At 41.6% G+C, this 72,089-nt stretch overlaps 1 protein-coding gene across 2 annotated transcripts; it reads right to left on the reverse strand.

Annotated features, from left to right (window-relative positions):
- Positions 1-3,660: 3,660 nt before the first annotated feature.
- On the reverse strand, positions 3,661-12,712 carry LOC137384100 (transmembrane and death domain protein 1-like). 2 transcript variants are annotated; one of them, XM_068057706.1, is made up of 4 exons: positions 12,631-12,712; positions 8,113-8,232; positions 5,354-5,506; positions 3,661-4,048 (listed from the first exon to the last, which is right to left on the reverse strand). In XM_068057706.1, the coding sequence occupies exons 1-4, from the start codon at positions 12,671-12,673 to the stop codon at positions 3,666-3,668; spliced, it is 699 nt and encodes a 232-aa protein (XP_067913807.1). In that variant the 5' UTR covers positions 12,674-12,712; the 3' UTR covers positions 3,661-3,665. The 2 variants fall into 2 exon arrangements, with proteins under 2 accessions (XP_067913807.1, XP_067913806.1); XM_068057705.1 differs by having other exon boundaries at positions 12,635-12,692.
- Positions 12,713-72,089: the final 59,377 nt, after the last annotated feature.

The raw sequence follows: 72,089 nt of genomic DNA on the forward strand, positions 1-72,089 counted from the left end.
GGTGCACTGTTTCCAGGTTGGAGGGACCACACTTCTGTTGCTGACCTCCTCAGACATTTCCATCCATGCTTGCTCTTCCACTATGCCTACACTTTTAATGTCTGGTTTCCAGAGCAAAAGGTGCATTATCAATAAATAAAAAAATTTCTATTATGTTTACAGGGTGACTGGTTGCTCACTCCCTGCTGGATTTGATGGAATCAAGCATTCTGGCAAGGACCCTTTGCATCCTTCAATAGGGATCATTATAGTTTTTGTTGCAGAACAAAATGCCATCATAGGCTGACTAAAAACAATGCTACAATGATGTTCACGTTATATGTGAATCATACATTGTTGGGGAATCAAATATTGTAGTTGACCAGAAATCTGCCCTTTCACCTTTGGGGGTTGAATTGAGATCTTGCTCAGTCTACAGGGATCAGAGTTCCCTTTATCCTTAATAGCTGCAAGGGTCCCATGTAAAATGAATTTGAGAAGTTTCAACTCAGTTCCCAATGGTTGCAAAACTCTCCATAATTTGTCACCTATCAGAAATCTGTCATAGGGACAATGTATAAAATGAAAAGATCATACTAAACCTGTAGGAGTTCTCTACTGAGACTAAAACACATTGGGAGAGAGATGGGTATGTCAGTGCTAGGGTTGCCAGAGGTAGAAGGAACTGCAATCTTTTGGCCATCATCATCCATCTCTTCTGTTTCCTGCGTGAAGACTCTGGAGGAAAAAGCACCAGAGCTAACTTGGGTCTGTGCGACCAGCATACTATCTCAATCAGCTATTTTGTGCATCTTTTATAAAGAAACTGTTAGTTAGGAAAGGGATTGAAGAATGGTCGCAACATTATGTAAGGGAAAATTTATGTAACCATAAACCCAGTGAAGGCATCTCGCCTCTCATATATCTATAACCCACTGCCAAGCTAAAGTTTGTTCCAATGATTGACAGTGCCTCCTTTTATGATGCGTTAGTGTTTTCATCTCCAGGCCTCTGCTTTTTCCTGGAATTATGTGCTGTTTTCTCCTTCAGGAAGTATTCATAGTGCTAATTGGTTTTAGTAGTCTCTAACCCTGCAGTTACACTCTGTTAGGATCCATGGCTGCTAATAATGTGAAGAAACAATGATCTGGGATTTGAGACTTCAATGTGTTAGCATGTATTACAGGAAGTGAGACAGGCATTTCCTACAAATGTTGTCCTTCTCTCCTCTCCATACAAGCCATTTCCTACATTAGAACAGTGACTACACTTCAGTAAGTACTTAATTGGCTGTAAACACTTTGGGATATTTTAATGTTGTGAAAGACACTATTCAAATGAAGTTCCTTCTTCCTTTATGAGTGATGCCAGGTTACAATGCTTCCAGGGCAAGGAAGGAAGTGTCATGTGATAACCCAAGAGTACTGCCTGAATATTGGGATGGGAATACTAATTTGCCTCTTTATGTTTCAGTAAGCTTTCACATCATTCAACTGATGACGCCAGTTTACCTATGCTGACCTTGTGAGATCATTAGTCTTCTTGCAACACTGCATGGCAGTCATTTGGGTTATTACGTTGCCAATCACTGCCACCATGACCTCCTTCTACATGACTTAAGCTACTACATTTCATGACAGCTGGCCAGCTATTCCAATGATGGCAATCCTCCTTTGTCTTATTTCTGGCAAAATTCCAACATTAGCCTCAGAAAAAATTGACACTTACCATTTTTCTCCTCCTATATCTATCATTGCATGAACTCTGATCCCTTTAAATAATGTAACTGATTCACTGATCGCCAGCCACTCCCCCCCACCCCCCCCCCCCAACACCACCCCTCCCCCCGCCCCACCACTCTCATCTAAGCATTTTGGGCTTCCCTCTAGGCTTATCTGGCTGATTGATGGATGGACTGAAGGCCATATCCTGTCCAGCCCCAAGCAAAGTAGCTGATCCCAGGATTTGTGATGAGATCAGCAACTTTGGATGTGAGTGGATAGAAGTGCTACTCCACTGTACTTCTGCCAATGCAATGGGGAGCCAGGAATTTTGGGGTCAAGAACCAGAGATCTTTTCAGATAAGGCAAAAAGAAAATCAGCTATTCGGGTAATCCCGTATTTCATCCTGCATCCATTTTTGTATGCTACTGTACTCCATACTTACGATAATGTCCCACCACTGGCCATAAAATGCATGCATTGATTACATATGATTGCATTAGTATAGTTGTGCTTGCAACATTTTTTATTAATGGGCTGCATTCTTGAAACTAATTCAGTGAAAACCTTCCTTGAATAATTAATGTGTAAGTAAAGGTTAATTTTATTTAAATCCACGTGTTTATGTAAGTTAAGGGATTTGCATGCATAGACTGAAAGATAGGAACATGTTAGCATTGCAACTATAATTCCCAGCTGTCTTGTGTGGAAATCCTCTAATTAACTGGGTGAACATAAGATGAAGCGTAGCTGAATTCAGCCCCTTGAGCCTATTCCACCGTTCAATTAGATCATGGCTGACCTGTATCTTAACTCTATCAACTGACATGGTTGCATAACCCATAATACCCTGGTCTAATAACATAGGCGACACAAACTCAGTTTCAGTATTTGTCTTCAACAGAACTTTTTCTTAGAATACTAGCATTTGTAAATTGTCAGCGTGAAAAAATGATACTTCACTGGTGGTGCTTTGTAGGTTGGTGAGCTGTCAGTATCAATGGACTACAGTGGATGAGCTACCATTGTATGATAATTATTTTCTGCATAACGTAAACATCTTGCAAAGTGCAGATCTTTTCTGTGTACATACATAGTAGTTGACAATTAATATGTGACACTAAGGGGGTGATCTTTAACTCCCCCAAAATGGGTGGGAAGTCAAAGTATAAAATAATCACCTTATGGTAGAAGTTTGATCACACAGCACAGTATGCAAAATCACTGGTAATGCACCTGCAACAGAATGAATGTTAACATCGAGCATGGATCCAAAGTGACAGTTTTACGAATTGATTTGATTAATCCTTCTAATAGTTTCTTTCAGTTAAATTGGAAAAATAAATTACTTGGTACCCTTGATCTAATGTTTTTGGTTTTCATTGAATGGGACTATATAAACCTCAAACCTCTTCATCGAAACCATCGATGCTGGCATTTTCCAACCTAAGGTGCACTTAGTAAGGCCACAATTCTCCACACCTCAATTTTCACCTTACCTGCCTAGTGAGTACGGAGCAGGTTTGAGTTAATTTACACACTGCATAATCTTATGTTCCATCGCTGGATAAGTTTGGATAAAATCGGGGTTATAGTCTACAATTATCCACCCTCCAGGTTATCTGCCACAATTTTCATGGGACAAAACTTTGCATGGGATGTCACCTTTTTGGACTGTCAACTAATGGCAAACAACTGTCTGCAGAAGCCAACCTCACATCTTAAGAAACAGTCAATTCAATTTATACTATTTATACTTTACTGGTCTTTATTCCCATGTATAGGGTACCATATGCATAAGACCAACATTTTGGAATTCTCTTCTTCACTGTAGGAAGGGAGATCTCCCTTCAGTATGGTGAGTGATGAAGATTCCACTATTTGTTAATCAGACAATTGAATCATTGAAATTTAAACTATAATTTCTAGATTTCCTTTAACATCAAGCACTGTAGAGCACAATTTTAGTGTGTGGTCATATTCGATTTTGACTTTTCTCGTATGTGATTTATTGCACGAAAGGGAGGGAAGTAGTGTCTGAAGTGTTTAGATGGTTTGTCCATTTGTGCATTTTCATCATCTGAAGAGTAGACTATATGCTTCACTGGTTTTCTTCGACGCTTGATGCGGTGAAGAACATTGGATCGGCGCATTATCTCCATGCAGTCTTTCTCTGTTATTTTAATGATGAAATATAGACTGATGGCACCTAAGAAAGTGGAGCCAACAAATCCAAAAAACACCCCCCAAAGGACTGTCCTGAATCCTTCAGTGAGTCTTCTAGGATAAGGTGGGAGTTTTTCCATTTCAACAATTAGTTCCAGTCCATCCCAGTCAATTTCGAGAACTGCAAAAGAAAAAATTCCATCAGATTACTGATCAGTAAATGTGCAAATTGAGAAAACTGATTGAGCACCGGATAAAGTTTGAGTGAGAGGGAGCATGAGGTAAACAAATGTTTGTGAGCACACTTTACAACAGTGCGTCCAATGACATTCATGCTTTCAACAAATATTCATTGTTTTGCCTCATTCACAACCTTGGCTCAACAGAAGAAATAATTTAACTTTTAGTGTAAGTATTATATTCAAATTGGCTTAGGTAGCAAGTTGTCAGTTACTGGCATTGTAGCTGAAAGGATTTGCAAAATAGAGAAGTAACTTAGGCAACGATGGTGCAATATAGATCCCTTTACAAACCGGCATCACTCCAAGTTGTGTTGATAGAATGCAGTTCAGTGTTTCTCATGGAAATGGATTTGCCTACTAGCTAGAGAGTGCTAACTTTGGCTCCCATCCTGGTATTTAACATGTCTTAATTGGGCAATTTTTTTTTTACTATCTCATTTGTGCAACTTAATGAATTATTGAATAACAACAAAGCACTTCATTTCAAGGAGAGAAAGGGGAAAAAACTGGAAAATCCTGCAAAGTTGTAATCTAAGAACTAGCAACACTGGTACAGGTGTACACAATAGAAGTTGTTTTGTTAGTGATGAGCATTGAACCAAACCTAAATTCTGGCCAAACCCAATTTTTTGTTTTGGAAACTATCTGAAAGATTTCATCATAGTCTGGAGGTAGTATGCATTTTTTCAATAAAAAGATTCCTTAAAAACATAAATTATATTTGTACATCAATGGAGATTCATGCATGTGTAACTGTAGTTCCTTGAGTTTTAAAAATTTCTGTTGTTTTCACAGTTTCTTTGCCCAGTTCTGAAGCCCTCTCCATTGACAATTACAGGTTTATGGGTGTCATTTTTTTGTCAGCAGAAAGCAAATGACTCATTGTGTAGTCGATTCAAAAGCTGATGATTAATTTTGAATTTGAGTATATTTGAATGGCATCTGTCCAAACCAGATTACCAAACCTCAGCAGACTCTCAGGTTCTTGTATCTTAACCTCCTAAGTGAAGGAGAAAATGAAGCAGTGAGAAGGCAGCAAGTTCCTTAATTGCTGTTTTTAATGGGCCATAACTCTGTGTGTAATGGCAATTATGGAGCGGGTTCAGAAGAATTAACTGAATGTGCCTCTTCGTGTCTTTCTTTAATCAATAACTGACAAATTTAGTACATGCTCTGTAGTTCTGTACTATGAAGCTATAAGTGTGATTCCTTGCACAAGTGCAAGAGTTTTAATTTGAACTTACCTTCACTGCGTTTGCCTCGGCTTGTGTCTCCGATTTTTATCTCATCATCAGTCACAATCAGTGAGGAGTGGGCATGCTGTAATGTTTTACCAAATTCTTCAATATTCTTATTAACCTCCAAAGTCTTGTCCTGGTTCATGTTTTTCCGCATTTCTGGCAAAAAGAAGCAGATTTTGACTATCCCATTGATTTTCAGTTTTGTGCAAATGTTTTCCATCACAGATTTTTTTCCCCCTGAAATGATACTGCATGCAACCATAATGTTGAATTAGAGGGTTGGGTGGGTCGGTTGGTTAGACAGCTAGAGTGTGATGCAGAAAGACACCAACAGCATGGGTTCAATACCCTTACCAGCTGTGGTAGTTTATGGAGGCTTGCCCCATGCTTGTAGAGTTATATAGCTCAAGCTATATGCTACCAACTGTCTCTCTCTAATGGGGAAAAATTCCTTTGGGACTACAGATACAACAACAATGCTGAATTATGTGAAACACATTGCCAACAAAACATAAGTAGTGTCTCCCCAGTTGCCATTGCCAACAAACTTCCTATAATAACATCCATAAGTAATTGCCTTGTTTTAAATGCATACTGTATTGACACAGCAAGGTTGTCAGATCAAAGTTTCATCATTTATGGGGTTGATTTAATTCTCTCCAGCTGGTGGTAATCAAGCAGAATTTGCAGTTAAATGGTGTTGGGGACTTTCAAGCGACAATCTGGCCAACTGCAATTTCAAATAGCAGGCAGCAAGGACAACCGTCCCAAGCCGGCGGGGTCCTCTTTAAGTTTTGTACAGCTGCCTCCTATGATGCCATCCTCGGGGCCTGATCTGTCATCTTAATCTGATGCTTGAACAGGGGAGCAGTGATGGCTTCCATGCCAGGTCCTACTGCTGGTAACAGGAGGCAGGGCCAGCAGAGGCCCAGTAAGGTAAGTGATTTTCATGGCCAGGCAGCCACTTCCAACCAAATACGGCCATTTTGGTTGGGAAGTTAACAAGCCTAACCATTAAAGTCAGCCCATCCTCCCTGCTATCACTTCTGAATTGGATGGCTACTCCATTGGCTGCCTTCCCACCTAACACTTAAAATCGAGCACAATGTGTTTGCACTTTACAGCGAAAGTGACACATTCCTATGAGGATAAACTCATGCTCTCACGATCTCATGCTCACAATGGAGTGTCATATTCATAAGTGCAGATTGGAAACAGGGCTACAATGGTATGGTTGTGACTCTCTGACCTGCTCTCTCTCGAGCATGGGATCACTGAATTTGTCTTATGGAGTAGAGTGATCTAATTCCATGCTTTTAAAGTAGGAAGTTGCTACATTATACTTATATGCATATACCTAAGGATAATAGAATTTAGCCAAGATAATCTAGGAGGATAAATATAATGATTTTGGTGCATTGCTTTTCATCAGGTATTGCCTTATTTACATGCAATTTGAATTGAGCAGGAGCATGAGTGTTTGGTAAGTGCTATGAATGATAAATGCTTATCTCTAGAGGCTTAGATCTGTTTTTTAAGTCACCCCATATAGAGGACTTGCATGTGGTGCTACATATACTGTCCATTATAACAGGACAATAGTGGAGATGATGTGTTGGGTAATGTAAGGCAAGAATTTCCCTTGGGGAACACCTATTATTTATTGGTGTCAATGTGACTAGTCTTCTTGAAGCAAGTATTCAGCAAGCTAGGAAGGTTTTACGATGTCCTTTTATCCAATGATTAAACAAGGTCACATGAAAGAATCCTGCAAGTGGATTATTTGGAAAATAGTACCCCCACCAAAATGACCAAAAGTATCTGAGACATGTTTAGAGAGACAATGCTTAGGATTTACCATACTTACCCCAAAATTTATTTTCCTTTTTCAACAAATCTTGTCTTTTATATTATGTCAAATTTTCTCCCAAACACATACAGTTAATGGTATTATTGTTTGTGGGTGATTATCATTGGTTCAACTAAAGATCTGTCACAATTAAGCTTACAAGCAAAATCTGTGAATACGCAAGGTCAAACGAACTACCTCATTATAATTACTTGGCAGGAGAAACTGTGCATTTTATTTTAGTTGCATGAGGGTCATATTATTAATTCCAAAGCTTAGTAAACCTTGACATAGTGTATGTACTAATCCTTTCAAGTTCAAGAAAAAAACAAACCCATTATTCCCACTTCTCAATAAAATTACAATTTATATAATACATTTGTGAAAATGAAAAATTATTTTTAAATGCACCGTAGAGATCTTACTGCTATAACTAACAACATAGATAACCAATGTTGCTAATTGCAGGTGCATTATTGTAGGTGTATTCTAATTTGTTCATCCACAATGTAGGTGTTGTAATGAATTCAATCTTGCAGATATCACTGTTGAAAATATTACAGACCCTCAGTATTGCACTAAAGTCTCAGCCTAGGTTATATCCTTAGTTAACCCTTGTTTGCATGAAATGACGATGCTCAAATTCCTGCTCCTTTGCCCAATAGTGGTTTCCCTCACCTTGATGAAGACAACATGCCCTACTCAAAATCCTTGAGTTAGTATGTTGTGAAAAGCATCCATGATTTATTATTCTAGATTCTGTTATCTCAGAAACTTTGACAATTCATCACAAAATGTGTGTCTGTTTCAGTTTTGAGAATCTAACAAAAATAATTTTCTATAAATATTAAGTCAGATTATCAAATTAGTGCATTACTTCAACATGTGCAATAATTATAAATAGAGATGATACCTTTATCAACATCTTCCCGGCCAACCTGTCTCAGTGCTCGAGACAATCGGTCCCAGTACATACTGTCACCTTCTTTCTTCAACCAGTCAATCAGAATTTCATTACAGTCCTTGAAATCAGCTAGGAAACAGACATAGATAAATGATGAGAAAGAAAAAGAAAATGTGTCTTACAATTGTAAAATATACACTTTATGGGTGGAATTTAATGGGCACCTGGGAGACTGGCTAGGAGGCAGGGGGGCCTATAGAATTGTGAAGAAAGGTGGGGGGGGGGGTGGTGGTATGGTGGAGGGTCTATCGCCTTCCCCTTGCACCACAACTAAGTTGGGGGCAGGAAAGACCAAAAATGCCCAGAGGCCAATTGAGCCCCCTAAGTGGCAAATCAATAGCCAAATACCATCACTTCACACTGTCACTAGAATGTTTGCTACCCACCAAAGCCTTAACAGGAAGCAGCCATAAAACTTGGAAGTCACTCAACTCAAACATCTATGAAGCATCATTTGGTAACGGTGGAACCTGCAACAAGGGCTGGTTTGAGACCTACTCAGCTGGGATACTATCTGTCATTGATGCAAAACACAAAGTCGACATGATGCACAACAAAAACCCAACATCTAATACACAGCACGACCTGAAAGTAGCAAAGACAACTGTGCAAAGGAGAGAGAAATACTGTGCAGACAAACACTGGATCAGCTTATGTCAAGAAATCCAAACTGAATGCGACAAAGGAAAGCTAGGAGCTATGTACGAAGAGATCAAGAGGGTGCTTGGCCCTGCCATCACCAAAGTTGCTCCTCTGAAGTGGGCAGATGGTGAAGTACTCATCGACAGAAGTAAGCAGATGTCTCAATGGGCTGAACATTACTGTAAGCTGTATTCCTGTGAGTCGGATATCTCCCAATCTGCGCTTGACGCTCTCCCATAACTTACTGTCATGGATGAGTTAGATGAAGAACCCTCATCACTGAAGCTTGAGAAGGCCATAGACCACCTAGCGAACAGAAGGGCACCTGGCATGGATGAAATCCTAGTCGAACTGCACAAGCACGAGAAGTCCCATCTATTGCCATACCTTTATAACCTTCTCCTTCTCTGCTGGAAAGTAAGCTCTGTTCCACAGGAGATGCGTGATGCCAAAATCATCACACTATACAAAAATATCAGTTGCCAGCATTCGCCAGAGCTGGCGGGCAGCCATAAAGACAGGGCTAAATTGTGGCGAGTCGAAGAGACTTAGTAGTTGGCAGGAAAAAAGACAGAGGCGCAAGGGGAGAGCCAACTGTGCAACAGCCCCAACAAACAAATTTCTCTGCAGCACCTGTGGAAGAGCCTGTCACTCCAGAATTGGCCTTTATAGCCACTCCAGGCGCTGCTTCACAAACCACTGACCACCTCCAGGCACGTATCCATTGTCTCTCGAGATAAGGAGGCCCAAAAGAATACAAAAATAATGGCAACAGAGGAGACTGCAACTACTACAGGGACATCTCACTCCTTAGCATCACAGGGAAGGCCTTGGCTAGGGTCATACTTAAAAGACTCCATTTACTTGCAGATCGAGTATACCCAAAAGCGCAGTGAAGTTTCCATGATGGCAGATCTACTGTGGATATGATCTTCTCCATATGCCAGCTACAAGAGAAGTGTAGGGAACAGAGTATACCCCTTTACCTTACTTTTGTAGATCTCACTAAGTCATTTGACACTGTCAACAGAGCAGAGATCTACCAGACTGTGGGAAAAATTGGCTGTCCACCGAAGCTCCTCACTCTCATCTGCTCCTTCCAATGACAACATGCACTGTACAGTTTGATGGCTCCACCTCTGACAGTTTCAGAGTGAAGAATGGAGTGAAACAGGGTTGTGTCCAAGCCCCCACTCTGTTTGGAATCTTCTTCTCCATGCTCCTGACCTTTGCCTTCCCTGCAGATATGGAAGGAGTCTACTTGCACGCTAGGTCAGACAGTAAGTTCTACAATCTATCAAGGCTGAAATCAAAGACAAAACACATCACGTCCTGATCAGAGAACTCCTCTAGGCTGATGATGCTGCGCTAGTCACTCACACGGAAACTCAGCTACAAAGACTCATGGATTGTCTATCCTGTGCCTGTAACTTGTTCTCCTTGACTATAAGCATCAAGAAAACCGTGGTCATTGGACATTGCATTTCCTCCCCTGATCACACTAAATAACACCCCACTGGAAGTGGTTAGCAAATTCTGCTATTTTGGGTCCACGGTGACAGACAATCTGTCCCTTGATGCAGAGCTTGATTCACACATAGGGAAAACAGCTACTACATTTGGCCGACTTGAGAAATGCACATGGGATAACATCAAGCTGACCCTTGGGTACAAGCTGATGGTTTATAAGGCCTGTGTTCTCAGCACCTTGCTGAATGGCTGTGAAACATGGGCAACGTACAGCTACCAGGAAAAGAAGCTCAATAATTTCCATCTTTCCTGTCTGCAGCACATTATGGGTATATCCTGGCAGGACAAAATCACAAATGTGGCAGTCCTCTCAAAGGCAGAGCTCCCAAGTTTGTTGGCACTAATCAAACAGAGGTGACTTCAGTGGATCGGACATGTCTGTAGGATGGAAGATGGTCGCATACCCAAGGATCTTCTGTATGGTGAGGTCGCCGGGGCCAAATGACCAGTGGGGTACCCGAAGCTCCACTTCAAGGATGTTTGCAAATGTGATATGAAGGCCCTAAATGTTGACGATCACATCTGGGAGTCACTGGCAAAAGAGGGAAATGGCGACACATCCTGTGGACCAGTGTGCACTACCATGATGACCAGTTGCTACCGCAGCTTGGCGACTGGCACCGATGTCAAAAACAACAATTCACAGTGTCATGTGGCACCGTCACATGCAGCACTTGTGGGAGAACCTGCTTCTCAAGGATTGGCCCTCAGCAAAAGTGCACCAGGAGAAGACACCCCACTTAAATGGATTGTTTGCTGCATGTCCATCATCTTTCATAGCTGGAAGGATGCCAACCATAATAAGGGCCTCTTTCTGCCGCCACTGGAATTAAATTAGTGGAACAAGGTGGCCTCCTTGTGGGCTCCGTGAGTAATCTGTGGCCCACGGAAGGCCCCCAGTGGCAAAGGCCGTCCCTCCGTTAACAGCCCCATGCTTTCAACATCCAAACTCTCCCGTGCCACCCCCCCCCCCCCACCCCCCACCTTGCTGGGGCCTGCTGGACTGGTCCTGAAGACCCCCGCCTCACTTACTTGGGGTCCAGGGCTCTAGCGATGGGCTTAGACCCAGGTCTGGTGTAGTAACAGCAATGGCCACTGCTCCTAGTGGTGCTACTGATATTACTGAGCTGCCAGCCCTCTGATTGGCCGGCATCTCTTGGAGGTAAGATCAATGTCCTTAAAGGGATAGGGACCCCGGCACTGGGCAGTTAATTGCCCAAGCACCACTGAATTGCGCTGGGGCATGGGGGGGCAGGTCCGAAGGGCCGAGGCTGGATTCTCCTTTCCTGTTTGGCCTGGTGCTGGGACTCTAGTTGACTCGACTAAATTCAGTCCTATATCTGAAAAGTATTTCCTTTTGGGGATGAATTTTTATGCAGTGGTCATATTGCCATTTCTGTGTCTGCGCAGGGCAGTTTTGGGTGTGTAGTAATGTGCAAGTGACAGCATAGTCTGTTCCCGAACTGATTCTTGAGACACTGAAGCCAAGTGGGTGAGACTGCCTTCAGCAAGCCATCATGCAACTAAGCATAATGTGAAAAATAATTTCAGTATGGTGTGAAGCCACAGCATAGGCACTGGACCCCCTAGGCACTTTACAAATTTAATGCAGCCTTTTAATGTTATGGGAAAGCAGACACTCCCTTCCATTCTCCCCAATATTACTAAATTTCCACTGGGAAAGTGGAGCTCTGTGCTTGTACTTACATGTAGGCACTGAGTTCTGTCCTTGTAGGCAGAGTGCAATTTGCAGCCAGATGTAACCTGGATTATAACTTTGGTTTGACTCACTGCACTTATTGCAGTGTACCTGCGGCCTTAAATCAAAGTAAGCAACCTAAGCATATCAAACAAATAGGCAACACATCTCAGAACTAGCCTCATCTATTTTTTTTAAAAAGCACCATTAATATTTGTTAGCGTACAATATTAGGCAGATATAATATAACTTATTAAACCACATTTTTCTCCCAACATGTGTCGTTCAACTTTGATTCCTCAATTGGTGGGAAATAAGCTAGGTAGCTGTTAAAATGGCTCCATTATGCACTACTGAGATATAGGCCTCCTTTTGGGACTATGCGGGAGCTGGGAATGCCCTCCACCCACTGTCTGCCCAAAGTCAGTGCCCTCTGCCAGCTGGCTGCTCAAAGTCCACGCCAGTGAAAAATCTACCTCAATATATTCAATCTTAGGCCAATCAAAACTAGAATATTTCACACCAAGTTGGATATATCATAGGCTAGGCTTGACCAAGTGCTGTGTGGAACTATCAGGATAGTTATACGAGTTTACCTACTGATTTCTCTGCGTTTCCTGGTCTTGAATAAATTGTCATTTTCCTCTGACATTTTGTCAATGTCCTTCATAATGTCGTTCTCAGGGTTAGTGAGCTTTGATTGAAGAGCCTCACATTCAACAGGGGTGAGCAGTTCTGCTATTCGAGTCATTTGGTGAATTCCTATATCATCAGCAGCTAAAGGAAGTAATTTGCATATGTCCATCAATGAGTGAAAGAGGGAAGTATGGTCCCAGTTTTGAGAATATTTTTGCTGCATACAGAATATGCCATGGCCAGCAGTACCAATGATATACTTCATTCCAAATTGAGTTAACTGGATAACTTATTATTACAAATTATAAATGAGAATTTAAAAAATGTTTCTATGATTTTGCAGCTCTGTTTAGGTATTAAAATATTTTCAAGGTTACCAGCTCACATGCATATATTAATAAATTAAAGTCTTGCTTATGCAGCACATCCTGTAAGTGTCATACTTTCTTGTCATGCATTTCTCCACCATATTAATTCTGTAAAGAATATTCCATTACACCTGCCTGCCATGCCTAAACTTTACCTGTCTTTACTTACTTTTGACTGAGTTCTCCCAGCTCCTGGCTCCAAGGTAGGTGCTCTGTGTTCCCTGCTTGAGGCCCACTCAATATCTCACCTACCTCCCTTTATCATCAGCTCCTACCAGCACCTTGAGCACCCACCGGACTGTGCCTGTGTCTGGTGGTTTGACCCATCCTGACCCCTGGGTTCCATGCCTTGTCCAGGTCCCTGCACCCAATTCAAACATACATAAGAGATTCCTCATCTGGTGTAGGGAACTCCTTTAAGCAATCCCTCTTTGTAAGGAAACGCTGCATCCCTGGCAATGAGTGGGAACCGGCAATAAGTTGTCAAGTGCTTTTAAAAGGTAATGAAACATCTTCTTATGTGGAGGTCAGGTTCTGTAAACTGGTTTCCCCACTCTAATCAGTGAACATCCAATTATTTAAATAGTAAAATGTTCTTACATTCGAGTGCTGGTTTCCCATTTTATATTTTAATATAAACTCTACCCAAACTATCTGTTCCCAAATTGCCTCTAAACTGGAGTTAAGCACAGTTGTAACAGTGACTGTTAGGCACCAAACAGTAATTTTTCATGTAATAGGCTTCAAACATTGAGCGATTATGATCTATTTCAATGGAATATTCTTCCTTCTTTTAAAGTATACAGAGTCTGTTGTGCATGTCTTCCCAGCGCTAAAATTATTCTGTGGGATAATTGTGTGCAGATTTTAGTTTCAATGTTAATCTGTATATTTAAAATGCCTGTGCTAAAGTAATTGGGAAAGAAAAATATTAAATAGATGTTAAATGCTTGGCTGTTAATACTCTATATTGTAATTTAAGGGTTGTTGCTCCTTAATCTACAACAGAATTTGGCATTATTTGCTATTGTTCTGGAACACATAAACAGTTCTATGAGCTTTTGTTTGGTGAATCTTCACAGTAATATTATGTCATATTGTTTATTGAAGTTGCGAATAAACGAGAGCAAACTAGGGGTAGTTTTCTGAGTTTACCGTGTCCACAATTTCCCCATATGGTCACCAGCAGATGAGGTCCTTATTGGCTGCACAAACTAATGTCCCTATTATTCATTGAGTCTTCTTTGTCACATCAGAGTGTTAACATCTTCAAATTTGAAACATGAGATAATAACGAAGTGGAGGGTGGGGGTGGGGCGGTGTGCATACATATCAATTGGGATGTAAGTCACAACTGCAGTGATTAAATTGCCATGAGATGAATTGGTAGCAAACAAATGATTTCTACTACTTTTTTAAAGATAACCCTAGGTGACAAGCCAAGACCCAAAAGTGTAGGACACCATTGACTCTGTAGAGAGGAGAGACGCAAAAACAATATTGATATAATTAGGTGACTCCAAGTTTGTTTCTTAAAACTTATAGGAACAACAGAAAATTGAGGAAGGTAAGGAGTTTCACAGTTCTGAAGTTCTGGCAAAGAATGAGTTGACGTAGGGGATTGCTCCTAGTCGTGAAATTATGTTGTGCGATATTATCTTAAACGATTCATGCTTTTGTTAAAATTGGAGGTGGAGAAATTTTATACAAAAGCATTCATATGATTTCACCGTGTGTGTGTGTGTGTGTGTGTGTGTGTGTGTGTGTGTGTGTGTGTGTGTGTGTGTGTGTGTGTGTGTGTGTGTGTGTGTTACTCCCCTCTCTCTCTCACAAATCAAAATTGACTGTTGATTATAGCAACTCAGTAAGAATGTTTATACAATGGAATGAGGTGGATACGATTTTAAAAAATCTAAAACAACATTCTAAGAGAGCATACCAATGGTTTCAAAACACCATAGCAACTAACTACAGTTTGGTACAGAATTCATAATGGCCAATTTTGTTCTTCTGATATTTGTAATTTTCTTTCTAACACTTTTTAATTTACCAGTGCTAACAAACAGTACATGTAATGTCCATACACACCATGACGACAAGCATTTTGCAGTTAGATTGCCTTAAGCAGTAGCGCAAATAAAAGATCCATATTTTCAAAGACAATCCAATGTGAACAATATTAGATTAACCGGACAAGGTCAATCCTTATCATTTAGATCATGGCCTTCTACCAGTCTTTGTTCACTCATGGAGTTTTTGTACAATGATATTATGTCAGGGGGTCTCAAAAGTAAATTCTCATCTAACCTGTGTCTTCTCCTAAGCATGTTCTGATGCAGAAAAATAATACTGCTAGTCCTCTTACAAGTCTCATCTTGTATGTGAGCCCAGAATTTCTGTCAGAGTTTAGATTTAAAAACATACTTTGGAATTTAGAATCAAGGAACTTTACAATGGGAATCCAACTAAACATATTCCTGGGTCCTACTGCCTGCTCATTATAACACCACTGAACAAAGGGGAAAATAAATCAACCTTTGATATTATAACAAAGAAATATTGGATAATAAGACCCTCGGAAGTCTGAGAGCATTAGTTTGTCAATGTACTATGCTACAAATTGATAGCATACTGGTTTGCATCCGGATTTCCCTCGGAGCAAGTTCCTGATGTTGGCGGACTGGTGAACTAAGGCAGAAACAGGGTGCTTTCCCATATGGAAGGTAGCAAAATGGAAATAAGGTCAGCACACACTGTTATTGTACATCTTCATGTGACTGATTACTAAGTAAAATGAGTAGAGGCCTGTGTACAGATTGTCTTTTCACCTTGGTGCAGAGAATGTCATGCTGTACACAGGAACATAGAGAAAGAAATATTGCTGAAAAAAAAGGACAGAATGTTGTAACTCGATGAAAATGATTTGGAGCCAGCAACAGATCACTAGAATGCCGTAAGGAAAGTTTGCAAATTTCTGCAGAATATTAAATTGGAATTACAGTGTAACCTCATCCATCAGAAACCCCAGGAGTGGCCGAGCAGTTTCGTGGTTGGGAAACCTGGAAAGCCTGATTATCATTTACCAACTCTGCTTCTTGGCCACAGCCAGCTAGATTGACAGGCTGATCTGCTGTCGGTGGGTAGGCCTGAAGCACCAGGCCACAGCCAGGAAGTTTAGAGAGGGAGGGAGAGATTGGGGGTTGATGGGGACATCGTTGGGGGAGCCAGAAAGGTCAAGGGAGGAGAGAAGACCACAGGATGCCTGTGGAGGAGATTGCACTGGAACCATGAAGGACATTGAGGGTGATGCCAGGAAGGAGATCGAAGATCCAGAGAGGATATTGGAAGGGCATCAGATTGTAGGGGGCATGGAGGGCTTCAGTAGTGGGGAGGTTAACAAGGTAGCTTTGTAGGCAGGAGGAAGCACTCCTGATCCTCCTGGCCCACAAGCAGTGCTGGAAAGGCATTGACCTGTTTCATCCCAGCACTGCTATCCTCCCTTCAGCTGTCGGTTTTCCTGGCCAGTGTTAAAGCTGGAACAGAAATAAAATCTTAGGCACACAGCCTCAGTAAAATATGAAGGGCTGGATTTTGTTCTCCCCCAGGTGTCGGATTCTGTGGCGCTGGGGGGAGGGCGCCTGAAGATGGCTCTGGATGAGGCCCGCTCCGTGGTGGCCCCCCTGCCACTGGGCGACGGGACCTCAATTAAAATATTCAAATTAATAAAATGAATACATTTAAATAGACCTACCTGTAATCCCAAGGGCCCGCCGTGATCTACAGCGCGGTGGCCGGTACTCATGCCCCTTCAAATCCTCGTCCAGGGAAGCGCTGCACCACACTGGTGGGAAGGGGGGAGGAGATAAGATTTTCAGTGGGGGAGGGTGGAATAGAGTCAAATAAACGGAATGGGTATAGGGGATGGTGGGAAGGGTTGACTAAACTTTGTGCAGTTTGGTGGGTGAAGGTCAGATGTAAATGGTAAGTGTTTTGGGGGGGAAGAGTTAACAGTTACTGTAATTGTTATTGGGGAGGTGGGAAAGGGGCATTATAAATGTATTTATTTAATTTTGGAGAGTTACTTCTTAAAAAATTTAAATATGCCAGAAGGGCTGGCTGCCCTTTAAAAATGGCACCCGTGCCTGCGCACAGGCAGCTGATGCCATTGCCAGTGATGGAGATCCCGCCCCTTCACGTGATTGGGGGGGGGGGGGGTGCGCCGCCCCGGCCATTTAAAGGAGCTGCCGCGTGGGAGATTGTGGTGGCTCTTTGGCGTGCAACACACATGGGCTAAATGTGGGACTTGCCACTTGGGAGTGGGTTGGTCACCCACCCCCCCACCCACCTGCAATAAAACCAGAGGTGGGTGGGTTCAAGGTAGATTGAGTTTGGGTTTGAGATTTTTTAAATATTCACTTCCCACTTGACCCAAGACCACCTGTATTTTGGGTTTAAAATTACTCTAATCCATGTGTTGAACATTATTAGCTTAAAGGAGATTGATAACATACGAACATATGAACTAGGAGAAGGAGGAGGCTATTCGGCCCCTCGAGCCTGCTCTGCCATTTGATAAGATCGTGGGTGATCTGTTTGTAGACTCAACTCCACTTTCCTGCCTACCCCCGATACCCTTTGACTCCCTTGTTTGTCAAGTATCTGTCTACCTCTGCCTTAAAAACCTTAAATGACCCTGCCTCCACTGCTCTATGGGAAAGAGAGTTCCAAAGACTCTCAACCCTCTGAGAGAAAAAAATTCTCCTCATCTCTGTCTTAAATGGGTGACCCCATATTTACAAACTCTGCCCCCTAGTTTTAGTCTGTTTAACAAGGGGAAACATCCTTTCAATATCCACCCTGCCAAGTTCCCTTAGAATCTTATATCTTTCAATAAGATCAGCTCTTATCCTTTTAAACTCCAGTGAATACAGACCCAACCTGCCCAACCTTTCCTCATAAGATAACCCACTCATCCCAGGAATCAGTCGAGTGAACCTTCCCTGAACTGCTTTCAATGCAATTATATCCTTTGTTAAGTAAGGAGGCCAAATGTTCTGATATCAGCTCTCAATTAGTTTTATTTGTTTGACCCTGTTTCCCTATACATAGGGCTGAACTTAAACAATGGCAGACTGCATGTTAATATGAGTAAGAGGCTCATTTAAATGGCCAGGGTGTACTGTCCACCTACCACACCCCCACCCCGATGACGTGCAGGGGGCGGGCGGTCCGTTCCCGGCAATGGCGTCAGGCACCACTGTGCAGGCGCCGACACCGACGCCATTTTTAAAGGGCTTCCAGCCCTTCCACTTAATCTAAATTTTTAAAGGCATAGTGGGTTAAAATTTACTGGAAAAAAGTAAATAAATGCTTGTAGCCCCTCTCCCATCCCCCCCCCAAGAACTGTACAATTCATTCCTTACCTTCTCCCCACCCAAAATACTTACCATGTGTATGTGACCTTCCCCCCCACCCCACCCCAAGGTTCATAAAATATGCACTTTACCCCTTCCCACCATCCCCTACACCAATCGGATAAGTTTGCCCCCGCTACCCCCCCCCCCCCCACCCCCGACATTGAAATACTTACCTACTCCCCCTCCCCACCAGTGTCCCGCATTAGATCCCCGGACGGGTATCCGAAGTGTGGGAGTGCGCCGGCAATATCGGGCCAGGCCTTCCCGACGTCGAGGCCCATGGCAGCCCTCTCCCGGATGCATTTTCCGGCACCCCACCGCCATGACCCCTGATGTCGGGCAGGCTGTAAAGTCCAGTCCACAGTTTAGTTTGACAGTTGCCTTTTACTATCTTATATCACTCTATTAGGTCACCTCTCACATTTTTCATGGTTGATATATCTCCAAATATCTCCAGTCTTTCCTCATAACTTAGTCCTTTAACATGATGGGATCAATTTGTGGCTTTTATCTGAAACATCTCCAGGGCCTGAATGCCTCCATTGTGTCGTGTTACGGTGAAGTGAGGATGGGACAAAGGGCTTCCCTCTTTTCCCTCTCCTTGATTGACCACAACAGGTTTAATTCTTTTTTAAAGTGGATGTACTGGCCAATTCAGTAGGCGTTTAATTACTTACTTGCTATTATCATAACAAGAACCAATCGGACAGATTTTCTTGAGTTAACAAAGAAAGAGTACATAAACCAAACTAATAGAATAATAAACACCCCAGCTTTCACTCTCAACACACACTAGAGGTTTATACACACACAAATAGGTTACAGAGTGGGGAAAGGTAGATTGGTTGAGTTGGAGTCCATAAAAAAAGGTATACAGTCTGTGAGGTTTGGTTTCTAGCTGGCTTCTAGCTGAATTCAGTGGTCCTGAGGCTTTTAGTTTGAAGAGGCGGATGACTGGTTTGGTGAGTGTCCTGGAGATAGTGATGCGGATGATTTCCTCCAACGGGGTTTCTGAGTGTAGCCGGAGTATGCAAAGGTGATCAATCAACAAGCAGGATTTGAAAACTTTTAAGCTGGAATGGAGAGAGGGGGATCCCCACTTTGAGTCTGCTCATGTCAGAGTCCAGTTGCTTCTCCTCTGCTGCAGAGAAAAAAAAAGCTTAAAACAACAAATGGGGAGGGGCTTATCACATGACAGTCACTCAGTCATTCAAACATAGCAGTTAGCAGTATTTCTCTGCTTGCTGAGAGAACAGTTAGTTCCTTTAAATTTCCTAGGTCAAGGTTCTTGCTGGATATTAGCAGACATTTTGTCTCTCTCCTCAAAAGCATTGCAGTGTAGGATACAGTGTTGCAAATTAGGTGATCATCTTAAGCTGAAAGGATGACTTTGCTGGCAGCTTGTCTTTTTAAAATGTCTTTTAAAAAATGCAAATTTAAATCTCCAGCCACTGGATTAAAGAAAATTATCATTCAACAAAACACATTGGCGTAACAGTCTCAGTGACCAGAACTGGGCACAGTATTTGACGTATAACTGACCAGAACAATATACAGTTTAAACATGGCTTCCACTCACTTGTACTTTACTAATTTTGTTGCAATGTTCAGCAGTCTATTTACTTTGTTGTGTGCTGTATTGCAGTGATTAAACATGTTGACCGTTAAGCCAAGTAAAGCCCTCTAGATCGCATTCAAATCCATCCATAGCTATTTCAATTCAATTCCTGAGTATTTATAATGTCCTTTTTATATTTATTTATTTTGTTATGTTGCAAATTTGCTCTATGTAACTGAGGTGATATAATATAGGTGAAGATATAAAATGGCAGAGGAATTAAGGAAACCTGGGACCTTCCTGATCTTTATGGTTTACAATATTCTTTAATAAACGAACTGAGTTGGATTTTACCAAGCCCATGACGTTGGGTTCTGTGGCGGGGGTGGGGAGGGGGGGCGGGTGGTGCCGGAAGATGGTTGTAGCAGAGGCCCGCCACAGAGCTCGACGGCGGGAGTACTCAGCCCAATACTTCCAGTGATGGTGAAGCTCTGTGGCGCCCCCCACTACCTCCCCCCCCCCCACCCCCACTGATGGGTGACGGGACCTGCATCTACATATTTAAATCAACAAAATGAACATACTTTCAATATTCCGGGCCCGCCGTGATCCTCAGTGCGGTGGCCGGCACTCCTGGGCCTTCAATTCCCCATTTGGGGAAAGCTGGCATGACACTGGTTGGGAGGGGGGAGGAGTTACGATTTCCAGTGCAGGGGGAATGGGGGCAACGGGGTCAAATAAACGTAATGAGTGTAGGGGATGGTGGGAAGGGGTGAACTTTAAACTTTGCGCAGTCTCGGGGGTGGGGGGTGGGGGGGGGGCGATGGTCAGATTAGAAAGGTAAGTGTTTTTAGGGGGGTAAAGGGCAAATAGTTAATGTAATTGTTTTGGGGGGTGGGCAAGTGGCATTAGAAATTTATTTGATGAATTTTGGGGGTGGTGGTTCCCTTTAAAAAATATAAATATGCTGGCAGGGCTGGATATGCCCTTTAAAAATGGCGCCAGTGCCTGCGCACAGGCAGCTGATGCCATTGCCATGGACAGACAGCCCGCCCCCTCCACATGATTGAAGGGGGCGGCTACCCCTGCTATTTAAATGAGCCACTGTGCGGGAGATTGCGGTGGCTCTTTGGCGTGTGGGCTGCCATGTTTTGAGCTTGCCACTGACCTTAAAATCCAGCTCATTGGGTTAACATTTTTAAAAAATGTATTTCTTTCCTGTCTTATTATAACTTGAAATTGGACAACTTTACTTTGAAAACAATGTTCACTTTCCATTCTTTTAGTGATTGAGCTCATCTGCATTCTGTTATATGTCCTTACCATACTTGAACAACATAGAAACATATTAAAGGATCATTGCTTGATGAGTGGGCTCCCAGGCATATAGATCACTATTAAACAATTCACAAGTAAACCTCTACCATAGTGCAGCGGTATCATTCTTACAAGGGAAATTTGTAACATGAGAAAGCAGTGGAGTGCAAACCCCTCACATGTTCAATAGCCACATCAATATTTTGGCTTATGTTACAATCAGGTGAGGAGGGGTTGAAAGGTTTCCCTCTTTTCCCTCTCCTTGTTTGACCACAACAAGTTTATTTATTTTTTGAAGTGGACATACTTGTCAATGCAGTGAGTGTTTAACTATTTGCATGCTGTGATCATAAAAAGAACCAATCGGACAGGTTTTCTTGAGTTTAACAAAGAAAGAAGTTAGTTTTGTTGTACTTAAACCAATCAAAGTAAAATAATAAACTACGCTCCAACATTCACACACACACACTCAAGGTTCACACACATGCACAAATAAGTTAAGAGTGAGGAAGGCTAGATTGGCTGGAGTAGAGACCAGAGCAATAAAAATGGGGTATACAGTCTGTGTAGGTGGTGACTCGGCTGGCTTCAAGCTAAATTCAGTGTTCCTAAGGCTTCCAGTTTGCAGATGTGGACAGCTGATTCAGTGGTCCTCTTGGAAACAGTGATGCAGATCATTGCCTTCACCGGGTCTCTGTCTGCAGCAGTGTTAGGCCTAGGTGGTTATGGCCAACAGGCAGGGTTCAAAACTTGCAAGGTGGACAGGAGAGAGAGAGAGAGGAGGAACCCCACTTGGGTCTTCTCTTGTCAGTCTCTAGCTGCTTGTCTGGCTGCTGCAGAGAAAACTAAATTACTAGACTAATACTTGGAATGGGCGGGTTGTCTTATGAAGAAATGTTGGACAGGCTAGGCTCGTATCCGCTGGAGTTTAGAAGAGTAAGAGGTGACTGGATTGAAACATATAAGATCCTGAGGGGTCTTGACAGGGTGGATGTGGAAAGGATGTTTCCTCTTGTGGGAAAATCTAGAACTAGGTGGAGCAGGCTGGAGGGGACGGGTGGCCTACTCCTGCTACTAATTTGCAAGTTCGTATGTTTGTTTGTACACAGTTTAAACACACAGATGGTGGGGCCTATCACATGACTATCACCCAATGATTCAACATGATGGTTACCAATGTGTATTCCCTCTTGCAACTTAATCAGCCCACGTCTAGGAATTCCCTTTTCTCAACCAGGGGCTCATTGTTCAAGTGATTAGGTTTGAGTGGTTCGTTTCCACCAATTTGATGTCCAAGTGATAGCCTTAATGTCCTGCTAATAAGAGCAGGATAGGAAGTTCACTCAGATTGTTGTTGCTGGGACTGGGCAGACAACCCGGCTCCACTTCGATGCATTGCAATGTGGGGTTTGGTGATGCAAATTGCGGTGGCTATCTTAGCTGCTAGTAAAGACACCTTTTATCTGTTACTTTTCCTTTCAAGTCTAATTCAGGTTTCCAGCCCAAAAGAAAATTCGACATAGCACGCTTTCGTGACACTTAGGATAAATAAATAAATAAATCAACATAATGATGATATTATACATGTTCCATAGTGGAGTTAGTACAGATTGTAGAGGATGGAATGTGATGTAGAAAATGGTCAGGTATCGGTGAAACATTCCTGCATTAAACAAATTTCAATACTGTGTCAATGGTAGTGGTAAGAGACTGTAAGGAAGAGGTGTTGATCCAGTTAAAAGGATTATGGATTGGCTCCTGATAACAGAAATAAGTGAGAAATCCACTTAAAGAATTAACCTATGCAATCTACTTATAGTGTTACTTTCCCCAACCCAATTTAAAGGTGAATATCTGGAAATCATTTAAATTCAGAACAAATAGGTTTTCACTGTGATATTTCATTTTGAACAATCTTTTTTTAAAAAGAGACAAGAATTTTTATTTTCACTTTTGAAGCTTGGCTTTACAATTATTTGAATCATTTATCAACTCTTTGGGCTGAATTTTAATAGCTGAAAATGGGTGGGTTGGGATCCGGACAGATGATAAAATTTAAAAATTCTGAACTACAACCCCAACCAGCCATAGAAGCAGGACACAGGCTGGGGAGCCACCCCGCTCCCAGGAGGCGGGTTGGCAATTTAATAGTTTAATGAGACTGGCAGCCTCTGATTTAATCTGCATTACAGTAGGCGGCTGGGTTTCCCAGGCCTCGGGAAACCCAGCAACTAAAGGGAGATGAGGACCGCTTCAGGGGGTTGGTTAGTGCCATTACAGCACTGTGTGTGGGGCCAGGAGGAGAAGTGTTTCCCTTGCGCTCCCCAAGCTCACCCCCATCCCCACCATATTGGACCTTCTTCCCATACAAAAACCCATGAGATTGGACACCCACCCCCAGCCCTAGGAATGGCGATCAGAACCCCCTTGAATTGTGCCATGATTTTCTTAGGCTGTTATACAGAGCCTTAGTGAGACCACATCTGGAGTGTTATGTGCAGTTTTGGTCTCCTTATCTGAGGAAGGATGTTCTTGTCATGGAGGGAGTGCAAAGAAGATTTACTAGGCTGATTCCTGGGATGGTGGGATTGACGTATGAGGAGAGATTGGGTCGACTAGGCCTATATTCACTAGAGTTTAGAAGAATGAGAGGGGACCTCATAGAAACCTATAAAATTCTAACAGGACTAGACAGGCTAGATGTAGGGAGGATGTTCCCGATGGCTGGGGAGTCCAGAACCAGGGCTCACAGTCTCAGGATACAGGGTATGCCATTTAGAACCAAGAAGAGGAGAAATTTCTTCACTCAGGGGGTGGTGAACCTGTGGAATTCTCTACTGCAGAAGGCAGTGGAGGCCAAGTCATTAAATATATTCAAGAAGGAGATAGATATATTTCTTAATGCCAAAGGGATCAAGGGATATGGGGAAAAAGCGGGAAAAGTGTACTGAATTAGACAATCAGCCATGATCTTTTTTTGAATGCGGAGAAGGGCCGAATGGCCTACTCCTGCTCCTATTTTCTATGTTTCTATGTTTTTTTGTGTTATCTTAAGAAACACAATGAGGTACGTGGATTCCAGTTCTTTGAAGATCTCTAGAAGGTTTATTAACAGCTAAACTATTACATACAACACAGAGCAAACTATATACAGAACCTTTGTCCAGGGTGACTACATCCTGGTACTTAGCTCTGAGTTCTTAAAGCGACATCACTCTTAAAGCGATCATACAACAGATTGGACAATCTTCTCCCATCTTCGGGGTGGAAATCCACCCTCTGTCTGACTATGTTGTGGCTCGGACCTACCTACCACTGCAGCCTACTCCTGCAGCCTGATCCAGAGTCCTGCCCGTCTGACTGGAAGCCAAGCCTGTCAATCAAGCTGACATCCAGGCAGGGAACCTGTCAATAACAGAAGATACTCACTATCTCGCCCTCTGTTAATATCCAGGCCAAAGTGTCCAGATGGAGAAACATTGATAGTGAATGAGGGCATGACTTTGAGGAACAAGTGGAGAGAAAGAGAGCTAGAAATGGCAAATCATGGGAGGGAAGAACAAGAGAGAGCTATAAAACAAGAGTCAGAGGAACAGGCAGAAAGAGAGGCCTAGCGAGACGAGATAGAAACCAATGAGAAAAAGCAGAAGTCAGAGAGAGATCAGTAGTCATAGATCTCTTCCATTATAAAAAGCTTTGAAATCAGTTATCATTTTGTACTTTTTAGTTACTTGTGATTTTTCCCCTTATGTTACATAAGCACCTGGGATGTTTTACTACCTTAAAGGCACAATATAAATGCAACATGTTATTGTATAGAAACTTAGATTTATTAAAGCTTGATCTTTTCTATTTGCCGATTATTTACTCCTAGTATGTAAGCTTCTATTTTGTTGTTTTACTTTGTTTTTCTTTGTTCAGTCTCTGTATCGTTTGTTATTTCAAATTCCCTTTTGTCCTTTTCTGTTGTTATTTTCAATTTTCTTTGCTTTATGTTTACCTTAGTCAGCCTCTGATTCCTGCAAAATATTGTCGCATTTAATTTTTTTAACCTATTTTTGTAGACTTTGCATCACCCATTTTTCAGCCTCTGGCCTCAGCTGCAGCTTTGAGACTGGAAGTGAGAATAGCTCGAAGAATTCTGGATTGGTTAATTATTTGTGAGCTGTGTGGGTGTGGTGTGCTGAATATGTTTTTTTTATCATTTATGATTTGCATGTTTCCACCAAGAGTCCTTCACAGAGCCTGGGAAATGTCAGCACTGTGTTTATTTTTCACATCTTCTCACTGTATTTATCTTTCACATATTTTGCTGGCAGCAAAATGAATGGTCCTTTAAACATAAACTGGATCTCAAAATGAGCTAACTTCAGAAAGGAAAAGCAAGACTTATGCAACAATAACGCAGTGCTCTTCTAGTCAATTAAGCAGGGTTTACTCTAAAAGCTGGTTAAAATCTTCTCATTCATAGCAGTTTAAATTGTAGGAAACTGTGATATAATTAAAGTAGCTTTTGCTTAATCCCAAAAGCTCCAATTTGCCGCATATCAGGTACTTTAACAGCCAGTAGAGGGAGATATAGATTTAAAGCAGAATTTTCCATCCCATCTATTAAATTAGAACATAATTTCTTCTCAAATAATGCTGTTACACATATAATTAGATTGCAATATAAAAATTATCCTATTGGCAAACATCAGGCCTGCTTTCCACTTCAGTAGTCTTTCGAATGTATCTGGGGTCATGGACACACAGATTCTCAGTATGTGAATAGGAACAGAAATTGGATGTTTGTCACATTTGCATTAGATTCAATTAATTAATTAATTTTACCATTCAAATATGTTCCAGGTGGATAACAGAAATAATATATAACCCATGGACACAAATACACAGGTCCAAGAAAAGTTGTAAATGTAAACGTGCATATTCCCAAGCCCTGGGAATATTTTATTCCACAGTCTTTCTATATCTGAAAATAAGATAACTTTGGAATGCTCAAAAAGCTTCAAGTATGCTATTTACTGTCTCATCTTCCACAGATAGATGAATAATTAAAAGATTAGCATTTCCCATAGTAAGAATTGGGTTGCAAACTCTTAACAAAGACAGATTTTCACATAATGAATATGGTAGTTTTTAAAAAAAATCTACACTTAAGAATGGTATTCATCTAATAGAATTTTGGACAGACAAAGCAGGTCAAAGGAAAAGGTGATGGTGTGACTGTGAGCTATTTTGATTGTCCAAGAATAAAGTGGGGCAAAACAGAGGTCAGATGTTAAGAGGAGGAAATATATATCTGTGGAAGTTCTTTTGTGGCAGGTCAGGTGAATCAATCAAACCATGGCAGATGTAATGTTTCATTTGCAGTGGAATTTGTTAGCAAATTGGAACTGGCACATATACAATCAGAATAACATCACATTTGACTTGCTGAGGAGGATCAATGCCATTGTCTTTGTTCCACGCCAAGGTAGTTTTGGAAAAGGACAAAGATGGACCGGAAATAAAAGTACTGAATTGGGGGAAGGCCGATTTCAATATGATAGAAACATAGAAAATAGGAGCAGCAGTAGGCCATTCGGCCCTTCGAGTCTGCTCCGCCGTTCAATATGATCATGGCTGATCATCCAAGTCAGTAATCTGTTCCCGCTTTCGCCCCATACCCTTTGATCCCTTTAAACCTAAGAGCAATTTCTAACTCCTTCTTGAAAACATACAATGTTTTGGCCTCAACTGCTTTCTGTGGTAGTGAATTCCACAGGTTCGCCACTCTTCTGTGTGAAGAAATTTCTCCTCATCTCAGTCCTGAAAGGTTTACCCCGTATCTTTAGACTATGATAAAACAGGATCTGGCCAAAGAGGACTGGGAGCAGCTTTTTATCCCCCCAAAATATACTTTATTCATAAAAATATGTAAAAAATGCATTACAAAACTGTTCAAAACAGCACCAAGTTGACATTCCAAAAAGTGTAAAGGAGATCAGTTTTCTTCGATACAGGAGTGAGTTGCCTCACAACTCTTTCATTCCATTTTACACGCCATGTACATTTTACAGCAAACCCTTATCTGGTATATACAGCCCGAGGGGTTTCCCATGGGTCCAGCCGCTCAGTTCACTTTGGTGGGAGGACCTTACACAGAGGTCTTTCCCCATTGAGCCTTTGCAGCGGCTGCCCCAAGCTTTAGTGCGTCCCTCAGCACGTAGTCCTGGACCTTGGAAAGTGCCAGTTTGCAACACTCAGTCGTGGACAACTCTTTGCGCTGGAAGACCAGCAAGTTTCGGGCAGACCAAAGAGCGGCCTTCACCGAATTGATGGTCCTCCAGCAGCAGTTGATGTTTATCTCGGTGTGCTTCCCTGGGAACAGCCCGTAGAGCACAGACTCCTGTGTTACAGAGCTGCTTGGGATGAACCTCGACAAAACCACTGCCTCTCTTTCCACACCTGGGAGCAGCTACTTGTAGGAAAGTCTACATCAGACCAGTGGGAGTCATTCAAAGAGGAAATAGTGAGAGTTCAGAGCCAACATGTTCCTGTCAAAGTGAAGGGGAGGACCAACAAGTCCAGGGAACCCTGGATGTCAAGGGATATAGAGAATTGGATAAGTAAAAAAAAGGAGGCTTATGGCAGATTCAGAGCACTGAAAACAGCGGAGGGCCTAGAGGAGTATAGAAAGTGTAACGGGGTACTTCAAAAAGTAATTAGGAGAGCGAAGAGGGGACATGAAAAAACACTGGCGGGCAAGATAAAGGAAAATCCCAAGGCGTTTTATAAGTATGTTCAGGGCAAGAGGATAACGAGGGAAAGAGTAGGGCCCATTAGGGACCAAGGTGGCAATCTGTGTGTGGAGCCGGAGGACACAGGTGAGGTTTTAAATGATTACTTTTCACCGGTGTTCGCTATGGAGAAGGTCGATGTAGCTGTAGAGATCAGGGAGGGGGATTGTGACATACTTGAACATATTAGCATTGAAAAGGAGGAAGTATTAGCTGTTTTAGCGGGCTTAAAAGTGGATAAATCCCCAGGTCCAGATGAGATGTATCCCAGGCTGTTATGTGAGGCAAGGGAGGAGATAGCAGGGGCTCTGACAAAAGTTTTCAAATCCTCTCTGGCCAGAGGAGAGGTACCAAAGGATTGGAGGACAGCAAATGTGGTGCCATTATTCAAGAAAGGTAGCAGGGATAAACCAGGTAATTACAGGCCGGTGAGTCTAACATCAGTGGTAGGGAAACTATTGGAAAAAATTCTGAGGCACAGGATTAATCTCCCCTTGGAGAGGCAGGGATTAATCAGGGATAGTCAGCATGGCTTTGAGATCGTGTCTAACTAACTTGATTGAATTTTCCGAGGCGGTGACTAGATGTGTGGATGAGGGTAAAGCAGTTGATGTAGTCTACATGGACTTCAGTAAGGCTTTTGATAAGGTCCCGCATGGGAGATTGGTCAAGGTGGTAAGAGCCCATGGGATCCAGGGCAATTTGGCAAATTGGATCCAAAATTGGCTTAGTGGCAGGAGGCAGAGGGTGATGGTCGAAGGTTGTTTTTGCGAGTGGAAGCCTGTGACCAGTGGGGTACTACAGGGATCGGTGCTGGGACCTTTGCTGTTTGTAACGTACATTAATGATTTAGACATGAATACAGGAGGTATGATCAATAAGTTCGCTGATGTCATGAAAATTGGTGGTGTCATAAATAGTGAGGAGGAAAGCCTTAGATTACAGGATGAATTAGATGGGCTGGTAAGATGGGCGGAGCTGTGGCAAATGGAATTTAATCCTGAGAAGCGTGAGGTGATGCATTTTGGGAGGACTAACAAGGCAAGGGAGTATACAATGGATGGTAGGACCCGAGGAAGTACAGAGGGTCAGAGGGACCTTGGTGTGCTTGTGCATAGATCACTGAAGGCAGCAGCACAGGTAGATAAGGTGGTTAGGAAGGCATACGGGATACTTGCCTTTATTAGCTGAGGCATAGAATATAAGAGCAGGGAGGTTATGATGGAGCTGTATAAAACACTGGTTAGGCCACAGCTGGAGTACAGTTCTGGTCGCCACACTATAGAAAGGATGTGATTGCACTGGAGAGGGTGCAGAGGAGATTCACCAGGATGTTGCCTGGGCTGGAGACAGACTGGATAGGCTGGGATTGTTTTCCTTAGAGCGGAGAAGGCTGAGGGGGGACATGATTGAGGTATACAAAATTATGAGGGGCATTGATAGGATAGATAGGAAGAAACATTTTCCCTTAGTGGAGAGGTCAATAACTAGGGGGCATAGATTTAAGGTAATGGGCAGGAGGTTTAGAGGGGTGTTGAGGAAGAATTTTTTCACCCAGAGGGTGGTTGGAATCTGTAACACACTGCCTGAAGGGGTGGTAGAGGCAGGAACACTCACAACATTCAAGAAATATTTAGATGAGCACTTGAAACACCATAACATAAAAGGCTACGGGCCAAGTGCGGGGAAAGGGATTAGTTAGGATGGGTGCTTGATGGTCAGCGCAGGCTCGTTGGGCCGAAGGGCCTGTTTCTGTGCTGTAAAACTCTATGACTCTATGACTCAAACCCTCCAAGATATCTGCGCTCCTCTAATTCTGGTCCCTTGAGCATCCCTGATTTTAATCACTCCACTATTGGTGACAGTGCCTTCAACTCCCTAATCCCTAAGCTCTAGAAGTCCCTCGCTAAACGTCTCCACTTCTCTTTCTCACTTTCCTTTTGTAAGGCTCGTCTTAAAACCTACACGTTTCATAAGCTTTTGACCATCTGCCCTAATATCTTCTTATGTGGCTCAGTGTCATTGTTCTTTATTGTCCCCTTGGAACGTTTTCTTACATTAAAAGTGCTGTATAAATACAAGTTGTTGTGCGTTGATGAAAAGTAGAATTAAGATATAGCCAATGCTATGAGGACAACTTAGGAAGATTGCTTAGAAGATCAGACTAAAGAATGCCCAGGAGATAACTCATACCCTCATCATGACCTGTATGCCCAGGAGAAAGAGAAGGTGGCACAGGACAACCTGCTGCCAGAAGCATGTGACATCAGTTAGGAAATAATCACCAAGTGATCCTGGAAGAATGGTTGCACGTCATCTGCAGAAAACAAAATGCCGATGATGATGCTTTACATTGCTCTCACATAACAATTCATCAGTTCTATAATGCATTTAAATCCCCTTCGACTTATAAATGTTAAATCACCAAATAAGAAAGAGAACAGGAAGCCTCCTTTAAATAATCCACAAGCACAATACTCTGTCAAAGATTTCCACATTTACTAATCTTTTGATTATGTTCTTTTACTATTCCTTATCACTATGCCGATCCCTGTACTAAAATTCTTTTCACATGTGAACCTCATCTTTACTTCTCCATAGTGCTACCTCAGTGTCAGGAGGTTGTGAGATTAGTGGATCGACTGTTCCAACTGAACACTCGAGGACTGAGTCAGCATTTGCCTCAGTGAGGTTGATGTTGTTGCAGGACCTGCTTTCATTGTCATGTCGCTCGTATGTTTATTACCTACCAGGCCCAAGCCAATGGTATGGTTCCCTCCTGTGCCGGGGGCCAGATTGATGCAGCTGCATTGTTAATATCATGAGAAACAGTGAAGTCTGCAACCACTCCCTGCAGTGCTTTACTGCTGGGCGTGGGCAAGGCTGGGTGAGTGGTCTGTGTGAGAAACAACCAAATAAGTACAAATTATGTAATGAAAGCCCTGAGGTATTGTGCTCTTGAGGATGTCATACAAGGAATCTATAGAAGCAGTTATGGCTGCCACTCTGGAAGGAATATTTGCTCTTACAATCTGCTCCTGACCTCTTGTTACTGCAACAATTTCCTGAACTGGCAGGTTTATTGCTTGAATCCTGGATTTATATTAAATATATATGCCTATTGCTAGTCTACGTCACCAAATTGGAACTTGAGATCATCCTTGCATTTACTAAGTGTACCGCAGAATTACATTAGGAGGTTTGATCAAGTATTTCTTCTTTTAAGTGGGAAGGGCTTTTTTGCACCTTGCAATAAAGATGATAATATGCTTATGAATACATAGAATCATCAAAATCATAAACTCATTTGTTTTATCAATATCCCCATTTCATTTTTTTGTTAAGCAAGATAAAACTTGCTACAATTGTATGAACCTCTGTTTCGACCCCATCTGGAAAGCTGTATTCAGTTCTGGGCACTGCACTTCAGGAAGGATACATTGGCCTTGGAGGGGGTGCAGCAGAGATTCATCAGATTGATAACAGGGCTAAAATGGTTCAATTATGAAGATAGGTTTCATAGATTAGATTTATAATCCCTTTACTATGGAAGATTAAGGGGTGTTATGATTGAGGTGTTTAGGATGATTAAAGGATTTCATAAGATTGACAGAGAGAAACAAATTCTTCTGGTATGGGATAAAACTTAGAATTAGAGCTGGGCCATTCAGGGGTGATGTCAGGAAGCACTTCCTCATATAAAGGGTAGTGGAAATCTCGAACTCCCTTCCCTAAAGGTTATGGACGCTAGGTCAATAAAAAATTTCAAAATAGAGATTGATAGATTTTTGTTAGGTAAGGGTATTAAGGGATATGGAACCATGTAAATGCAGTTGAGGTACAGATCAGCCAAGGTCTAATTGAATGGCGAAATATGCTTGAGGTGCTAAATGGCCTACGTCTGTTCCTAAAGTAGAGGAGATAGTCTCCTATAATTAGTGGATTTCTCCAATCAAGCTTCCAAGCCATGCAGTCTCAGTTTGGTCCCCAGATTTTGCCGAGTTAGTTAATGTTAGTTGATGTGCTGAGTTAGCTGATGTTAGTTGAAGCAGCAGTAAATGTGTTGCAATTTGTCTCAGTACCCCTGAGTTCAGAAGGGAGAAATAAGCTAGACCCTCACTGCTCCTGATTACTGTTCAGCAACCCTGAAAATGCATGTCTTCAGTTGTCAACTGAGGACAGGCTTGGGATTGGCTGTAAAGCCCTCCACCTTGGACTTAAACAGGCTATCAAGCCTCAGACATGTAGAATGGCAACTTGGGTGAAATTGTCAGAGGTGAACCATTGTTAGAGATGGCAGGTACATAAGGATGCTGGAATACAGATAGCTGAAACAAAGATTAAACTAATTGGGCAGGGATATATTATGTTACCTCTTTCCTCTATGCTTCTTCATTGAATACAAATAATGACAGGCCATTCTGTTATTCATGGGTTTCTTTGATATGCTCCAATGTGCAGCAGTGAAAGTGATAACTATTATGGCTATATGCTAGGAAGAACTGGCCTTTTGTGAACTTGATGGGCTGAGTGCACAGCTAATACATACAAACTTACGAATTAGGAGCAAGAGTAGGCCACTCGGCCCTTCGAGCCTGCTCAGCCATGCAATAAGTTCATTATGTTTTGTGCATTCACATATAAACGTTTCATTATTAGAAACTTGTATCACCATGGATCATATTACATTCAGTGTTTAATTGTAACTTATGGAGTCTTAATTATTTATAGGATTAATCATATTCAATTAATCTGAATAAATTTGGTCTTGTACAGTTCTATATATTGAAGAATATTGTTGTAAATTATTTGTATGTAGCCTATGAATTGGTGCAAAAATTTACACTTTGAAAGTTTAATTCCAAAACACAGCAGATTACATGAGAGATTCTGGCACTTCCAGGTTCCTCCCACTTTGAACTGCTTTGAACTGAACTTCTTTAGCAGGAAGAGCCATGGATTTCACTCTGACGATTTCTATTGATAAAACATAACTTCTGCTCTATGATTAGTCCAAGATTCAGCCTGGTTTTGCAGGAGGGTAAACTAGCATTACCCGTATTTTGAACAATCCTTTATCATACTGCCTATTTTGATCAGCAAGATGGAAACTGTCAAGGTCATCATAATGATGAGTGGAAGACTAGTGTGCCAAGAGTTCCTGGAACTTTAACCTGTTGGCTTTTAGATTTCTCAATGAAGGTTCTCACCTCTATGTTACTTGATCTTGGATCTGTGTTGTAACAAGTGACTGCTTGACTCAGTGGTAATACTGTGTTTTTGATTCAGAAGAGTGTAGATTCAATACTCATTTCAGGATTTGAGCACTAAATCTAGGTTGAGACTTCAGGTGTGGGAGTTCTGCAGTGTCAGAGGTGCCACCTTTTGGCTGAGTTAAAACATGCCCAGTTCTGCCAGGTGTGGTGGGCATAAAAGATCTCATAGAAATATTTTAAAAAGGGCAGTAAAGTTCTGCTAGCAACAAAAATCTGTCACCAGCACCTCCAAAACAGACTAATCAGTCATTTATCTATTGCTATTTGTGAAGCCTTGCTGTGTGACATTTGGCTGCTGCATTTGCCTACGTAACAACAGTGACTACGCTTCAAAAAGTAAGCCATTGGCACTTTTGAGTGTCTTGTGAATGTGGAAGGTGCTATATAAATGCCAGCTCTTTCTTTTTAAAAATAAAATTGCACAATATTTCAAAACCAAAATATCTATCTATAATGCATCAACTTTTATCATTAAATGTAAGGTGCATACAATTTTTTATGCTAATAGAGCATTTCTGCTAATATTCTGACATCTCTGTTTGGTCAGTAGTTTTTGCTGAATATGCATCACATGAGAAGCCCTAGAACTGTTGAAAACAGCAAAGTATGTTGCATCAAGTTTAGGGATACTTCATTTTTTGTAGTTTAAATTAGCCAAACTAACACATTCTCACCTTTCCAGACTAATCCCTGAGCAATAATAATATTGCAACTGGTTTCTGGGTACAACTAATTCATAAATCAACACTGAGTTACTTTATTTCCCTGTATTTCTTTGTATGCAGGTCTGTAGTGATAGATTACTTATATTGTGCTTCACAAGGCTGGATGACAGATTTTGGTCCTTTTCTTGGAGCTGATTGGTCGGTTTAGCCATCGTTCTGTCAGTGTTGATTGGAAGATTATGTTCCATGTCTCCTGCACTTCACTCCACTGAAATCTGATTGGTTATGTTACAGACTCCGGTGGAATGAAGGACAGCAGAATGCATGGATTACATCAGTACATCACTAGGAAGTGCTGGATGGCATCCAGTCTTACAGCATCTGTTAGTTTTTTTCACTAATATATCTTGGTCATATTCTCAGAAGCCGCAGATGAATACATTACATTTCTATACATTGAAATATGGACTATTAATATAATTGGCTGTGTGTGGTTGAAGGTATATTTTGTGTAATTTAAGTTTGGGTGTATTATCTTATTCTTTGCACTCATACTTCCAGGTGTCCAAAACTGTTGGCTATTTTCAGGCAACTTCATTTCCAATTAAACTGCCTCAGATTTACAAATATAAAGCTTTTTGCACATTCTATCAGTCCTTTTTACTTAGTGTTTAAAAACAACCTTAGGGTCCAAGCTGGCAAGCATTTGTATTGTTAGTCATTTTTAACACAGAGTGTTGTGCGCTTGTTGTGCATTGGCAAAAGAGCCATCATTTTAAAGTATTTTAAAGCTCAGAAGGAATATCTCATTCTACAGGTTATGATAAATAAAATCCCAATGCGTGATAACTCATTGCTTTCTTGTTCCATTTGTAGTTGCTGTTCTGTACGTACATTGTCTTGTGCCAACTTGTTTTGCTTGGTGTGTGGCAAAATCTGTTATGCATCTGTGTACTACTCAATTGTTAAGTGTGTACTTTCTCCTCATTTTTCACTCCTTTCAGGCCACTCTTCACTATGTATCCCTTTCCAGGAATGAAGGTTCCATTAGAACTACTGGATTTCTCCACAAATTTCATCTGAATTCCTGACCTGACTACGCACTGTACAATTCCAGCACTGCAAAGCAGATTACTCAGTACCAAATCCTTTTCCCCTACCAATGGAGTCTGAACATTTTGAATTGACAAGCTCTCACAAGAGTTAGTCTGGTTGGAAGACAGCCCAGTGACTGGAGCTTAAAACATTTCAATAAGTTTTCCAGTGCTGTAGTAACTCAAGTTTCTGAGTTTCCTGCCAGTCTATTATGTTAAGCAATTCAGTTTGGTAAATAGTTTCAAAACTTTTAAACTATCTCAGTCAAATAACAGTGAACTTCAATACTATCTTTTCAGTAAGGAGGACAAGTTAATATTGATCATAATGGACTAGTGAAGAAGTGGCATCACGTTATCAATTAATTAATTTATCAAACTACTAATAGGATTATTTAAATGTTCTTAGTCACTTTGCACCTTTGCTTGCCAACCTCTAGCCTAACACATTATCTCTCCCCTCTTTCAAAAAGTTATAGGTCTGCAGGAGATATACCTTAACTTAAATTCAGAAGAGTTTTTAAAATTAAATGATTCAATACATTCCAATCTCAGGTGAAAGAGACAGTTACTTATAACTCAGTGACTGATTGCTTATTCCAGTGTTTGGCACATCTGTCTATAATAGAAAGAAAGAAAAAAATTATATTGAAGAACTCAGTATTTGCATTAAAACATTTCAGTAGATCCCATCAAATGTCCTGTTATGAAGTTGATGTTTTTCTAATTGTTTCCAATGGAGTTGTAACACAAGACACAAAAGAAATTAAATTCAAACAGTTAATTTGGAACCAGAATAATTGAAAGAAAATCATAAGTAAAGCCAGCAGTTTTATCTGAAACTGAATAAAAGATTAATCGGTTAGCCATAACTACGTGACTGCTTATAATTTAGCAAGATCACTTAAGGGGATCTTTGTGGCTTTGAAATGCTTTGGGTATAATCTAGGATATATCATTCTTTGGGCAGCTAGACTGATGGTTTACTTTCACTCAATAGACCTGTTTAGAATATAGAACATAGAAATATACTTTTTTTAGGGAAACAGGAATTTGATAAATATGAGTCTTTTGTGAGCTGTAAGAACAGAGGTAATGTTAATTGCTTATTAATTGATTAATTGTATGCCAGTGGTGGGCATTAACTGGGGATTCACTAGTGCTCCTATCAAAAGGAACAGACCGAAACTGTTGTTGAGTGAGGAGGTGCATGTTCATAATTTGCATCTCTGTAAATAGATAAAAGTATGTAAAGATTGGCTTCAGTTTTATCCTTCACCACCTGGCTTTCTGGGCTCTAATAGGTAATCCATCAGTAAACACATAATGTTGTTACAAGTTGAAGCATTTGAATTATAAAATGTAAGATTACAGTTTTAAGAAAATATGTCAATCAATTGAGACTTGTTCTGTTTTTGTCATTTTATAACATTCAGCCTTCTTATCAACTGGCATTTTAACATTGGAAACCTGTATTTGGAGTAAGTGGCTAAGGGAATCCAGTACTCCAAGGGTTAAACTGTGAAACATGCCTAAGCATCTCGTGCACATAAGCGCCTACACAAATCAATTGAACAGACAGTTTCCTCCCTTTGGGAAAAATCAACAGCCAGGTCTTTGGGATAAACATGCTCTGAAAGCAGATTTGCAGAGAAGAGGTCCACACCTCTCATTGAGTATACCTGGCAACTGCAAATTTTGCAGGCCATTTCAGACTTGTCGTACATACCTCCCTTTTGCAGGCTGCTACAGGTTCTGAAACACAAACAGCCATTGTTCATTCCTAATCGCTATGACTCTTTAAGGACTGCATTGCTTTTGCAGCCTTATAACATTTTGAAAATGTTAAACACTTTAACACTTTCATAGCTGTAGGTGCTTCAAATAAAAATAAGCCAGAATCATTTCAGTTTCTTGAGAGAAACATATTCTGCAAGGATTTCTTGTACCTTCTTCTGACATCTAAAGTATCTGAAGCAAATTTGTTAGTCTTTTTATGCTTTGGGTTTTACCTATCATAATCAGATTCAGACTGGTCAAACTCAAGATTGTTGACAGACATCAGCAACTAGAGATCTTTTCCACATATGTCTAAAGTCGCTCAAAGAATTGTAATCTGACATCTCTTGTCCTTAAGTAAATATTTTTTTAATGTGGTTAAATACAAAAGCAATGCCATGATAAGAATGTTCCAGTCTATAAAAAGTGTAGTTTCTCAAAAATTTGCAATGGCCATTTGAAACTTTAACTTGATTCCAAATGTATTAAGTAGACAGGACCATTTTAAACATTTCAATTTGATTTATGGTCTGGGCACAAACCAGATACTTTCAAAAATTATCTGGTAATTCCTCCTCTGACATATTTCCGAAATATAAACATTTACTAGATTTTAGACAAACTGAGTACTGGGAGGTATTTCTGGATTATTACACAGCGCACTTTTTTGAAATTTTTTTTATGTTGAAGTGAAATTCTGCAAAGATAAACTTTAAAAAAAAACTTGTCTTTCTTCAAAGTCATTTTTAAAGAAACCTGATGCGGTTCATTTTAAAGCAAAGGATAAGGTTACAGTGTACCTCAAACAACATAATTAAACCTCTCACTTAAAAATGATCTGAGATTGGAAAGAAGAATGTTTGAAAATATTTCTTCAAAAGCAGTTGAGAATTTACTTGCCTCCCCTTCCTCCCAGTCAATAAAGAAGGAGCTCACTTTGCAAGAACTAGGAATGCGTTTGAAATGAGGGCCACAGCGGCACAGTAAATAATTCCATGAAATGCTGCACTCAGAATCTGTTTCTTGCCAATGCCTATCTAGTGAATCCGCCATATGGTGAAGTTCTGATCTGAACCAAGTCACCTGGGAGACTTCAAGTGGAATCAGGTTGTTTAACTCAGGGAGAGAAAGAAACTGGAGGTTAAGTCAATCCATAACATGCTTGCATACCTTCTAGCAGCTATTTCAGGAGTGCCATCGGGACATTCCTGGGAACATATAGATTGTTTATCCACTCAGTCAGAGAATGATGCATGATGCAATTGGGCCTAAAGCATCAGAAAAAAAACTAATGAGACAGTGGGATGAAAAATACAATTAGTTATTTTGTCTTAAAAATGTATGAATAAGCCATGTTTCTATTTCTTAGAGAAAGCCATTTACTAAACATCATGCTTATAAGCCGGTCAAATCTTTCCTGTTACCAGTAAATTATGATAAAACTTACATCACTCACCAGGTCTCCTCACAAGTTGGTCACCAACCCTGGAACAATCAGTTTGCCATATCTCTTGTAAAAATAATTAAGTTTACTGAGAAGTTTGTAAGATCCTACTAGGTGATAATTCAAGAGGGAGAGCAAGGTTGACATAAGGAAGAGATGTTTGAAAAGGATTATTACAAAGAAGAAAAGAGGAGGAAAATAGGAAATGAAAGGGATTTAATGAAAATGAAAGGAAGACATGGTTTAAGTGAACAGATACTTAGTAGAATAAAAATGAGAAAGGCATGTACATTTTATGGTTAAAAGAAAATGAAAAGCAAAGAAAAGTTAAAAAAATCAAAGAAGAGAAAGTAAAGAGAGGCACATCGAGATAGCTTGAGATGAGGAGTGACCATTTGAGATTGCATACTGAGATCCAACCCTTATCTACCTGTCTTAACATATGTGCTGTCAGACTGTCTGAGACAACAGGCCAATAAACAGCAATTCTTCTCGCTCTACTCCACCCCCACTTCGACATGTAAAGGATTTTAAGCTTTAGGGGAAGTCTTTGCCTTCAGAAACTGACACCTGGCCTCACCCAGGCAGACGTGATCAACAAACATGCACTTACAGAATATTTAACCCTGCGATACTTGTTGAACATTTCTCATCATGAAGTGTGCAAAAAAGCATTGGTTTTCTTTTCAAAGTAGTGAGTTCTTGATGGAAAATTTAGCTCCAAGCACTACAATAGCTCTCCTGCTTTCCGCTACACAAATTAATGCTAACGAATTTTGATACAGAACCATCCCATTTAAAGTATTCCTATAGAGAGGTCCAACCTACAGCTGGTGAACCAGATTCACCTTCCAACCCCTGGTGCCCTGACCCAAGCAATTCAGTTCTATTGAGGCTTGGATTCCTTATTTGCTGTTTTTTTCCTTGTCTGAATTTTTGACTATATGTTGCCTCATTAGTGAATATCAGAACACCAAGTTTGTTGGTAGAAACAACTTCTGATACATACAAATTAATGGGAACATGGAATTAATATGTGTCCCATGAGACCTTTATGTTACATATCTAAGGGCAAAAAACTTTGACACTTCTGTTCTAAAATGAGAGTCATAGAAATTTACAGAACAGCAGGAGGCCATTTTTTTTTAGATTAGAGATACAGCACTGAAACAGGCCCTTCGGCCCACCGAGTCTGTGCCGAACATCAACCACCCATTTATACTAATCCTACACTAATCCCATATTCCTACCAAACATCCCCACCTGTCCCTATATTTCCCTACCACCTACCTATACTAGTGACAATTTATAATGGCCAATTTACCTATCAACCTGCAAGTCTTTTGGCTTGTGGGAGGAAACCGGAGCACCCGGAGAAAACCCACGCAGACACAGGGAGAACTTGCAAACTCCACACAGGCAGTACCCGGAATCGAACCCGGGTCCCTGGAACTGTGAGGCTGCAGTGCTAACCACTGCGCCACTGTGCCGCCCAATTGTGTCCCATTGCATCTGTACCAGCTCATCAACGTGCACTTCCACTTTTTAAAGATTTGTCATCTCTACTGCTCTACACCTTTTAACCCTTTACCATTTAATGTATTTTTCCTCCTCATATTCCTTCTCCCAAAATAAATTGCTTCACAGTTCTCAGCATTAAATTTTATCTGGCATTTATTTGCCCAATGCACTTACCTCTTTAAGTCCTCCTGAAGTTGCATACAGCCCATGCTCCCTGTTTTTGTAGTTGATGGTAATTCTCACAACATCGACAAGATCTGTGCTGTGCTTTAAATCGGTAAACTTTCCACTAATGTGTTAAGTAGCATTTTTACACAGCTATCTTGAGAAACTCAGCAAGCACATTTAGGAACAGTTTTCTATGTAAAGCATAGATTACAGCGAATGCACATATTTGGTGAAGGTACATATTCTCTCTTTTATATTATCTTCCTCCTTTTTGTCTAATCTTCTCCCAAATGCAACCTGTTACAACCAGGTGAGAAAGAGGTCCAGGGTTCCCTTTCAGCCTTCACCTGGTTTTGCTGCAGCAGGGTTTTATTTTTTAAACACACTCTGTTTTTAGCTCCCTCTTGGTGAATCCATATTCACAGCTTTCCAATTATAAGGCAAAGAAATGAGCACAAACAGGCTTTCTTAGGTTTAAAGAAGAAAAGTGAAATTTATTAAACTTAAACTTAAACTCTAATTTGGTTAAAGCCTATGGATACACGATGCATCCACGCTAGCAAGCATACGAGATGCATACATGCAGACAGGGACAGGAAAGAGCAGAAGAAAAAATAAAGTGGAAAAGCTTGAGGCAATCTCTGAGGAGGGTTTTTTGTTACTGTGCTTTGAGCTTGCTGTAGAGTCCTTGATTGAAGATATGGTCTTGCTTTTCATTGGGGCCCAGGATTCTTCTTAAACCTTGTTCACTGTAGGACACTTTTCTCTCTTTTGGAGTTCACGTGTCTTAAGTGGCTTTTGGAGTTCTGTGAGACAGAGATGGGAGCAGATAGAAGGAGAGGAGGTCTTTTTCAGTCCAGGAGCAAAGAACATTCTGCCAGTTCAAACACTGTCTCTACAATTTAAAACTCCCCAATTTGGCCAGCAGAGTGGTCACATGACCGACTGGTTTGACCGAGTCTGTTCTGTGTATTGTATGGGAGCAGGGGATAGCTCCTTTGTTCCAACACTGTCTGCTAATATGCAAATATGTCTTTCCAGCCAGGGGCCTGGCAATTCCTTGTAACAGGCCTTCTCTTCTTCCTAGCAACAATTTGAAATTTAATGTCCATGGTGTGAAATTAAAGTGGTAAAAACATTGTTCCATCGTATCTGCTCCATGGAAATGCTAACATTATCTTCATTAATACTAAACAGCTCTGGATGTTTTCACTTACTGATACAAATATTATTCCTTATTTTATTTGATGTTATTACATAATGTCAGTAGATCCATTATATTACCAAAGAGTGTTCCCATCATTGCAGTTTTTATACTTTGTTCTGCAGCAGCCACGTTACATGAATAGGGCTTGTTGATGTCATACATCACCCACAAAATGGATGTTACAGGATCATTTGCCATTTTCCAAGAAATGTGGGGTATCTAGTTATCAAATACTTCAATGTTGGTGTGTAATTTACAGTTTCTGTAGAATGACCATGCAAATGTTACTTTATAAAGTAAAACTGTGATTGATCCATCTGATGCAGGGCTCTACCATCACAGAAAGAAGTTTTTTGTTCTATTCATACTGCAGAACTACTTCAAGAAGTGTTCCTGCAGTATTGCCTGAGGTTCTGAAGCTGTGGTGGGACAGATTCCACACCATCAGAACAACAAGAAAGCAACTACAGTTGCACATATACAAATGTTTTAAAGTTAGGGTTTGTGACTTTGTTTCTGGCCTCCATAGACTTCCCCAATGGCTGAGCTGTCTAATTGACCAGCAACTAGAGAGGATGGTGGCCTTTGCATCATTAATGAACATTTCAGTTGTCCTGGTGGCGAGATGAGGGTTGGGAAACTGCGTAGGGTACGGCTTCTGGAGATGCCTGTGAAAAATACCTCTATAAATGGATCTCATTACCTCCTGACACAGAGAGACCACATTTTGCTTCATTGCGCTGTTGCCAAAGTAGGGGTCACAGTTACTGGCAATGTAATAAAGTCAATGTACCACCTGTCTCTGGAAGAGGAAAGAAATAAGAGCACTAGGACAGATTTGTATTTCATTTGAAGTAAACAGTAGCAGGATTATGATGCTGCTTTAACTAAAATGCAGTCCACACTTTATTCCAAGAATATGACTTCAAAATGGGATTGCAAGATAATTAGAATCTTTCCACAAAATTGCAAACAACATTGGAATAAACTGAAGAATTTATTTTTCAATCAGCGAGAATATAAGTGGATTTTGTGAAATTTGCACATATGGAACAAATATATCATGCTGGATGGGTTTTACTCCAATATCATTTGAAGTACATCAGCAAAACTTTGTATGTAAAAGCAACCATCTGGTTTACATCAATTTTGTTTCCTTCCTCCCCATTTTGAGCCATGCAAATAGAATTTTGTTGTTATTTTAAAGAGTATCCTTTTGTGTTCATTACAATAGTACAACCATTTGTAAGTAGCACTATTAATTCTTCTGATCTAAATCAGAGTCAATTTTAAACATAAGTAAATGTATAAAATAATGTATTGATTGTAAGGATTGATCCAGAGATCTGGATGAGCAAAACGGAAGTTAGATAAGCCAAATTGGCCTTTCTGGTTACTTCCTTAAATTTTTCAAATTGATACAAATTCCTTTTTTTTATGAATTTACAGCTTTGCTATACAGTTGCTTAGGAGTATTATATACAGACTTAAACCTAATTGATCTTAGTATGTGAGCAACCAGCTCCCAATCTCTTGTATAGGCCTGTTTAAAAATAAATTAGAATATAGCTGAGGACTGCACAGTTTTTGCATGTTAGAACAGTACCTTTTCACTTCTGCACGTAAGTGCAACTCAAAGTTCCTTTCTCTCTGGCGGTTGTTAAGGTCTTAGATAAAATGATCTTGAGTAGGTTTAATGACACTGCCCTGAAAATTGATGTTAAGTGCCACAATCATAAATAACCTGGCCATAAGGATATAGAATACAGGAAAATAAAAAGTCGTATGGGTTTATGTGAATTTGCCCTTCCTTTCAAATGCCCCAGGGGATGAAATACCTAAAAGAGGAATCACTGGTCAGTGGGAGTATACCACTGAAGTACAAGAAAAGATTGTTTACTTTGTTTATCCTTGTACATGTGTATTTTTGACAAATATACTTCGATTAGTTTGTGACATGGCACAGAAAAATTAAATAGGATCAAAGAGGCTTCCCTGAGAGACCCTTGCATTGGTGTGGTGAAAAGGGGACAATAATTTTTCATGACCACATGTTTGGTCCTGTAAATATGTTACCTATACTGATTAGGAGTTCACCAGATAAGTTGAAAGAAACCCTGACTCACACTTTGCCAGTATGTCAGAATTATCACCACTAAAGTTCTGGGTCATTTAAAAGGATTTATCTGAAATCCATAAAGTCAGAAATAATGTTAAATGAAATTTTGATATTTTTATAGAACATAGGAAACATAATTAGCAATAAAGAAAGGGTTGTAGGAACATTCCTATGTAAAAAAATTCCTCCAAAGTAGTTAAATAAAATTAATCATTGAGAAGTCTCCCATTTTATGAGCGATTTTTAATGATAGTTCACCAGCTCATAGAAAGTACACTTTCAGAGTTCCAAACATGTTATTTGTTGCTGATTAAACTTTGGGCCTTATCAGTAGGTGACTTTACACATGCAACACAGATCATCATCATTCCTACTCTCATGAATGTTTATTGAATTGCATCTGAACACATAACTTCAGTATTGGACAATGCTGGGAAAACATGTTGACTTGCCATCTGTGTATCAGTTCTCCTCCTCGCCACCACCCCCACCCCCATGCCTCCAGCTGAAAGTGTACTTGGAAACAACATTTGGAACAAAAAATTGCAAACTAGGACCTGTTCTGAAGGTGAATGAAAATTTGTTCTTGATGTTGTACATATTCTTCATCAATAAATTGCACAACAATATTTAGCAATTCCCAGATGTTGATGCCTTTTAGTCTCAGCCCAGAAACGTGTAAAGAGTTCCATCTGCTTTTGCACACACAGGTATTTGCTGATGGGACTCTTTGCTAATGTCACTTGAGCAGCTCTGTTAGAAGTTTAGAGGTCTGAAACATGGGTCTCCATGGAGCTAAGGAACTTAAATTACACCTGTAAAGTTGAAAGCATTTTTTAGTTTTTCTATACACTAAGTTCGATGACAAGAGTGCAGTAAAAACATTCCCATGAGCTAAACATCACCTTTAACAGGGTTTTTTGTTTGATGAAGTAAAGTTTCTACATTTACAAAATGGAATCAAAGATTCCTCTTTATTTAATGCTAATTGTTTTCACTTAAGCATGGACAGTTAGAACGTAATGGCAGTAATTGCTAAAGCTATTTTTTGCTCGTTTATTAGCAATATCTTTACAAAATCCTATTTCTCCTATTCTGGTGCCACCAGTTGAAGTTGTTTTTGAGGACAAGTTTTAGACAAATTTGGTCTCAAACATATATAAAATATTGGGCACAGTAACATAATGGTTACATTACTGGACTAACAATCCAAAAGCCTGGACTTTAAATTCCACCAGAACAGTTTGAGAATTTGAATTCAGTTTTTAAGAACTGGAAATCAAAAGCTGGTAACCATAGAGTAGTGATTGTGGATTGTTGTAAAAAATCCAACTGATTCATTAATGTCCTTCCGAGAAGGAAAACTGCAGCCCTTGCCTGAACTGGCCTATGTGTGCCTCCCTTCCACCACCAAGGTGACTGCCCTCTGAAATAGCCTACTAAGCCACTCAGTTGTATTACCAGCTTCTCAGGGCAACCAGGGATGGGCAATAAATGCCAGCCTTGCCAGTGATGCCCATATCCTGAGGATGAATATAAAAAGAATGGGGTCAATTTGCCTTGGTGATTGTGAATGGTGAAGTAATGTTGTGGTATGGCTTTGTACATGTATGAATGGTATGTGTGCAACTTGACTAATCATCTAGGGTCAGACTTAATTACCTGTTCAAAGAAAGTTCCTGCCATATATCTGGTTTGGCATTGGGAGCTAGCAAAGGGCAGTTGGAGGATGAGCAGAGTGTGTTATTTGTCTTTAATCATTGCCAAATGGATAGTGCAAGGACCGTCAGATAAGATGGATGGTTTGTTCAGTTCTGTTGACTACAACCGTCAGATTTTGAGTTTAGCATCACTTAATTACGCCTTCCCAATTTACCTGTGGTTCTAATTTTCTCTGTGTGTTGAGCAAGCTAATGATGGCAGATAGAAATTTTCACAAATGCATCAACTAATTTACTAAAAAATCTCAGAGGAAAGGAAGCCTAAAGCTCTCTTTTACTCATTGCAGACTGGTTGTGGCTGTATTATACATCTGTTTCTCAATAATTGTTTAAAAATTGCATTTGTAACTTTATCATTCATATATTCACTCATCTGAATATCCTCCAGCACATTAGTATTTTTTAGGATCAGTTTTGCATTTATGTCAGAGCACACACATTAGGCTGTATTTTACGAGTGCACCGCAGTTTGCAGTGGCGCACTCTGATGGCGGCATGTATCCCCCACGGATGTGCCGTCCCTGGGCCCCCATGATATTACGCATGGGGGCTCATTTAAATTGAGGGGGGGAGCGGCTGCCCCTGATGACGTAAAGGGGGTGGCCGCTGCATCCCCGGCAAAGGCGTCCAGTGCCACTGCACAGACACGGGCACCATTTTTAAAGGGCTTTAAGTCCTTAGCAAAGATTTAAAGTTATAAAGAAACATTAGTGCAGATCTTTATTAAATAAACACTTATGTTATGGAGGCCATTCCCCAACTCCCCTAAAGGTCTTTTAATTGGCCCTCATTGACAAAAAACACTTTATTCCCTGCCCGAACTTTCCCACCCAACCTTCTATCATTTGCCCTTCAACCCCTTCCCACCATTCACACAGCCAACAAAAAGTGTTTTCCCCATTCCCCCACTCCCCCACCCCTCCCGCCCTGAAAATTTTATTCCTCCTCCCCCCGACCAGGTTCTCACCTCAGAACTCCGTACAGAGTTCCGAAGCCACCCGAAGCACAAACGGTGGCCGTTAAATCGGCATGGGACAGCTGACAACTGCAGGTAAGTTTATTTACATGTTATTGATGTAAAATTAAATATGCAGATAAAGGGCACCGAGGTGCACCCCCCCCCCCCCCCCCCGCCACCGGTAATATGCGGCAGGCCCTTCTCGACGTCGCGGGTTGAGGCGGATCTCTCCCTGCAGAATTTTACTGGTCTCCATGCCACAAACTGCAGCATCGACGGGCCAGTAAAATTCAGCCCATTAAGTTATCCTTTACATTATCAAGATATTGATGATCACAAAGATATAAATCCTTAGGGTGATTGTGCAAGGAATTATGTATATTGTAGTAATTAGCAGGTATTTTATAGACCAGTTAGTTTAACTCAATGGTTGCAATCTCATCTCAGGTACCAAGTTTTGAGCATATAAATTAGGCTGACACTTTGCAGTACTAAGGCAGTGCTGCATTATCTGGGACAATGTCCTTCAAGTCATTGAACCCTGTTTTATTTGTTAACTGGATGTAAAACATCCCACTGAATTACCTGAAAAAAAGCAGGGTACTTCCCTCAATAGTTATCCCTGAACTAGCAGCATCAAAACAGATTAACTGGTCATTTATCTCATTGCTGTTTGTGGGGCCTTCCTGTTCACAATTTGCTGCATTTGCCTACAGAACAACAATGATCACATTTCAAATATAATTCATTGGCTGTAAGGTGGTTTGGGACACCCTGAAGGCATGGAAAGCACTTTATAAATGTAAATTCTCTTTGGTCTCAGATTGTATCATCTGTAAACTGTTTTAACAATATGTAAATTAACACCCTGGGGTACTGGAGTAATTTGTATGCAAAGGTGGCACAGTGGATATAAATGTCGGTGCGCCAACGAGTTCCTTATCCTGGCAAACTAAATAATGATTTGTTTAACCTGTGTGCCTTTTCTCAACCGGGAGTGCTTTTGATTGTCATTTGGTGTACACTGGAAGTAAAATTGAAAGGCAATTAGGGGTAGGTAATAACTGCTGGCCTTGCTAGCGATACCTATACCACTTGAATGAATAAAAAAGTTGCATTAAGTAACCCTGCCATTTCTAATTTTACATAGCAGTTTCACATTGTGCAAGAATTAATTATCCTAACATAATTCTAATCATAATATTACTGTTTACATTTTTTGGCAAACAAAGTGATACGGTGCTGGTGAATAATACATTTTTGTCAGGTATCTCCTCAAATGGATGGCTTTATTCCAATGGGATGGGTAGGGTCTTGTTTGAAAAAATGTACAGGTGCATTGGGAATAACAGCAATTTTTCTACTCCCATCATTGTAGTGAACTATTTGCTTCTTCAGCAAAAACCGTCAAACCTCAGACAGAACGTCACTCATTACAGAGGGTAGTTAGAACTTGCTGTATTAAGTAAGTTATGGAAATTGTCAAAATGCATACTTCCTATGGAGACCTCCACTGTAATTAAAGCTGAAATGTGCCATAATCATTTGATACTGTTTAGAGTAAAGAAAATAACTGGCTTATGGAGGTAGAGTCTCTGCTTTGGATGCAATTGGCAATCCAGGCACAAATTGCACTCAAAATTACACTAGTTTTCGAAGTTGATTTTATGGTTTAAGTTTCAGCTCCAACTCATTTGCATAATCACAAATGTAAAATTCACTATGAACCAATTGGGCAACATTTTAGAATGCAATTTTTCTTTAGCTTAAGAAATGTTCTTTGATTTTTCTAAGACTGCAGCTGAAAATGGATTTATCTCAGAAAATAAGCATTTTCAATAGGAGTGCCTAGTCCACTATCTGTGATTAACACAATTTTGAATAACAGAAAATAATTTTAAAAATTTATACTAGTTTCAGTGGTGTAGAGTAGCCAGTTTCTTAATAAATTAAATATTTGAAAACATGCTTATTAGTGCCCTTACTCCTAACAAAAATGCTTAATTTTAAGAGCCTCCTCAATGATCCACAAACAGGTGCAAATAATGTAAACTTGCCATGGTGATTTATTTGATCAGGAGGTGTGACCAGTTTTGTGGACTGATTTTTTTGTTACTCCTTCTCGGGATGTGTGTGTAGCAGGCAAGGCCAGCGTTTATTGCCCATCCCTAATTGCCATTGAGCTGGCGGTAGTGAGCTGCTGCACTCCATGTGGTGTAGATACATCCACAATGCTGTTGAGGAGGGAGTTCCAGATTTTGACCCAGCATCAGTGAAGGAACAGTGATATAATTCCAAGACAGAATAGCATGTGACTTGGAAGAGAACTCGCAAGTGGTGGTGTTCCCATTCGTCTCCATGAAGGACTGTGGAGTGTTCACCTCTACTAATACTCTCATGAACATTTGCAACGGGTAGATTGATGAGGAAGATCAAGTAGGTTTTTCCCTATTGTTGGTCCTCCCATCACCTGGTGCAGTCACAGTCTAGCAGATATGTCCTTCAGAACTTGGCCAGCTCCATCATTAGTGGTGCTACCAAGCCACAGTTTGTGATGGACATTGAAATTGCCCACCCACCCAGGGTACATTCTGCGCGCTTGGAGGAGTACTGGTACATCAGCTGTGGGGGGGCGGGGGGCGGGGAGGTGGGGGCAGTGGGGGGGGGGTGGCGGATGGTGTGGTGGGGTAGGTGGTAATCAGCAGGAGATTTCCTTGCCATGTTTAACCCGGTGTCATGAGACTTCATGGGTCAGAGTCAGTGTTGAGGATACCCAGGGCAACCCTCACCCGACTGTATACCAGAGTGCCACAATCTCTGGTGGATCTGTCCTGCCGGTGGGACAGGATTTACCTCGGGAATGTGATGGAGGAGTCTGGGACATTGGCTGTAATGTATGATTCTGTGAGTGACTATGTCAGACTTGCTTGACTAATTTGTGGGACATCTCTTCCAACTTTGAGACAAGTCCCCAGATTTTAATGAGGAGGACTTTGCAGGGTCGACTGGGTAGTGTGTACCTTTGTCATTTCTGGTTGATGCTGAGTGGTCTGTATTCTTATTCAACTTTTCTGTAGCAGTTTGATATAACGAAGGGCCTATGAGGCCGTTTCAGAGGGCAGTCATGAGTCAGCCACATTGCTGTGGGTCTGGGGTCACATGTAGGCCAGACTGGGTAAGGACGGCAGATTTCCTCCCCTGTACGACATTAGTGTACCAGTTGAGGTTTTATGACAATCTGATAGTTTCGTGATCATTATTCATGAGACTCGCATTTTATTCCAGATTTATTAATTAATTGAATTTTAATTCCCCCAGCTGCCATGGTGGGATTTAAACACACGTCTCTGAAGCATTAGTCCAGGTCTCTGGGTTAATAACCCAGCATGATGTTTTTTAAGGAGATGGGTGTTTTCCTCTGATAATAATTATTGTTGATAGGCTGAATTATCTCCCATCGTGTTGAGTGAGGTCTTGACATTATCCAATTTCACCTTGGTGCCAAATCCACCAACTAAGGCTCTACCTTTTCTGGCACTCTTTCCAATTTGTTTTAGATTTCATGGTAACAATTAATATTTGTCTCTTCACTCGCTAACTGTCTTCTGCCTAGATGTCTGTTATTCCTGATGTGAAGACTCTCCTTGACCAGTCCACTGTCAGCAATTAAGCAATTCACAATCTTCTCATTAAATAAACCACTTTGCCTTGTTTTCTTTTATCATCCCTATAGACGGACATATTTGCAGAGAGTTAGCAATTTGAAAATGCCTCTACAAATATGAATGCTCTCTGCATTTATATTGTATAAATTCTTACATTTGCACATCAATATAATTATGCATGATTTACATCTGATTTTGCACACCAAGTTATGGAGAACAGTTGTATATTTGAGATGTCAACATGACTAAGGACCTACCTATAGGTATTTTGATTTTTCTAACATTTGGTAGATAACAAAAGTAAATTCCAGTGTAAAAAAATTGAAACTGCCCAAATCAATCTATTTTGTGTTATTTCACAAATATCCAATGAAAGAATTTTGGGTTTACTCTCTCCCTACTTCTTGCAGTAATAATGGGGAAAGAGCAAGTGCTTTCAGTGTGTAATTAGACACATAATGATGACAATATAGGGTTGATTTTAAATTTTGTTTTACCCCAGAAATGGATGCAGATGGGATGTAACGGAATGAAAATACTGAGGCAAGATTTGTCCCAACAGATCTATGCCCATTTTGTGTGCTGCCTACATTTCTGTAGGGACTGAGTTGGCAGTGGAAGTTGCTACCTGACATAGCTGAGAAAGAAAGACTACTCGCCCTTGAGTCAGTATTCTGGCCTGGCATAAGCAAGGGCATTGACCAGATGGTGAGATCTTGTGATGCATGTCAGGAACACCAGGCTAGTGAACAGAAAGAGCATCTCGAACATAACATCATCACCATGGACCAAGATAGCAATCGAACTGTGCTCTGTGGGCAGAGCAGGCTATATCCTAGTGACTCTAGTGAATCACTCTAAATTTCCCATTGTGCAGAAGCTATGAGACACATTGAATACAGCAGTGGCCAGCACTGTTAGTGCTACTTTTAGCCTTTTTGGTGCCCCAGTAGAAGTGGTGTCTGAAAACAGCCCACAATACACTGGAAAACCGTTCCAGTATATGTGTGAATGATGGTCCATCAGCCATGTCACAACATCACCGGGATACCCTCGTTCGAATGGGATGGCTGAACTTATGGTCAGGACAGTCACATTGATGATCAAAGAGTCTCCAGAAACCAGGTAAGATATCCAAGTTGATAAAAGCAAAATACTGCGGATGCTGGAAATCTGAAATAAAAACAAGAAATGTTGGAAATACTCAGCAGGTCTGGCAGCATCTGTGGAGACAGAAGCAGAGTTAATGTTTCAGGTCAGTGACCCTTCCTCAGAAGATATCCAAGTTGCGTTACTGTATCTTCGTGCAATGCCATTAGACTCCGGATTGCCATCACCTGCTGAGATTATGTTCGGTCAACCGGCGAGAACCACACTGCCTAGTTATCATCTCACCAAGTCATCCTTGATCACAGACCGATTACATCAGAATCAAGCCAAGATGAAAGACGCACATGATGTGCATGTAGGTGCAAAATTATCGCCACTATATACTTTGGCCAGAAGGTAAGGGTCCTACACCTGCAAAAACAGACATGGATCCCAGCAGACGTGTCCGAGGTGTGCAAAAAACCATGTTCATATGAGGTGACAACCCCAAATGATGCGATACTGCGAAGGAATCTAGCTCACCTCAGGGGACTCTCTGCTAGCCATGCAGAAGGCAAGCAGCCAGCATTATCGACACGTACCCGTGCACGTTTTGAAGATGAAGAGACAACAAGCAACATACCGACAACTGAGGACAATCCGCCCAAACATAATCTTCAGCAGGAGAGAACGGACAGTTCGAGAACACACCCACATGTCATTGTTACAAGGTCTGGTCTAGTCGGCCGACGACCAGTATGGTTCCAAACATAGACAACACCTTGAAGAGGAGTGTTCCAAATTTTCTTGTTGCAGTCAAATGTTTTATGTAAATAGTGTGATAGTTGTCAAATTTCCTATGTCTCATAAGGGTTGCTTTGTCCATAAACATATTTATGTTATAATATATGGGGTTGTTATTTAAGGGAAGGGGGATGCTGTGATAGTGTATTTGTCAGTATGTTAAATATAATCATTTAAATATATGTTTATGCTAATATGTATGTCATCACAGGAAGTGATGCAATATAAAACGATTCAGTTCTCCTGCACAATCAGTTAGCTTGTGTAAGCTGAAGCAGCAAGTCTCCAATAAAGCTCTGCGTTCAAACTTTATGCCTGCCCTTCAGCTTCATTTGAATTAATCTAAAAAGAGATAATACAACACCCGGCAACCCCAGACCGCACATACCTCCAGGGCACACAGCCATTGATGTGCCCTCATCCAGCAGCCTCATCTGCTAGCAGTGGCGCTGCTGAGGCTGCTAAGCTTCCGACCCTCTGATTGGCCCACCAGCTCTTGGGGACAGGCCGCTGTCCTTAATAGGATGACAGCCTCAGCAGCATCCATTTAATTGGCTGCCAGCAGCAAAATGCGGCCTTAGATCCCACTGCCCGTCAACTCCATTTCCAATCATGGGATTCCTAATGGGAATCCCTCATTTCAGCTCTTTGCGAGAAGAGAGGGCGAACAGAAAGATGCCAGGAAATTCTGCTGCACCTTTGGTGTTCTGTGCCTAGCTGTCATTACCTGTACCCTCATATCTGTAGATAGAGGAGAACATACTTTGCTTTGACAGATGACCAGTGGCCCAGAGGCTCTTACTCCCAAGAATGGCTGTGACAGTAGGCCTGATGAGATTAGAACACAGGGCGGCACAGTGGCGCAGTGGTTAGCATCGCAGCCTCACAGCTCCAGTGACCCGGGTTCAGTTCTGGGTACTGCCTGTGCGGAGTTTGCAAGTTCTCCCTGTAACCGCGTGGGTTTTCGCCGGGTGCTCCGGTTTCCTCCCACAGCCAAAGAATTGCAGGTTGATAGGTAAATTGGCCATTGTAAATTGCCCCTGGTGTAGGTAGGTGGTAGGAGAATGGAAGGGATGTGGTAGGGAATATGGGGTTAATGTAGGATTAGTATAAATGGGTGGTTGTTGGTCAGCACAGACTCGGTGGGCCGAAGGGCCTGTTTCAGTGCTGTATCTCTAAATAAGAATAAACAAAGTTGGCACTCGGACCTATACTTTCTGAAAATTAAAATAAGTTTCTGAAAGTACAGAGCTCTGCACGTGTATTGAAGAACAATGTACAGACTCTATCATTGCTGCACCTCACTATCATTTGAGCATATGTCTGTCCTCAGTACAATAAATGTATGCTGATTGAAAATAGTAGCCACAGGTACTGGTCTCAGATCAGCAGCTGAAGTATAACTGCAGCTTTAATATGTTTCTGTTTTCTACAATATCAGCAGGGTGGTTGTGTGTGCTCTCCTTGGGAATTAGAATCAACAGCTCTTTTCAACGTTTCAACATTGATACTATGATGTTGTTGCTATTACAGAGACTTGGTTGAGGGAAGGACAGGATTGGCAGCTAAATGTTCCAGGATTTAGAAGCTTCAGGCGGGATAGAGGGGGATGTAAAAGGGGTGGGGGAGTTGCATTACTGGTTAAGGAGAATATCACAGCTGTACTGTGGGAGGACACCTCGGAGGGGTCATGCAGCGAGGCAATATGGGTGGAGCTCAGGAATAGGAAAGGTGCAGTCACGATGTTGGGGGTTTACTACAGGCCTCCCAACAGCCAGCGGGAGGTAGAGGAGCAGATATGTAGACAGATTTTGGAAAGATGTAAAGGTAACAGGGTTGTAGTGGTGGGTGATTTTAACTTCCCCTATATTGACTGGGACTCACTTAGTGCTAGGGGCTTCGATTGGGCAGAATTTGTAAGGAGCATCCAGGAGGGCTTCTTGAAACAATACGTAGATAGTCCAACTAAGGATGGGGCCGTACTGGACCTGGTATTGGGGAATGAGCCCGGCCAGGTGGTCTAAGTTTCAGTAGGGCAGCATTTCGGGAACAGTGACCATAATGTCATAAGTTTTAAGGTACTTGTGGATAAGGATAAGAGTAGTCCTCTGGTGAAGGTGCTAAATTGGGGGAAGGCTAATTATAACAATATTAGGCAGGAACTGAAGAATTTAGATTGGGGGCGGCTATTTGAGGGTAAATCAACATCTGACATGTGGGAGTCTTTCAAACGTCAGTTGATTAGAATCCAGGACCAGCATGTTCCTGTGAGGAAGAAGGATAAGTTTGGCAAGTTTCGGGAACCTTGGATAACGCGGGATATTGTGAGCCTCGTCAAAAAGAAAAAGGAAGCATTCGTAAGGGCTGGAAGGCTAGGAACAGACGAATCCCTTGAGGAATATAAAGACAGTAGGAAGGAACTTAAGCAAGGAGTCAAGAGGGCTAAAAGGGGTTATGAGAAGTCATTGGCAAACAGGAATAAGGAAAATCCCAAGGCTTTTTATATGTATATAAAGAGCAAGAGGGTAACCAGGGAAAGGGTTGGCCCACTCAAGGACAGAGGAAATGGGCGAGGTACTAAATGAGTACTTTGCATCAGTATTCACCAAGGAGAAGGACTTGGTGGATGATGAGCCTAGGGAAGGGAGTGTAGATAGTCTCAGTCATCTCATTATCAAAAAGGAGGAGGTGTTGGGTGTCTTGCAAAGCATTAAGGTAGATAAGTCCCCAGGGCCTGATGGGATCTACCCCAGAATACTGAGGGAGGCAAGGGAAGAAATTGCTGGGGCCTTGACAGAAATCTTTGCATCCTCATTGGCTACAGGTGAGGTCCCAGAGGACTGGAGAATAGCCAATGTTGTTCCTTTGTTTAAGAAGGGTAGCAAGGATAATCCAGGAAATTATAGGCCGGTGAGCCTTACGTCCGTGGTAGGGAAATTATCAGAGAGGATTCTTTGGGACAGGATTTACTCCCATTTGGAAACAAATGGACTTATTAGTAAGAGGCAGCATGGTTTTGTGAAGGGGAGGTCGTGTCTCACTAATTTGATTGAGTTTTTTGAGGAAATGACGAAGATGATTGATGAAGGAAGGGCAGTGGATGTTATCTATATGGACTTCAGTAAAGCCTTTGACAAGGTCCCTCATGGCAGACTGGTACAAAAAGTGAAGTCACACGGGATCAGAGGGGAGCTGGCAAGATGGATACAGAACTGGCTCGGTCATAGAAGACAGAGGGTAGCAGTGGAAGGGTGTTTTTCTGAATGGAGGGATGTGACTAGTGGTGTTCCGCAAGGATCAGTGCTGGGACCTTTGCTCTTTGTAGTATATATAAATGATTTGGAGGAAAATGTAGTTGGTCTGATTAGTAAGTTTGCGGACGACACAAAGGTTGATGGATACAGCAGGATATAGATCGGTTGGAGACTTGGGCGGAGAAATGGCAGATGGAGTTTAATCCGGACAAATGTGAGGTAATGCATTTTGGAAGGTCTAATGCAGGCGGGAAGTATAATGTAAATGGCAGAACCCTTAGGAGTATTGACAGGCAGAGAGATCTGGGCGTACAGGTCCACAGGTCACTGAAAGTGGCAATGCAGGTGGATAAGGTAGTCAAGAAGGCATATGGCATGCTTGCCTTCATCAGTCGGGGCATAGAGTATAAAAATTGGCAAGTCATGCTGCAGCTGTACAGAACTTTAGTTAGGCCACACTAAGAATATTGTGTGCAATTCTGGTCGCCACACTACCAGAAGGATATGGAGGCTTTGGAGAGGGTACAGAAGCGGTTTACCAGGATGTTGCCTGGTCTGGAGGGCATTAGCTATGAGGAGAGGTTGGATAAACTCGGATTGTTTTCACTGGAATGACGGAGGTGGAGGGGCGACATGATAGAGGTTTACAAAGTTATAAGCGGCATGGACAGAGTGGATAGTCAGAAGCTTTTTCCCAGGGTGGAAGAGTCAGTTACTAGGGGACATAGGTTTAAGGTGAGAGGGGCAAAGTTTAGAGGGGATGTGCGAGGCAAGTTCTTTACACGGAGGGTGGTGAGTGCCTGGAACTTGCTGCCGGGGGAGGTGGTGGAAGCAGGTACCATTGAGACGTTTAAGAGGCATCTTGACAAATACATGAATAGGATGGGAGTAGAGGGATACGGACCCCGGAAGTGCAGAAGGCTTTAGTTTAGACAGGCATCAAGATCGGCGGAGGCTTGGAGGGCCGAATGGCCTGTTCCTGTGCTGTACTGTTCTTTGTTCTTTGTTCTTTGATACACGTTCATTAGAGATCAACAAATTCTGAAAGACTTCGAAAGGAAAAATGCCCATTCAGCATGTGATAGCAAGCAGCAAATGTCAGGGTGCTGCATTTATTTGCAGTTATTTTAAAGTGTTAGTTGTGGCTCAGTCAAGAGCATTCCTGCCTCTGAGTTAGAAGGTTGTAGGTTTAAGTCCACACCAGAGATCTGAGCATAAAAGTCTGATGCACTAGTGCAGTACTAATGAAGTGCTGCAGGATTGGAGGTACTGTTTTTTGGATGCAGCATTAAACAGAGGCCTTTTCTGCTTTCTCAGCTTGACACAAAAGATCTCATGGAATTATTTTGAGAAGAGCAAGGAAGTTCTTCTTGGTGTCCTGGCCGATACTTATCCATCAATTAACATCACTAAAGAAGCAGATTATCTGGTCGTTACCACATTATAGTTTGTGGGAGCTTGCTGTGTGCAAATTGGCTGCTGTGTTTCCTACTTATTGGTTGGGTGTCCTGATGTTATGTAAGATGCTATATAAAGGCAAATATTTCTTCCTTTTTTAGTAAATGATATAGATCAAGGTTTCCAGAGATTGAATCATTATAAGCCTTTTTTAATTTGATGAAACACTGAGAAGACCCATTTTACTTGAGTTTCGTGTGAATTGAATGTGTATGAATGTGAAGAACATTTATTCCTTCTCAGAAACAATATCAGCATCAATTATATGGTTTTCAACATGGCCATAAATCTGTCCTAACTTGCTGTTTGAGGAATGTCTTATCTATCATTATGCTGCCGACGCTATGTCTGTGTTGAGCTATGCTTTGAGGGAGGACTCAGTTTTTGTCATGTTGTAACAGATTCAGGCAAACATGAATACACACGCTGTCCTGAGGTCTGATGATTTGATCTACCTGGGCTTCAGGTATGCCTGGAGGATGCTGGCACAATAATGTGTGCTAGCTTTCACCCAATTCACCCAACAGTTGTGTTGGAATTCAAAAGCTCACGCACTTTCTTTTTGTGTTCAGGCATGCATTTTTTTGAAATGGAGGAAATGTGTCATTTTAATACCTGGGCCTGGGCTGGATTACTCATTTCACATCCGTTCCTTTCCTTGTCCTATGCAAGTTATTAAAAACTAGGTCTCTACATGCTTAATGCTGTCTATACTTTAGGAAAGCAAGTGAATTAAATACAAATTCTGTCCATGGTTTTGCAAAAGAAGTTAGGGCTCATCATGGAGAAATGCCTGGGATTAGATGTTTCTGATCATTATTTAAATTAAACCACCAGTACCTGTATATAACTGACTGTGATGAAGAGAAAATGTGATTTTTAAAAATTAAAATGTTTCTTAGAAAACAATCAATTCTATTTAAATAGTCAATAGAGCTGCTCAACTTGAGAAATGCACAAGTTATTAAATGTACTGATTGGAGGTAATGACCTGTAAACCATCGACAGCACTTGGAATTGGACTATTAGTGCTAGAAATTGGTATGCATTTCACACCTTTCCCAGGTCCAAAAGGGGTACCACAAAGTCAAACTTTGCAGTGCAACTTTCCACGGCTGACCAGTGCCAGACATGCATCATATTCATCATACTCATTCGGGCGCTTAATAAGCTTCCCTGGCTGCTTCCTGAAATAAATGCAGACATCATTTAATGATGTTAATAAGGGATCCTGTGCCTGAATCAGGACACATTCATCAAATTGGTGTCCCATCCATGCCTGAAATGCTGCTTCCTTAACTCGCCCAGCAAATCATGGGGGGAACAGTCGACAAGCAGCTTTTGCAAGTGGTATTTACAGGGATCCTCATTTCTATTAACATAAGACTCTGGTTAGTCATTTTAGGCTTCTATAATGAATGCCATGCAGCAACAAGGGCCTTGTTATTAAACTCTCATGATAGGCAGGGAGGGTTGAGGGGTGAGGGGGGGATTAAAGACTTAAATACACAGGATGCGCACGCGCCCACTGCCTTTTATATACCAGCACATATTTGTGGCAATCAAATCTCCCACCGTGGAGAGGCGGGACACTTAATTTGCATATCTAAATCAGGTTCTCACGGTGCAATTGGGAGGCTAATTTAAAATTCATTGCTGCTTTATGGATTTTCCAGGGAAACCTGGCAGTATATGGGAGGTGGAAGCTGTCAGCACCTTAGGATAATTGCCTTTTTTAGCACTCCCTGTGGGTCAGGAGGAGCAGGAGTGTTCCCATTGGCCACTCAAGGAAGAGTTTGGCCTCCCCTCTGTAGATCCTGACCTCTCTCTCATTCCCCCTCCAATCCCGATGTTCTCTCTCTTCCTCCTGCAGCAATTCCTGATCTTACCCTGCCACTGTGGTGTCTGATCACACCCACCAGGATGGTCAACCTCTCCTGATTGTCAGGGAGCATCCCCGGTGTGTGCACATCCTGATGGTGTGCCACTGGTTGTTGTCCCCTGCCATTGGTTATCCCTCCCGGCCGTCTGCCAGGCTGTTAATTTGGCTGGCTGGCGGGCGGTAACCATCTCAACAAAATCGTAATGGGATCTGCTGTTAAACCCGGCAGCATTTCTGAGACCCCGGCCTTGCTGGGTTCTTGGCTGTTTTCAGCCTCCCCTACACCCTCCCTGCTTCCCTCTGAATATCAGGGCCAAGCTTTCTGATTGAGCTGGACATTGGCATCCTGAATGTATGGGTAGACTGTCTGTACAGATTGGGAAGTGTTTTCCAGTATGGCCCAGGGTGAGTGTCAGGATTTATAACCATTTCCTGCCTACTCCGCAACATTACGATACTAAAAAAGTTTTCTTTGAGCTTCCTGAGCAGGAAGATGTGAAGCAGGAAAATGAAGAAGGGGATGAGGAACTGGAGGATGCAAAAGGCAAGCCCAGCCCTGCAGTGAACTACCAGAGCTGTAACACAGCAAATTATTGGGAAGAGATTCACCTCAAGCATCTCTTCCCTCTCCAGAGCACCAAAACGCCCTCCTTCCATCTGAACTAGTATTGACACCCAACATATCAATGCCTTTAAACTGTACAACTTAGAGGGTGTTCCTGTTATATCACTAATATTAGAAAGATGAACAGCTATACCAAAACAAAACATTTTACTTCACCATTCCAAAAGACTCTGCTCTTGATTTGACAAATGGTTACATGACTTGTGCAAACTCCTATTGCCTGTTTTATGTGCTCCTATGATGTGGTCACAGCTTGGGTGGTGGAAGCTGCTGATCTTCAAGAGAGGGTAATTGAGATAACCATGATGGATGACCTTGAGGAGCTCTGGCTGCTGAGGACTTGGCTGCTGACTGCTGGGACTCAGCTTCCACTGAGGCAGTCTGGTCCAAGTGGCTGTCTAGCACCAACAAGAGCACTGGTTTGGAGACTGGCAGGGAAGCAGGTATGTCGTCATCCTGAGAGAGGACAGCAGATGCTTCCTTCATAGAGCTAATGCTGCTCTCAAGGTCTCAACACACCCACTGCTCTGCACAAGAATTGACTGCACTTGTGTGGTGTGAATGTTACTTGCCACTTATCAACCCAAGCCTGGATGTTATCCAGGTTTTGCTATAAATGGAGATGGGCTGCTTCAGTATCTGAGGAGTTGCGAATGGTGCTGAACATTGTGCAATCATCAGTGAACATCCCCACTTCTGACCTTATGATGGAGAGAAGGTCATTGAGTAAGCAGCTGAAAATGGTTGGGTCTAGGACACTATCCTGAGGAACTCCTGCAGTGATGTCCTGGAGCTGAGATGATTGATCTCCAACAACCACAACCAACTTCCTTTGTGATAGGTATGACTCCAACCAGTGGAGAGTTTTCCCTCTGATTCCCATTGACTCCAATTTTTCTAGGGCTCCTAGATGCCATACTTGGTCAAATGCTGCCTTGATGTCAAAGGCAGTCACTCTCACCTCACCTCTGGAGTTCAGCTCTTTTGTCCATGTTTGGACCAAAGCTGTAATGAGGTCAGGAGTGTATTTCAGTAATTGTAGGAGGACGCTGAAAATTGGAGGAGGGAAGGGTTGTGAGTATTGGACAGCATGAAGTACAAGGTTAGGCAGAGAGTAATGGGAGACATATGTTCAGAAGCTTACATTAGTTATCTTTGGGAAGTCACTGAACTTTGCATCCCTCTTTCCCTGGTCTTTTACTTTTCTCTATTACTTATTTTCTCTTCCCCTTTCTATTTCTCTTTTTATTGCTCTCCTCTTTGCCTCTACAACTGTGGGTGAGGAGAGACTACAGCAATTGGACTAGGGTGGGACTCAGGATGATTAGAGACTGCAGCATTTGTAGCCACTGTACCACGGGTTTGGTGGCAGGCGTACTGCCCAATGCTGGGCGGAGATTGTCGAAGAGGCTCCTGTTTGCTGTCTGTTGGGAGCAGGCTAACCAGCATATTTAGGTTCAGCAGTACTGTGAGTCTTTTAAAGGTAGTTTTAGATTGTATGAAGGGGACTGCAATGCTCTCTCCTGCTTCCAATACAAAATCATATTGAGTCAAATGATTGTTATTAGTGAAAAACGCTCAACATCAGGGAAGCATATTGACAGAAACCAACTCAGGAGCAGTAACTTAGTTGTTATGGTACAGCAATTGAAACCCAGAGGTCAGGTAGCGATGAATTCAATAAACTTAGTATTCTGCAGTCCAGCACCAAAAGATAACCAAGAAAGTGGCCAGACTGACATAAATGCCCAAGTGGTATGCTAATGACCTTCAAGAAAGGGAACCTGCCCTCTCTGTCTAGTTTAGTCCCATATTATAGGTAGAAATTTGTTCTGGCCTGTTTCCAAGTGCATAACCAGTGGCACGCTGTTATTGCACACCTGAACCTGGAGACCCCATGCCTGTTCAGTATTATGCCTCAGGCCTCATTTACATTATTTGGGTGAGCTGCCAGCACCTCCTGTGCCTCCACAGATAGCGCACCTATTTTAAAGTGATGAATTTCAGGCCGTTTACTTTGCCGGCAAAATGCCCAAGATATGTACCGGACAGTGGGTTGGATTGACAGTACCATGGTCAGGGGAAATACTCCTGCTCCTCCTGGCTACACAGAAATTATTTTTACAAAAAAATCCTGAGCGGGTCAGGCTCGGAGCCTGATCAACTCATTGGAATCCAATCTTGCATATGTAGGGGGCCTACTGCTCGTTTTAGGTGGCTATCTGAAAAAAAACGCTCGACCCAGTATTGGGTCATGCATCCTTCATGTGTCCTTGGAGGCAGGACATTGATCCCTAAAATTGTCCTTTGTTGTGCCTTGGCACAATATGAACCATTTCTATCGCTATATATTTGACACTTAATGCTTCAGGTTAACGAGAGACAGACAATATATAATGGCGGTGTTGCCTGCATCCCAAGAACAAATCTATGATATATTGAAAAAAATCAAACAGATAGAAGTGCACGTCTTCAAATATAAATGAGTCTTGTGACGTATTAATCCCTTATTAAATCTTCCCTAGTAAATGTCCGCCCTCAAAAATAAACTCTATTTCAATAAAATAAAATTCAGCCCCAAATGAAGTCACCCTATACCAGCCCAGGGAAATTTTATTTTGAAATAAAATCACTGCAGGCAGTTCCATAGGTGGCAATTATTTTGTGAAAAATAAATTTTACAAGTTCTAAACTGCTTTTACCATTGTTCTAATAAAATAGGTGATACTGACAAGGCTGAATTTATTACACATCCCTCACGGCCCAGAGAAGATGGTAGTGGACTTTGTCTTATTGTAGTGATCATCTGTGCAACTGAGTGGCTTGCTGACCACTTGAGAAGGCATTAAGAGTCAACATGTAGTGTGGACTCGAGTCACATATAGGCCAGACCTGATGGATAGCAAATTTCCTTCCCTGAAGAACATCAGCAAAGCAGTTTAGGTTCTTTATGACAATCCAGCAGCATTCGTGGTAATTTTTCCCTGGTACAAGTCAATAACACTCAATTCAAACATTTAGGACTCTACTATTTTGAAGTATTTTGTTTCTTAAAATGTACCACTTTTCCCTGAACCATTTGAGAGGCAATAGTTTCAAAGGCTTCTCCAATTTTATTCAGAATGTATGTTTGCTACAATTCTGCATGTCAAAAATACAGTATTGTTAATTATTGCTACAATTCTGCAAGTCAAAAATACAGTATTGTTAATTATTTAGATACCTGTGTTATTGTTTAACAAAAAATCTGAGCCTAGTTTTCTAACCAGCAAAGTTCACATACGAACGCTTAAGGTGCTTGTGCTCCATGCCCCTGTTGACAGTTTTCAGGCAAGTGTCAGTCTGTTTATTTTAAATAGGTTAATGAGAGCTGCTTTACAATAATGCATCGAAGAATGTAATTTGAGCTATTAAACATATGTGAACTTTGATAATTTAAAAATGTATTCTCTATAACAGTTTACTTTGAAACTTTTGCAACCTTTCACTTTAATTTTTGGAATGTAAAGGGAATTGACCTAAATAAAACTATATACATAATGTCATATTTATATATTAGTATTCTGATGAACAAAATATCTGAAAAGAGAATTGCACTATTTGGAATGCAAAAGAGCCATTTTGAGCCAATCCAGCTCACTCTTTCAATTCCATTTTCATCATTCTGATACTCCAAATCCAAATCTCTCTAATCTTCCTTGAATCAGGAATTGAATCCTTTCAAATGCTTCAGTTGACAGGCTATTTCATTAGTTAACAACTGTAAATGTCAAGTGGTGAATTTTAACATGAGGCATATTTAGTTTGTAATCATGTTTTTTTATAGGAAGGGAAAGATTTAGTTGCCACTACCTTTACTCTGCAGCTCAACAATCTAATGTCTGGAATCATCCTTGTTGATCCTCTTTGATTTCTTTTTGTAAGCATTTTGACCAAAATTAGACACAATATTCCATAGGACCTCGCCACCTTCCCCCCTCCACCCCTATTAAATCCGAAGTTCGTGGCGGGAAGGCCCATGGATGGCCTTCCTGCCCCACCGCCAATTGAGCTGTTAAGGGGCAAGTAATGCCCAATTAAGGGCCTCTTCCTGCCGCCCCTGGTATTAACCAACCGGCAGCTGGGCATGTCGCCACACAAGGAGCACGACATGCAAACCTGTGGTCACCCTTGGGCGGGGGTGAGGGGCAGGGTCCCTTGTTCAAAGGCAATCAGTGTCTGATCGAACCTGGTATCGGGAAGGGGGGGGGGGTTCGCCGACAGCCGCCCCCTGCCCTTGCTGCCGACCCCCCACAACCCCTCCCTTGCAACACCCCACAACCATCCCCTGCAACCCCCACCCCAGAAACAAAGAACAGGGCAGACAGAAAGAACATGTATACCCATTGCACCTGTTTCAGCTAAACAAAATATGTAACAGTCATTCACTGGTTCATTCCTCAGGGCAATGTCTTGACCAGAGTCAAGATGCTTGGTTTAAATTTCAAACAAAGCTTGGCAGTTAACTGTCAGTCACTATAAACTGGTGCATTCTTCATGGCAACGCCTCTACCAATCAGAGTCCACTTGCCACCAATTAGCACTCTCTTCTCATACAGTATAAATTTGTTGCTTTCCCTTACATTGGTGTTCTTGTGAATTGTCCTGATGAGTGCAAGATGAAAAGCTTCAACAAAATGTCTCTGTTTTCAACAATATTCAATAATCAATAGAGTGTAAGAACCATTTCCATGGATTTATCTTTCTATGAATCTACTTTTGCATGCTAACACTTCCTTTGCAGTTGAAATCATTGCCTTACACTAAGATGACATTTTTGGTGTCTAGTCAACTATTACACTTGACTCTTCTCCCTAATTTGCCTTATTTTAACAATATACCTTCATCTTGTTATTGTATTTATGATTTCCTGCACCATTGCATTGCTTTTTAAGTATTAGTTGCCAATTGTCAATAAATTGCTCTGAATGTTATCCCCATTCCCTTAATATTCTGCTTTCTATGCAACTTTGTATCATCTGCAGACTTAGATGATCACTTGTGAATAGAGTGCACAGCCGAGATCCCAGAACTAAGTCTTGTAATATATATTGGTCACTGTTGTCCAATTAAAACCATGACTATTGATCACTACACATTCTTTCATATTATTTAGTCAATTTATTGGCCACTTTACTACTTCATTATTTATCCCAAGTGCTTTCACTTCAGCCATAAGTCTGTTGTGAGATAACTTATCGAAGCTCCTCTGAGCACCGAGATATGTAACATGCACCACCATATCATCACCTAGCTATTCCTCTACATCCTCCAAGAATTGTAATACATTTATGTTATGTATGACCTGCCTTTCATACATCTTTGTTGGCTTTGAATTTTTGATGTATGTTTTGGAATTGGTGAAGCTCAGCTGCAAATAAACGGGTTAACACCTGCCAAAGATAGTGAACAGAGGAATGTAATGAGGGCGTCTATCATTCATACCTGCACTTAATTGAAAGACAAAACCCATCCCCTTTACTTTTCTGAAGCATGTTTAAGTTAACTACTTTATGTAACAGTTCTATATTTTTCCTGCTCTAGATATTAAACTAACAGGTCTATAATTCATAGCATCTTGATTTTGAGCATTTATAAAATAGGAGCAACGGTAGCTATTTTATGCTTTTTTGGTATTGACTTAACATTGCATGATAACAGGTCATCTTTTTCATAAGTACTGAAAGCATTCTGTCAATTCCTGTTTCCTTTGGAATGTTAGAACCTCTGGGCGAGAGGTTGGGCTATTAAGGTCCGTATTTTGGGCACTACAAGTACCCTTAGTGTGCCAAAATGACATCTGTGGCATGCAAGCGCACACATCACACTGGTGAGGGTGTTAACGTGTACACAGTGAATGTCCACTGGAAATATGCAGAGTAGGTAAATCATGACATTAATTAGTGTGCAACCCACTGACTTGTCATGTTGGAGTTCAACGTTCCAGCCAATGCTATCTCTTAACATCACATAGCTAAACACATGTTCAGCAGCAGAAAGGAAGGACCCCTAATCAGCGCTATTTAAAGGGATCATTAACTACTTATAGGTTACTTGCTGGTTTATTTCTTCTGACTGTTGCCATGATTCTACAAGTGTTTGGTACTTTGTCTAGTAGTTTTGAGTTACCAAAGTCTACAGAGAGTGTTGTGGCAAGTGTTGAGGGGCTTTTTGCTGATTTCATGGCACCTGTACAAACTAGTTGCTCCCAGACATTGGTGTACCAGTAAACATTCCTGTTGGAATACAGCATGACTTGGAGAACGAACAGAGCCCATGCAGAATAGGACAAGCTGCTGGATGAGGGAGGAAGAGGAGGGAGGGAAGGGCTCTCAACATGAGACCATATCCAGCCAGGGTGCTCGTGGAGCAATTCTCTTACCTGAACCTTAGAAAATAACAATGTGTGAGATGCCCGCGCTTCAGTACGAATGTCCTCACTGAAATCTGCTACTTAGATTAGAGATACAGCACTGAAACAGGCCCTTCGGCCCACCGAGTCTGTGCCGAACAGCTGCAACTACAACTGAAACATCAAAGCAGGGCAAGGACCACATTGCCAGTGGCTGGGAAGGTGACCATGACAATGAACTTTTATACATCGGGTTCCTTCCATGCTGGAGCTGGAGACACTTGCAACATCTCACAGTTTGTCATCCACTGTTATGCAAGGGAGGTGACTGAGGCTTTCTGTTCAATGAGAGCTAACTACATTTCATTCTCTCTTGCCAGATATAAGCAGGCGGAGCTTGTATGTGGCTTTGCTAGGATTGTGGGTTTCCCCATGGTGCAGGGTACTATTGACTGTGTGCACATCATTTTGCAGGCGCTGGATGTCAATTCTACCCTAAAGGAGAACCAAAGGAACCACTTGCTCAACATTCAGCTGCTGTGTGAGAATAGGCAGAGAATCATGCAGATCAATATCCGGTATCCTGCAGCAGTCATGAAACCTTCATTCTCTGGCAGTCTGCTGTGCCAGTTGCATTTCAGTCCCATGGCAAACCAAAGGGTGGCTATTGGGAGACAAGTGATTTCCACTGACCACATGGCTCATGCCTCTGGTGGACAACCCACGCACATGTTGGTAGGAGCAATAGATTGTGCAGAGTATTTCTTAAATGGTAAGAGATTAGAAAGTGTAGATGTACAAAGGGACCTGGGTTTCCTCATCAATAAGTCACTGAAAATAAACATGCAGGTGCAGCAAGCAATTAAAAAGGCTAATGCTATGTTTGCCTTTATCGCAAGAGGATTTGAGTACAGGAGTACTGAGCTTTTGCTTCAATTGTAAAGAACCTTGGTTAGACTGTACCTGGAGTACTATGTGCAATTTTGGTCCCCTTACCTTAGGAAGGATATTATTACCACAGAGGGAGTGCAACGAAGGTTCACCAGACTTGTTCCCGGGATGGCGGGACTGTCCTATGAAGAGAGATTGGGAAAACTGGGCCTGTATTCTGTAGAGTTTTGAAGAATGAGATGTGATCTCAATTGAAACCTACAAAATACTTAAAGGGATAGACAGGGTAGATGCAGGTAAGATGTTTCCCCTGGCTGGGGAGTCTAGAACCAGGGGACAACATTTCAAAATAAGGGGGAAGCCATTTAGGACAGAGATGGGGAGAAATTTCTTTACTCAGAGTGTTGTGAATCTTTGAAATTCTCTATCCCAGAGGGCTGTGGAAGCTCAGTCATTGAGTGTGTTTAAAGCAGAGATTGACAGATTTCTAAATACCAATGGCATAAAGGAATTTGCAGATAATGTGGGGAAAAGGCATTGAAGTGGATCATCAACCATGATTGTATTCAATGGTGGAGCAGGCATGATGGGCTGAATGGCCTACTCCTGCTCCTCTGTTCCTGTGTTCCTATGTGCACAGCATGCATACAATGAAAGCCATGTTACCACACACAATATGACAGAGCTAACAACTGGTGTGCTGACATAACGCTTCCACTGCATAGAGTCCTGCAGTACTCAGCAGAGTGCATGTCAAGATGTGGTGGTCTTCTGTATGCTGCATAACCTCACCATCATAAGTGGACTGTCCCTGCCACCAGCTATACGGTGTGGAGGAGGAGGAAGAGAAAGGAGGCAACCTAGATGGCTCCTTTCTGCCCAGGCTGTCCATGAAGAATGCATCCAAGTGTGATACCTATAACCCCAATTCTCGATTCACTAATAGACCCACACCTGACCCTCCCTCTGTCACTGACCATCACAGTGTCCACTTGGCCCCAATGCAAACATAAAAGCCACCACAAAATAAACATTCCAAACCACATTTGGAAATGAAATCATTTCATATTGCATACAGAGTCAATAAATCATCCTTGTACATTCCCTTCGTGCCTGTGTTTCTTGTGCCTTTGTCTGTCCTATAGCTCCTACGCAATACAACCCTAGTGGCTACAACACGGCTGGTGGAAGACTGCTAACTTTCAGTGGAGAAGACTGTAGATGGCCTTGAAGGAGGACCTCAAGCAGCTCTGGGCCTCGAAGGCCCGACTGGAATGCACCATTTGGCCATGGGTGGTGGCAGTCTGGGCTGGCTGTCTGATAGACAACAGCAAGGGCACCGTTGGAGTGGCAGTGGTGGAAGAACAAATGCGGTCATCCTGAAAGAGGACAGCAGGTAGATGCCCTATGGAGGCAGTGCTACTCCCCTGGGGTGGCGCTCAGCAATCCTAGTAATCTCTTGGGCTGATTGCTGGACTGCTGTGAGACCCTGAAAACCCGTTTTCACACTGTAATCCACAACCATGAGGCCAGCAGACCGAGCTTACATGGTAGTATTCTGAACTTACACTGCAGCACCTTGGGTGGCTTCTGCTTATGCTGCAATGAAAGCCGAGACATCAGCTATCAGACATCAGAGACTGCATCATGGTGCGAATGGAGTTGACCACCACTTCCACTCTGAAAGGGATGGACTCCAAGCTCTGCACAAATTCCTGTGCCAAGTTGGTGCTGGACTCCTCCAAGCTCCTTGACATTGACCACAGGCTTTCCAATACACCAAGCATTTTGTTGTGTGCACGCATCCGCATTCTTCTGCAGGTTACCCCATCAAAATGCTCATCTGAATCCTCTGCAGGAGCACCTGAAATATTCCTGCACCCTGCCCTAGTGTCTCACTGCATGCAAGTCCCTCCTCTAATCTGTCCCCTTAGATATGCACAGTATCAGTATCTGAACTGATGGAAATGAGTGTGGAATCAAGTGACAATGCTGAGTCTTCATCATCACTCTCTTCTTGGTCTTCCTTCACTGGCTGGCCAGGTTGCATCTCTTGGGTATCTGAAAGGAAAAAGGCACAAGGGTAAGGTTGTGGAGCATAGAGGGGAGGAAAATGTGAGGTGCATGCTTACAGCATCTACAGCACGGGTCACCAACCTTTTCTTTAGTAAGAGCTACTTCTGATAAAGGAAAAATGTCACAAGCCACTCTCCCCCCCCTTGCTCTGCCCTGCCCCAGCTTGGTCTACCCCCCCGCTTGTTTCCCTGCTCCCACCCCGCTCATTCCCCCTGCTCGCTCCCACCCGCTCGTTTCCCTCCTCCGCTCACTACACCCCTCTGATTGCTCCCTCCTCCTCGCCTGCTCCCCTGCTTCTCGCTCCTCGCTCGTCCCGTTGTGACATCAGGATGTGCGTGCGCAGATTAATGCTGGCAGAATGACGTGGGCAATTGGACTGCATTTCAGGAACTTTGTACAAGCTACTCAAAGGCCGACGCGAGCTACCAGTAGCTCGCCATCAATATGTTAGCAACCCCTGATCTACAGCTTGTAAATTAGAACAGAATGTGAATGAGGAGGAAGTGGGATGTGAGAAGGAGGATTAGCTATGAAGATGCTATCATCTTTGATGGTTTTAGTCCTGCCACTTGCCACAGCCTCAGCAATTGACATCCCAATAATGGCCAACACCTTCTCCTCCATGGGCATTAAAACATGTAGGTGAGCCTGTCCTCTTTTGGTTAGCTCCTACTGCCTCTGGTTGTGTGCTATATTGTCCTGCAATTTATGGGAAGTGTGTCATGGTTGAATAGCTGCCAGTGTGTGCAAGCTCTGAGATGTCCATGTGAAGCTTGTAGCAGTGCTAAGTGTGTGAGGGTAAGGTGAAGCATATGCATTTTAATTATGAATCCTAATTCATAGAGATTGTTTGTAGGTGAGTGATCGGGATCTGGTGATTTGATCAGTGTTTGAGGCTATTCATGCAGTTGGTAGGATATGGCATTTGAAGATGCATTCACTGACCTCAACCACTTGTGTGAGCTCCTGGAACGTCTTTTGGCACTGCATTCAGGTCCTTCAGGTTTGACTCCTGACATTAACTACCATGGCTATCTGCTCCCACTACCTTTTAAACATGTGTCTGGAGGGTGTCTTGGCCCCCTGCAGCTACAGGACATCTCTCCTACATTCAACCTCCTCCACCAAGTCTTCCAGTGCAGCATCCAAAAACCTTGGAGCCCACTCTCTCTCATGTTGTGCCATTACTCAATGTTTCCCAAGTCAAATTCACTTCCAGCATGACTGCCAGCACCTGCTCCAACCACAATACACTTCCTGTTTAAGCAGGACAGACGATCTTTAACTGGTTCTAGCAAGTTATGCTTTTGGGCTTTGCTGAGGCGTGCAGCCAATGAACAGTACAGTTAATGCTGGCTGCAAGCAGCAATCATTCAAATGAGCAGGCAGCACAAAGTTGGTGCGCTGCTTGCATTACATTGAATGGGTGTGGTTTAATTGGGCTTGGGATTCCAGCGCCCATTTTGGATTTAGCCCCTTCCATGGTCAATAGCAATTCAACTGTCAATCTGCTCCATTAACAAATCCCTGACAGTATGATTTTACTTAGCAGATGCCACGACCATAAGGTAAAATAACATAGGATGGTATCAATGAAATATCACTTCATTTCAATTTGTCAGTAAAGCATTAATAACTACTCAATTTTCATCGTATGGGAAAGATCTGAGTTCCAACATACTGTCATTTTCAGATTAAATTAGAACTGATTGATAAAATGGTTATTGGTCACAGTGAATTTTTCAGTCACGGATAATGACTGTCAGTTTTTTAATCCTGTATTGTAAGAGCAAGATGAATGAGGCCTGAGGCTCACTTCATCATGATTTATTGGCACATATTTGGCCATGCTTGAACTGAGCCCTCACAAATCTCAAGTCTGGATGCACAGATCTTTGAGAATGTGTGTCCATGATCTCAAAAATGACCAATGAGAAAGCAGGAATGAAGTTGTTCAAAAGAAGTACAGCTGCTTATCATAATTACATCTCTGTCTTTGTGAAATTCTCTGCGTCTGCCTTGGAATTTTTAGAAAACGCTAAGGCAAATCTCATAAAAGGTGCAAAGAGCTCAAGTTGATTTAGTCCTTTTGAGTCATCTTCCACCTCCTCAGATTTTGGGTGTGTTAGAAATTCAGGTTTGACTTTGTACTCATCATGCAGATCCATTCAGCTTTCAGTCTTGTTCTGATGAGCCTTAAAGCAATGTGCTTTTGTGTAATTTAACCTGGATAACAGGCGGAAAATAAAAGTGCTGTGTTTAAACGTGTTCTATTCTATTGAAAGAAAATAAAGCACTTTCCAGGCTGCAGGAATAAGAGGTTAACAGTAAAGGAAAGAAACACATCGACAAACACCCGTTTTGTTACATGAATTTCTTGTAGTGTTCCATTTTAAAGATGTTGTAAGACTCCAGGTGTTTTGAGCAAACGATTGCACATTAATGAGAATGAGGTTGATTGCCTCAGGCAGGTCAAGACGAAGGGAAAAAAAAACTAATCCTTTACCACCTGCCATTAAAGATCAGCTATGAAGATAAGATTGCATAAACACTGCAGCAAAGAAGACTCTGACATGTAGCACCCTGTCTAGGCAACAGAAATGAAAGGATAAGAAGTAAAATGATGCTCTAGAATGTTTCATTACATTGCTGCACCTACACTCCACATTTTGCGAAGGTATTCTATCACTTTTCGTAGCGAGATAGACCAACTTGATCTTAATTTTGAAATGAAGAAATTCACTCTATAGTTCTTTCCTGGGACACAATTGATTTTCCATATTTTCCATAAGATTTCATTTACTTATAAAGAATTCACATGGAATAATCATAGCATTTGATTACCCTAAAGATTGTGCACTTTTCAATAACAAATTTTTAGGTATCTGGTAAAGCATCATGCTGTTAAATTAAAGTTTTGTAAACTGAAGAAATAACAAGAGTAATGTGAAGCTATTAATTTAACAGAATTTACAAGTAATCTTAGTGGGCCAAATACAGTAGGAATAATGGAGGAGGAGGTGATCAATTCATGCACACTTACCTCAATATTCATTTTTTGATGACTTATTATCTTTCATCTTTTCCCTTGCTGTAGTTTCTCTGTCTCATACACGTTTAACAGCTGAAAAGATGGGCTGGATACCCTGTCTTGGACTTCTACTATTGCCGCCATGGAAGTGCCCATAGGCATTGTTAAAGTGTCCGTCCTCCAATATTTCTGTGGATCCATGTGGGCAGGAGCTTGATCTCTGCTTAGCAGCACTATGCAGTAGCAGAATTGGGATCAGAAAGTTATTACAGTGGAAATACAGGTACAAACTCATGTTTCATGCTATGCTACACCATTGTCCACAAGTCTGAGATATTAACTTACCCATAAACAGGGCTGACTCAACAAGAATCTATTCAGCTCTCTTGACTTTGGACACTGGAGAAACAAGTGTGATTATGGAGCATCCTCACATAGTACTTCCTACTGCCTCCTCTCCATACTGATTAAAAGTCAGCAATCAGATTATTTGTTCAATTATCTTTGTCTTTTCAAACACCATTCAAACATTATTGAGTAAATTACATGAAAATATTTAAATACTAACAAATAAGGATAAATTACTTAATGATCTTATCCACAGTTACATGACTCAAATTTTTCACTCATAAAAACCTGTATACCAGCAAATGTGCAGAAAACAATGGCTACCTAAGACTACTTACAAGCTAGTGGTCTGATTAAAGTTAAATGTAATATTCTAGAATTGGCCTTTATAGCCACTCCAGGCGCTGCTTCACAAACCACTGACCACCTCCAGGCGCGTATCCATTGTCTCTCGAGATAAGGAGGCCCAAAAGAAGAAAGAAAGAAAAAGTCCACAAGAACAATTCTGGAC

This window comes from Heterodontus francisci, chromosome 25, assembly GCF_036365525.1.
Source record: "Heterodontus francisci isolate sHetFra1 chromosome 25, sHetFra1.hap1, whole genome shotgun sequence".
In the NCBI taxonomy this organism is placed as follows: Eukaryota; Metazoa; Chordata; class Chondrichthyes; order Heterodontiformes; family Heterodontidae; genus Heterodontus; species Heterodontus francisci.

What these genes read in the sequence shown, in the direction of transcription:
- LOC137384100 (XM_068057705.1), bottom strand. Translation starts at nt 12,686, where the DNA reads ATGTCAGAGGAAAATGACAATTTATTCAAGACCAGGAAACGCAGAGAA. An exon ending in CCGGGAAGATGTTGATAAAG is followed by an intron (nt 5,507 to 8,112) that starts GTATCATCTCTA and finishes TCTTTTTGCCAG; the next exon opens with AAATGCGGAAAAACATGAAC. An exon ending in CCGAGGCAAACGCAGTGAAG is followed by an intron (nt 4,049 to 5,353) that starts GTAAGTTCAAAT and finishes TTTCTTTTGCAG; the next exon opens with TTCTCGAAATTGACTGGGAT.